Consider the following 72089-nt stretch of genomic DNA (forward strand, 5'->3'; position numbering starts at 1 on the left):
TTAATTACTGTTTCTGGAGCGACAGGTAACTATCGTACACTAATGAACAATAGTTAATTGTCGATGGAGATATTTTTGTTGTGGTGCGTGAGAGTAAACATGTTTAATTCCTCCGTCACGAAATTTTTAAGTTTTTAAAAGAGAGAAATTTTTTTATATTTAGACTAAAATGAAAAGTTAGAAGTTTTTAACAAAACATGAATTAAATATAACTTTTTTATATTTTTCATGTTTAAAAATTTATATTTAATTCAAATTTTGTTATCGAATTCTAATTTTTTTGGATTGATTGTAATAATATTCTACACATTAGTTTTATTTTCTTTTACAATGCAATTTAAGATTCCTGACGACAAAAAATATAGTGTGACAATTTTTTTTAGGAAAAAAAATATAGTGTGACATAAATGATAAATGTTTTAATCATTTAATTTTGTTTAAAGTTTAAAATCCTCGTGAGCTTGGCTTATTTACCAAGAGATAATGCACAAGATTTTCAAATAAATGTTTAACATACCTCGTGATTAAAACAAATATTTATTGAGTTTTTTATTTTTTAAAGAAAATATTTACTCTAATTATTTTACAAAATATGTGCTCTAATTTATTTCCTTAATATTTCCCTAAAAAAAAAAAAGATTTGATTGATTCTAATCATCACTCTGTTTCAGCGATTATCTCCACAATAATCTCATCTTTACCGATAATTTTGCAGTTTCCACGTTAAACCCAGTTCCCTTCTCTCATCACACCAATTACTATTCACCAAAATTCACTCCTCCTTTGACTGAAAAATCTCAACAACCCAGAATTCAAAAACTTCAATTTCATCAAATTCATCAACTTTTCTGAAATGGGTAATCACGATTACTACAAAACTCTAAAGGTTAAGCGCGATGCAACCCTAGAAGATTTGAATGATTCATATAATAATTTAGTTATGAAATGGCACCCAGATAAGATTAACCAATACCCTTCAAGGAACCCTTCAAGAAAACAAGAGTTTGAGGCAAAGTTTAAGAGAATTAGTGAAGCTTATGAAGTTCTTAGTGATCCTAAGAAGCGTCAGATCTATGATCGCTCTGGTCAATATCCTGTGAATTTGGAAAATGGTGGTGGGAGTAATATGGAGGTTGATGAAGGTGTTGGAGTTGTTGAGACTGATTTTTTATGTAGCCTTGAGGAGCTTTATAAGGGTTGCAAGAAGAAGGTGAACGTTGTTAGGGATGTTCCTGATGAATTTGGGTAATCCTCTTTGTCCTTAATTTGTGTTTGTGTTTTTGTTTTGTTTTGAAATACGGTATTAGGGTTTTAATTAGTGGTTGTGTCGCGGCTAGAATCGCTGTTAAATGAAGCTGATAAGGTTTTAATTGTGGTTTTGGCAATATAAAAAACCGTTATGTTGCAATCAGATTGTGGAATGTGTAGAATTAAGTACTTAATTGAATTTTAGATTATATGTTTGAGAAAATTTGATTATATAACTTTTGTTATTAACATTGCATGTTTGTTTTTGTTGGCTATTAGTAAAGATATAGATTTTAGCAGTCTTTAAGAGAGCATTGAAATTGAAAATGAAATATTTTTACTGATTTTAAAACACAGTTAGGTTTGAAAAAGCTTATATAGGCTTATCTTATGCAATAAACACTTGTGCAAATTTTTGGGAGAGTTTATGAAAATAACTAAGACTTTTTCATAAGCTGTGTTTTGTTTACTTCGGTAAACACTCTGTGATAGCTTATTGAAACAACTTACAGTTTATATAAGTACATCTGTTACTTAACAAATAGCTTATACTTGATTGTAGAAATAGACATTTGTTACATAACACTCGGTTAGGTTATTTATTCTAAAAGTACCCCTAAATCCTAATACTAATGCATACCATTTGTATTACATGTCACTGTATCAAGTGAAAATCCGACTCTAATTTTGAATTCTGAAAAAGAAAGTATTGTCTTATTTTACATATGAATTTTGGATGGTTTACTTGGTGCTAGTTTGATACTATGATGTTGCCTGTGCTGTCATTTTGTCACATTGTCTTCGATAGTATTGTTGCTGCTGCTACTGTTATTATGCTACTTTTGGCGGCTATATTCTGCTATTTTGGCTGTTTTCTATTTCGATTGTAAACTTTTTTGGCAAGTTCATGCATTTACATTTATCTGTGTTATGTATAATCTGGTTAATCTTAATTTATTTAGTCCTTCTTATATCGGCCTGCCTGCCCCTCATCCTTTGGTTGCCTGTCTAGCCACTCCTTTCTTTAGTATTCAAGATGTAATCACTGATGTAACCACATGTGTTGGTGTAAGAAACTAATACGTTTTTAGTCTGAAGTGTCGGTGTAAGAAACTAATACATTTTTAGTCTGAAGTGTCGGTGGTACTGTGTAACATATGATTGAGTGGTTTGGTTGAATATTTTGCTTACCTATTTACTGTTACACTAAGCCAATTGAATTAAAATTGTATAAACATAAAATTAAGACTACAATATGTTCATTACTTCTCCCTTCCTTTTCACTTTGCTTGGATACATAAGTTGGTTTTACAAGGAGTTTTCTTTTCTAAATTGGTTTTGACAGGAAGTTGAAGAGTGAAGAAGAAATCTTGAAGATACATATTAAACCTGGTTGGAAGAAGGGCACAAAAATCACTTTTCCTGGAAAAGGAAGCCAACAACCCGGATCTGCACCATCTGATGTAATTTTTGTGGTGAATGAGAGACCACATCCTATATTCAAGAGGGACGGAAAAGATTTGATAATGACCGAAAAGATATCACTTCTGGAAGCTCTTGTTGGTAAGACTCTCAACATAACAACCTTGGATGGTCGACATATCACAGTTGAATTGGATGATATTGTGACACCGGGATATGAAAAGGTGGTCGCTGATGAAGGTATGCCACTTTCAAAGGATCCAAGCAAGAGAGGAAATCTTATAATAAAGTTTAATGTTATGTATCCACCAAGTTTGACCTCACAACAAAAATATGATGTAAGAAGGATTTTGAATGATCCTGCTGATTACTAAACCTATAATTTGGCTAATCTAATGTTTTTTTTTCCTTAACCTTTTGTTAATCTAGTATTGCAGTGCTATAGCATTGTAGTTTAGCAGAACTGTAAATTACTTATTATATACAACTCCACTAGTTGATCTGAAATTTGTACATAACATATATCAGAGATGGTATAGTCTAAATTTTATTCTTATATGCAGCATGATATGTAGCTTTTGTAACCAGTGTTTATCAATCTACTCTTCTAGAAGAAACAGAACAGAACTATGTTTGTTGAGTATTTTGATAATAAGCAGAGTCAAATAACATTGAAGAATCCAATTATATTTTATTGATTGTAGTTCATGAATACTCTTGTATGTAACAAAAATATTACAAATATGACATATTACATTGAATCCTCTTAAATGATAAAAGAATGACACCTATATTTCTATTCTTTGTGAAAATGATGACACCACTTATTGCATTCTGATCTTGTAGATTGTTCCCTTGTAATCAAAGGATAATGTGCTGCAAAACTATCTTTTTGTAACACTGCATGATCATACACCTAGTTTCTTTGTTTTTCAATCATCCTTTGTAGTTCCTCTTTTCTTGCTCCCACCACTTTATCAACAACTTTTCCTTTCTTAATGAGTAAAAAAGTTGGCAATGAATGCACCTGGAATGTTTGAGAAACTCCCTGTTGCCATTTATATTGTGGAAAAAACAAATCAGTTCTCAATTGCTGAAAATCATGTTATTAAAAAGTAATAGCATTTATAATAGGTTTAGAAATTTATTAAACCTTACATAAAGTTGCTTTTACATTAAATAACAAACTAGTTAAGTGAAGGATAATTTGTAACATACCATTAATTCATCAACATCAAGCTTAATGAACTCAACATCAGTGTATTTTGCAGCAAAATCTTTCATAACTGGATCCATAACTTTGCAAGGTCCACACCATTTTGCTGTGAAATCAATAACCATCTATACCAAAGAAAAATACTACATCAGAAAACTAAATTTTATATACTAAGATTCTATAGCTAGTTAAGATTTTAGCTTCACAAACATACCAGTTTATTAGTTTCTTTAAAAGCTTCAAAATGAGCATTCCATTTAGCAGTGGAATGGAATGTAAGGACATGGGATGATTCTGTTGATCTATCAATATACACAAAGTTATACAAGTTGGAACTCATGTTAGATTTTTGAATGATGAATCAAGAAATGATTTAGGTGTATGAATGAGAAATAAATATGTATGATGTTTGTTAATTTGTTGGGATGATTGGAAATTGGTTGGGATATATATAGTGTAGAAAGGAATAGTAGGATTGTGACATTTTGTTTAAATGAATATGATTCTTTGAAATTTGAAGTAGCAAGCTGTAAAATGGAATGTTGAAGCTATTAGGACAAATTTGAGAGCGTATCTATTATTAGTGGCTGGTATTATTCACATTGATTAAATGGTCGTTTTCATCCCACACGTTGATATGAAACAATATATATATGGTTATGTTAAACATTTGGAAGTATACTTTTACAAAATAAACACGGTTTTTATGCCTTTTAAAAGTATTCTTATACTCTTTCAAAAAAAGTATACTTATGCTATGAGGTGGCAAACATTTGGTTCAAGTCCAATACACAAGTTGCACCAACTAGCCAAGCATATTAGACGATCCACAATGGTGGGAGCTTAATCTATTTAGCACTACATTAAATAGGAGCCCTCGTTGTGGAGTAAAAAATATAGGTGTCTATGGAGAAATGTGGCTATGGAAGCACTCTCTCTCTTCATTTTTCACGGATTTCATTTAATAAATCTTAATAAATTAAATAAATTTTGTTGAAATATAATGATATATAATTATTTGTGGGACTTATTTAATAATTTTTTTTTGAGGGGCTGGGTTGGAGATAATTGGTACTTATTAAGTATTATTGTAAAATTAATGATAGGGACCCATATGACCCATTTAAGCACCCAATTTTAGGTGCTCTGTTGTGGATGGTCTTAGTCTTTACAAGAAAATGAATAAATAAAATTTTAAAATGTCTTAGATAAATAAGAGTAACTAATAGAAAGAAAGCATGCATCTTGACCAAAAAAAAAAGAAAGAAAGCACGCCTCATCTCTGTCAACATAGTTCAGTTAGTAAGAACATAGTTCAATCGCGACTTGCTCGATAAATATGCGTTTTTTGCATAATTTTGGCTGGTTTGTATGACAAATAAAAAAGGATCTAGGGGGATTGAGTAGAGATCCCCTTTATTTTTTTTATTTTATTTGCGGAGATGTTACTTTTTGAAAATCGTTTGTAAAGAGTTAACGACTGTTGAATTTACAGAGACTAAATGAAGAAATCCAAAAATCTTGAATGTATTCAAGAAACTTGATTCATTTTTTAACATGAAGTTCATAGTTGAATTTCTTGCAACAATTAATATATATTGACAATCTAAATTGCAAATCCAATACAATCATTAATCAAACATATTCGTAAACAATAAATTGCTAACAACAAAAATAGACAAGAAGTTTGAAGAATGATTTGATTGAGATGAATTTTAAATCGATTAAATATCATCCTAATGAAGTTTGAATTGATTCATTGTGTCTTCTACATAATTTGAATCGATTCAAAGGTATCCCAAGCCTTTTTGTTTGCATTGAATTGATTCAACCAGTCTTTTTGACATTTTAATTGATTCACGAGTTTAAAAATGATTTTAAAATAGTTTAAAAATACACTATGACCCCAGATTTAGTAAAATATAATTTCCACATCAAAGTAGGTTTAAAATATGTATTTAATAGAAGTTTTACGCAATCATGTAAAATATGCATTTGTAAGTGATAATGCATCGTAGAGTAGAAGGGCACAAATACAATACAAGTCTAAAAGTATCCTAGCAAAGAGATCAATTAAAATCTATTATAAGTTAGAGACGAGGAAACTACCGTTTTACAATGAGAATGATGAATGCTGAGACCAAAATAGGGGACTTTTAGGGTTAAAAGTTAATGTCATTTTGGGAGATTATAGGGTTAGGAAACAAAAGTAAACATTTTGGGTAGTAAAATCAAAGTCTGTCGGTTAAGGGAAGAGATTGGTAAAAGGATAGAGATTAGGGATAAGTTCAAAGTCTATCGGTTAAGGGAAGAGATTGGTAAAAGGGTGGAGATTAGGGATAAAATCAAAGTCTATCGGTTAAGGGAAGAGATTGGTAAAAGGATATATATATTAAAGATTGTTCTTGGAGAACCTGTTGAAGGGTGATTTCTTATTCTCTTTTATCTTAATTTCCAATTTTTGAACCTAGGATCCTACTTTCATACTCTCTGACTCAGAATATTCATTGAATTCAGGGAAAATTTCGACAGAGAACTATTTTAAAATAACTCATTTTGGTTCGTTTTCGGGCCCTTTTTTTTTTTTTTTTTTTTAGTTTTTTATTTTATTTTATTTTTACCATTTTTTTATTTTTATTTTAATTAATCATTTAGATAGGTCCAAAAAGTCTCCAAAGGGGTCCGAAATTTTTTTTCCAACCAGCGCCACCATTAGTGGTCAACTTTCACATTCCAAAACCTTCAATTCCATTAAACAGCTTTCCCTTTTTTTTTTTTTTTCAAACTCATATTTGACTCCTCACCTATAAATAGAGCTCTCATTCATAGACACCAAAGAGTTGTCAAAGAACTTTTCTCTCTTCTCCCTCTATTAGCTTGTGTTGACGAACTATTCTTTTCCTCTCCTTCTTTATTCTGTCCCTTCAGATTTTAAGAGTGGTCTTATGACCATAGTCCCTCATATTTTTTCGTTTTTGGTCCACTTTTTATTTCTTTTATTTTTAGTTTATCATCCAAGGGAAAGAGGATTCGTTTTGACGGAGTGTCACTACGAAATTCTCTCGCATTAAATTCATCGTTACGTTAATTTTTAGGTTTTAAATAATAAATAAAAAAACAACAAAAAAACATTCAAATAATCAAAAATAAATTTCGCCAAAAAAAAGAAAGAATTCTTTTCTAAAAAACCTTGATTTCCAATCAAGTGATTTTCCATTTTTTTATTTTCTTAAACAAAACTTTAATCCATTTTAAGTATATTTGAGTCTTCTTTTTTTTTTTTTAAATAAAAAAGCCACTAAACAAATTTTGTCTTTGCCATTTGGCTTTTATTTTTAAACCTTTTCAAAAAACTAATAAAAAACATCAAAGAAATCACTCAGTCTTTTTACCCAAAACTACGTGGTTTTGATCCCTCACGGATATGTAGGCAAAAGACACTTGTCTTTCCAAATCAAAAAAATAATAAAAAAACATTTTTTTTTGCTCACCACATTAATCTTTTTTAAGCAAATGAATAAATTTAGCCAAAAATAAATAAAAGCAATAGGTTCCTATAGAATATCATAGACGTTTAGGATGCTAATCCCTTCCCTTTACGTAACTAACCCCCAAACCTTAAATCTCTAACAATTGTGGGTTTATTCGAACTTTTTCCCCTTTCCCTTGGAAAAAATTAAAGCTCGGTGGTGAATTAAAAATTTGTGAGTCAACGCTATGATTAATAGCTTGATCTCCGAAAATCACCGCGACAGAAATGACGATTTCACTGGAGATATCCCCAAGAGGGTTGAGCCTATCTTGATTTTATTTATTTTTGTGCTATAATTTGCTTGTAAAAAATGAAAATACGTACTTATGTGTTTTGGTTTCTTCGTGAGTGGTGAGATAAGTCCCCTACCCGGACTTGAGGGAAACAATAAGATAAGATGGTGGTATAATCAAAGTGTCATACCAAGAGTAATACCATCAAGATATAACCCCACTCAGTGGAGGCCTCTTAAAGAAAATACGATGTCGTCTTGAGTAGTCGTGATTGACATTATTACTTTTGAGTTTCCCATAAAGTTGAGGACCTTTAAAGTTACCTTTGACCCATCTTGGCATTTTAGGGCGTAGTGCGGTGACTAATCAAGAGTAGTCTTGAAATTAGTTGACACGCGAAACTACACTCAAATGAGACTTTCTTGCGAATGTTGTTGGACCAGGAGTCAGACCTGTAATCCAATAATATCCGGAAGGGGTCAATGACTTTGGGAACTTGGTAGAACCCGTGATACAGGTACAAATGAAACCATAGTCTCTACCATGCGGCGGTACTCTTACCCTTGACTCCACCATCATGGACTTAAACCTTATACCATGTTTTCACCGTATTTGTTGCATAATCATACATGCATGCATGTATTCATAAAAAAAAAATTCTCATTAATATCGAAGGACTTAGATAAGTTTTTGTAAACATCAGAGGTATAAACCTTGTAAAAAGGAACACCAAGAAATACAACTTCAAAAGTCTTAACTAGACCTTAACTTTGTTAGAGACTTTTTCCTTGGCTTTGTTTTTGCTCTTAAAAAGGGAAATATTTGTAATATTTTAAATTATCAAATGAAACAATGTTCCTTATGATGTCTACAATTACTTTGACAAGTCCTTTGATAAAATAAAAACTGTCCATTTTTGCATAAGCATCATGCATCATTCTATATTCATAGTTTCAAGGTCCGAGTCTCACACGTTGCTTTTCCAAAAAAGGGCCAATCTGTCTCAAAAGTGACTCGACCTCTTCACTCAAAGCCAACTCGAACCTAGAACACTCGTGCAAAAAAAAGAGAGAAAATGGATCAGATCAAACAAGAGATACACGAGCTTCGTGAGGAGATGATAACACTCTGGGCTGAGATAGAGAAGTTGAGTACCCTGGTAGCTTTGCTGGCAGTTGCGCAGAATTAGCCACAGTTCCAACAAAGGCCCTAGCAACGGTATCAACAACAGCCTCGACAACATGTTCTTTTCTAAAAAACCTTGATTTTCAATCAAATGATTTTCCATTTTTTATTTTCTTAAACAAAACTTTAATCCATTTTAATTATATTTGAGTCTTTTTTTTTAAAATAAAAAAACACTAAACAAATTTTGTCTTTTCCATTTGGCTTTTATTTTTAAACCTTTTCAAAAAACTAATAAAAAACATCAAACAAATCACTCAGTCTTTTTACCCCGAACTACGTGGTTGTGATCCCTCGCGGGTACGTAGTGAAAAGACACTTGTCTTTCCAAATCAAAAAAATAATAAAAAAAAATATTTTCTTTTTGCTCACCGCATTAATCTTTTTTAAGCAAATGAATAAATTTAGCCAAAAATAAATAAAAGCAAGAGGTTCCTATAGAATACTCTAGACGTTTATGGTGCTAATACCTTCCCTTTACCTAACTAATCCCCGAACCTTAAATCTCTAAAAATTGTGATTTATTCGAACTTTTCTCCCTTTCCCTTGGAAAAAATTAAAGCTCGGTGGTGAATTAAAAATTTGTGAGTCAACGCTAATCAATAGGTTGATCTCCGAAAATCACCGCGACAGTGGTTGTTTGATCACTTTGGTTATTATATGATACTAATTTCTCTCAACATATCTAAGCTTATGGGTGTGAGATTTGAGTTTGAAAAAAACAACAATTGGTGTCCATCAAGGGGCAATCAGAACAAACTTTTAAGTGAGCACCATGGATACCAAGGGGGATATCACAAAATTTACTGCAAATAATGATTTTGGATTATGGAAGGTAAAGATGCAAATAGTCTTGATTCAACAAAAATGTGGAGAAGATCTAAAAGAGTGAGATTATTGATTTGCCAACCACCATGTCACAAGCAGACAAGATCAAGATGGTGGACAAGGCAAGGAATGATACTGTTTTGTACCTCATATATAAATTTCTGGTAGTTATGAAGGGGGCAACAATGAAGGAACTACAACCAATGAGTTAATTAAGTTCAAGGACTTGAAGCTTGATGATAGTGGTGAAGGCTTGAATGTCACAAGAGGAAGATGTGGGAATAGAGGAAATTGAGTAAACACTCAACATGGAGAGAAGGTGCTAAAAAAACAAGATCACCCCGAAGAGGCAATGGTAAGAATACTTGCTTATTTCTTGAAGAGAATATTTTATTAGGTTTTGCAGGTTACAAGATGAAAGACATAGTGTTTGTACGAGTTTATAAGTTGATGTGGACAAAACATAGCTTGAGTTGGTGAAAACTCAACTTAAGGTGGAGTTTTCCACTGGTGGGACTAGATGAATGTTATACGTAAGTGATAAGGTTATGAAGATTTTGTGTGGTATGATTTGATTACGAATTACCGAGATTCAAAACTCGGAACCAAGTATCATTATAGAAGTAGTTGAGAGCAAGGAAATCTTCAGGAGGGGGAAATGATCACTCTAGAGGTTAAATAGGTTATGGTGAAACTCTCTATGAAGGTAAGTTCTTCAAGAGGGCGGAAGGCATTCCTAGGATTAAAGTAATCTTGTTGGACTACAAAGTAGTTGGATGCAAGGAAAATGAGAAAGGTTTTTTATTGTTAAAGTGACATGACCATCGATTTTATGTCAAGGTGGAAAATTGTTGAGTGTGACTTAAAATCTCATCATGTGCGAAAGAGAAATTTGGAAAAAAGTTATTTTTTTTGTTGGCCAATTCCCCACACGCAAGGCGTTTGGATCACACTCAAGGCACATGGATCATGCATGAGGCACATGATTGTATGTTTCAATAGTATGTTCAATATTGCCTTGCAGGGGCGGAGCCACCCCCCAGCTAGCCTGGGCACTAGCCCAGGCTCAGCTCCAATTTTCTTTGTAGCAAGTCCAGCCATTACTAGAACTTTTAGCTTTTCTTGCGGATTTACCTGCGAATTGTTATGTAAATTTCGCAGGAAACACATTTCCTACAGATTTTGCCTAGGATTTCCTGCAGATTCCGCAGGAAATGTGAAATTATCCGCAGGAAATGTGAAATTATTCCCAGGAAGGAAGTAACATTTTGCGATAATTTTTTTGCCCAAGCTCTATAAAATTTCTGACTCCGCCACTGTTGCCTTGTGTGTGAGGCAAATGACAACGTGTGCAAGGCACTTGTGTGTCTGGATTTATAATTCATTTAGGGTAAATGTCTTAAAAAATAATAAACAAACTACTAATATCCAACTAATTATTTCTCGACTCCCTTTCTCCGCGCCTTCAAGGCGAAATAACTTTGGCCACACTCTCCTTGTGTTGTCATGGTTTAGGGTTATCCTTGTAAAGTTTGACGTGGTATAACCTTTTTTCTTTTTTGGTTTGTCATTTATCCGTCGTAAATTATACACATCTCTCTAGTCAAATTTTCATGATTTTATCATGTGTTTCATTCGGCTCTTTATGTTGCTTCATCATTGTCATACCGTTGCAACTTTCTATGGTTAACCGTCGTAAATGCCTCGCCCTTTGATTGCGACCTCATTTGCATAATCGACCTCCAAGTGCCCCCACCTCTCCTTCACCATCTTTGTGGTTTGGTCACTCCATCAGTGTATGGCTTTAGATCTAACTCTTTTTGAGTGTGTTGATATTTTACATGTTCTATTACATTTATTGTGTTTCGTTGTTATTTTATTCTTCTTCGAGTTTGTACTTCATGTGCTTGCTAAATTGCTTGAAATTAACTCATTGTTGGGTAGCATATTTTGAACAAGAGGCTTATTGTAGCTATCATAAAATAAACACACGTTTAGATGTGTGTTTGAATTTTGAAAAACACATATAAAATCACGTTATGAGAGAGGTCTAAATATTCTTATTTCCCCTAAGAGTATGGTTTGTGTTGAATTTTTGAAGCATAATATCTAAATATTCTGAGGAGACCATCTACTGTCATCAAATGAACTTGCCATATTTTTTGTTCTGAAAATATACCTATGAGTTGTTACACAATTGGATAGAGATAGAGCATCTACTTTTATAACAACAAAAGTAACAAACGCGTGAATATATACCACAGAAAATAATAATAGAAAAAATTTAAAAAAATTTAAAAAATAAAAGAAAATGCTAAATACATAATTAAAGAACTAAAATTAAAGAGACTCAATGGTCCCATATCTTTTTAACTCCGCTAATTTGCCAAACAAAAGATTCACACAAGTGTTCTTTTCGGCACCAAAATTTGATGGAACAACCATGTCAAAAAAAAATCGATAGAACAAAGCATCACTATTAATTTTATTTTTATATTTATATTCATACATATGGGTCAGGGTCGGTCCTGAGATTTTTTGTACCCTACACAAATCAATAAAGTTGTACCGTTTAAATTATTGCAATGTCTTTCTTCTTGCATTTTTTTGCAATAGATTTATTTATATTCAAGGTTTTCTAAAAACATATTTTCAATAGAATTAACAAATGGGAGTTAAAAAGAAATATACCTATATAATATTACCTACTAAGTAAAAATAATAATTTTGACACCCCTTAAAAAAATGATGCTCTGGGCTGCCGCCCACCCTTAGGGCCACCCCTGTATGGGGTAACATGGAGAATGAAAAAAAAACATTGTTTATTTTTTTATTTTTTAAAATATGCTTATAACATTTCATTAATAATAAGAGTCATAATAATTAGAAACATCATACTGAATAGTAGGACTAGCTGATAGAGTGGCTTCTCTTGCTAAAGCATGATTTGTCAAATGTGTCTGTTGCGTGTTAAACTCCACCCTAGAAGTTTGGAAAATGAGATGAGAAGAGATGCATATACATGCAGTAATAATAGAACCAAATATTGTGACATCATTATGCTTGGGGTGAAAAGCATCCGTTGTAGTCTTGAAATCCACAACAAAGTCGACATTGTCAAACTGCATATTTTGAAGCCACTGCAGCACATAAAATACACCAAGTTCACTCATCGCCACAGGGCACAGAGGTGTAAAACTCATAGTTTTCGCTAGGACAAAATCACCTGCATCATCACATACACAAATACCAATACATGCATGGTTCCTCTGGGTCGAAAAGCAAGCATCGACGTTACACTCTAAACGACCTTGTTGTGGCCGCTGGCACGAAACCGGTGTTGATGTACTAGTTGGGAGAGCTTGTGCATCAGATGTAATTGGAGCAATAGCGGTGTGATGGTCCTGAGTCCGCTGCTCATGGACGATCACATGTTTTTCTTTGCCTTTCGATAGGTTCAATCTTCTATTAGATGTAATTTTATTTGAAACGCATCAAACGTTAATATAAGTTTCTCTTACAAACAAAATTTAAACTTTAATTCAATACATAGCTAGACTTAAACCTCGCTGGTTGCATGAAAAATTCTTTACTAACAAATCAATCTAGGGATGACATTGAGATAGGGATTTATTATATTCAATATAAAATTATGCTTGTCACACAATGTTTTGTCAAACAAATTCGTATTGTTGAGCGTGATGACATGTATAGGGTCGATTCTAAGATTTTTGGTCTCATGGGAGAAATAATAAAATTATGCCATTCTAATTATTTCAATATTTTTGTTTTTGCATTTTCTGTGGCAAAAGATTAATTTTTAATCAAAGTTCTCTAAAAATATATTTTTAATAGAATTAATCAAAGTGAATTAAAAAGAAATATATCTATATGGTACCAACTAATAAGTAAAAATAATAATTTTGATGCCTCTAAAAAAATGATGTTATGGGCTGCCACCCTCCCTCAGGGCCACCCCTGGAAATGTATCTCGCAATTAAGGTGTTGTGTACACCACATATATCTATATAGTACAAATATATCATTTTTCACTAAACATAAGAAAATGTTGTGTACACCACATGTAGATGTATACACCTTTAAACTAAGAGAAAAAAAGAAAGAGAAAAGGAAAGTGTGATAGTGCGATCATGTGATAGAAAGAGAAAGAGATAAAATAGGACGTTGAATAAATATAGTTGTTCTAATATGACTCTTATTTACTTATTTTCAATTTTTAATGTTATATATTTTTTTTTAGTTGTACTTTCTAGTTTTTAATTTTCGTTGTTGTATTAACTCTTTGGTTCTTAATGTAAAAGATTTTAGTAATCCAGAGTTCGATAAGTAATTAAAATCTTGTGAATAATCGTTTTACCTAAAAATTCAACTCAAATATTCGTTTGAATAGAATTTATTAACTATTTGGATTGAATCAGTCCTTGTTTTTATTATATTCTTTATATCTGATATCAACACCTTTTACTTGTATTCATCGTAACGATAATATCTCAATATCTAACAAGGCTAAATAAATGAAATTGTTATATAACTTTCTTTCAATAATAACATTTCTTTAATTCCTTGTTCAAAAGAACATTTCTTTAATTCTTTGCAAAAAATAACAATAATTTTGCTTTAATTTGTTTGAAATAAACAAGTGTGTCACTCATTGTGTTGTTTGAGAAATACTGCACATACTCATGGTTTATTTTCATTCCAGCCATCAATTAGTCACAATGTATATTAAGCAACAGAGTCTTAGAAATCGTTGTTGGACCTAACATAACCCCACAAAACCAATTTATGAGGTGAGGATTTCCCCCACTTAAAAACACATTGTCAGATCATCTTCTATCCACTACGAGACTCTTAACACGGAGTTCGATTATCAATATTTCATCTTATGAAAGTACCCAATTTTCTAAAATTAATTTATATGTATGGATGGTGTGAAGTCTTTTTATATTTATATCCAATCAAATCACATCATAATATATTTTACTATATTCATACCTAATATCATGTCATGGTGAAATTCAATTAAATCATGTGTAAAAAATTTACACTTGTAGTACATATAAATTCAAAAAAAATCTCGCTTAAAGTTACAAAAAAAAACGCTTTGCACGTCAAAAACCATTTGGAAAAGAAAAAGTTTCAATCTAAGTCATACCAACATGTAAATGTGGTATGAAAGGAGATAAATCGAATAATTTATCCTTATTCATGTTCTTTATGATCACATGCAAGATTAGAGGCTTAGTTTTGATGCTTCTCAATCAACTTTTCAAGCTCTTCCTTTTTTGCCCCTACAACCTTGTCAACAACTTTTCCTTTCTTCATCAGTATGAATGTTGGCATTGCTTGCACTTGAAACTCTTGAGAGATACTCTACAATTGAAGACCATAGTAAATCACATAATATTTGTAAAAATAATAAAAAGAATATGTCATTTATCTTTTTTTTTTTTGGTAGATTATGTCATTTATCTTTATATAATGTATAGATGGTGTGCTGCCCTTACATTAGGAGATATAATATGAGTAATAATAATAGTAAAATGAAATAAAAATGTAATAATACCATTAATTCATCCACGTCAATCTTGATGAAATCTACTTTGATGTATTTTGCAGCAAAGTCTTGAATGATTGGATCCATGTATTTGCAAGGTCCACACCATGCAGCCGTAAATTCAATAACCATCTAAAGCCAAAAAAATACAAGATCTCATGAGAGCTAAAGAAACAAAATGAAAATACAAAATAATTAGTATAACTTTAAATTAAATTAATAATAACGCACCAGCTTGTTAGTTTCTTTGGAGGCATCAAAGTAAGCCTTCCATTTAGCAGTGGAATGGAAGGTAAGAATGTGAGATGATAATGACTTTGCTGATGTATGACCATGCTCCATGTTGGATAAATTGCCTCCCATTTTTTTTTTTTCCTTTTGGGGATTTGGACAAGAATATATATCTGTATTCTAATCTTGTTTGTATGATGGCATTTTCTAGGGGTCTCATTTATAGGACTAACAAAGTAGAGGGGAATCATTTTTTAAATTTTTAATAAAGTAATATATTCTTTCTAACTTAATGCTAGTAAGTACTTGACTAGAATTTTTTTTAAAATTAGGCAGAGTTTCTGATGTGATAAGAGCACAAGAACACAGTACACAATTATTTGGTTTTGCGGTATATAAAGAATTGATTTCAAATGAATTAGTTGTGTAAAGTGATTTATGTTTAGATGTATTTATGTAAACGTAGATTTAATAATAAATTTAAGGTTAAAATCAATTGTAGAAGATAAAAGCTTGCCGGGAGTCTAGAATGGGTGTGTCATGATAGCAGGTTCTTATGATATTAGAGGTCTGGGTAGGAGGATTAAAAAAGTAAAGTGTGTGAGTATGTGAATAAGAATTATTTAGACTTCCTTGCTATCCAAGAAACTAAATTAGTAGTTGATGATGATAGTTTGTGTCATTCTTTTTAGGGATACTCTTCGCGTGAGTGGAGCTTCTCCCCGGCATTGGGTGATTGATAAAATCATTTTGTCCAACCAGTCAAACTTTCCTTAAAGGTAGGGAATTGGTGGACGGAGTGCTGGCGGTCAATGAGGTTGTGGATTTAGCCAAAAAATCTAAGCAGGATTGCCTCATTTTTAAAGTGGATTTTGAGAAAGCTTATGATTCAGTGAGCTAGAATTTCATGGAATATTTGTTGAAGAGATTTGGTTTTGATGATAAGTGGTGGCTTGGATGTGAGCATGTGTGTTTGCAGGTAATCTCTATGTGCTTGTCAATGGTTGCCCAACCTAGGAAATTAGTATTCAGCGAGTACTTAAGCAGGGTGATCTTCTAGATCCTTTTCTTTTTCTTCTTGTTGCAGAGGCGTTGAGTATGTTTGTTAGGAAGACAGAGATGGTGGGTATGTTTACTGATTTTAAAGTTGGGAGATCTGGGTTGTCTGTGACACACCTTCAATATGTTGATGATGCTCTTTTTATAGGAAAGGCAACAATGGAGAAACTTTGGGCTATTAAGACTATCTTAAGGTGTTTCGAGCTTGCCTTAGGTCTTCGAGTTAATTTTGCTAAGAGTTGTATTATGGGTATTAATGTTGACCCATCTGTCATAGGCATGGTTGCGAATTTTCTCCATTGTAGTATAGGTTCTATTCTTTTTAAGTATTTTAGGTATTTCGATTGGAGCTAATTCTAAGAGATTGTCTACTTGGTAGCCTTTGTTGGATACTATAGTATCTCGTCTTATATTTTACAAACTCTTGCACAATAAAAAAAAATTCCTTTGCCAAAAAAATCCTTGAACTCATGGACTTTATTTTTCGTTACAATGATATTGGTACGAAGTTTCCACCGCTGCTTATCAGTGACTAATCTACGTCGGATAACTTGTAGGGCACACAAGGAATGTTTTTCCCTTCCAAACAGATTTTTTTCATCTACATGAGACAATAATCGAATCTCTGACCACATGCTTAAGCGACTCAACTTCCTCACTGCTTAGACCAATCTATTATTTATAACTCATGGACTTTTCTATTTTGTCAATAAAGAGAAATAGTTAGTTGATCACAACCCCAAATAAATATTACTTAGACACGCATGAAATTACATATGATTTTCGAGTTTGGTCACGTAGGATGGAGGTATCTCGGGGTGCCAATTTAGTTGGGATGTCGATGATGACTCCTGATGCCTGTCCTCTCTCATTGCTTATAAAAAAAAAAAAAAAAAAACATATGATTTAATTATTTTAAAAGCTAGCACACATTATTTAATTCTTTCTTACTTTAATTTTTTTATTTTTTTATATGTGTGTTTAAAATCTGTAAACAAAAAAATATGTGTTTAAATTTTATGTCTAAATTTAGACTAATCGATTAAAATTACAATTCGTGAGCTTTTTATCATGTCAAAATTCAAACACCAATGAGGTATATTTGCCATTCAAAACAAAACCATGAGCTATCTCACAAGTCAAATTGCGGCTAGCTAGTTGCCAAGCATCATCTTTATTTTATATAACAACGGTCTGAGTTCATCGCTGAAGATCACTAAATAAATTGAATATTTTTCTTCAAGATAACTAAATAAATTTGTTGAAAGGAATGAAGAAGATATTTTCACGTTATTTAACTTTTTTCTTTTGCAATTCCGTTGTCTTAGTGCGACGTTATTTTTGTTTATCATTCTTTGTACAATGTCGTTTTGCTTTCCCATTTTATTACGGTGTTTGTTCCATTAAGATTGTTAAATCAGTTTCGATCTTATGTAAATTCTATTAATGATTTTAGTGTCATCAACGTTACAGATCTGTATGTATGGTTATTGTGGAAACTTAAATATAGTCGTATTTGTAGGTTTATGTACATTGTTGTCATATGCTATTAACATAGATGTCTAGAGTATGTTTGAAGATTTATTCCTTTTTATTAACGAATTTTTATTGTATCAATGTACTCTATCAATTTAAACAAATTAATATCGTTTATTTTTAATAAAAAAGAAAATAATAAATAAACAATAATTCAAATTGAAAATTTAAAACTATGGATTAAAGACAAGTTCCATCACCTTATTTGGTGGTGGTCAGGGTTTGAACTCCGGACCTTACATATATTATATATTGTCCATACCAGTTAAGCTAAGCTCACGAGGACTATTTTTACGATGCCATTATACATGAGCTTATATGATTATGTTATTATATTTCTACACCCATTTTGGAACCATATGTCGCCGAATATTATTTTTTTAAGGAAATTGGCGCCGAATATTGTGACGTGCTTAATATATGGATAGTTTTTTATAGCCAGAATACATGTGCAAAGAGAGTTATATATTGTTTAATGGAAAGGGAAAAAAAAGTGCTTTTATCTTTTCTCAGTTCATGGTATCAATAAAACAATATTTTCTCATTTCATAAGTCGTTAACTCTACAAAGACAATTCTTTAACTTTTTGTTTGCCCAAGAGATATCACTAAAGTGATTAGAAGTTGACTTTATTATAAAAAAAAGTGCATTTATCTTAAGTTTGTGTATAGTTTTAATTTCTATATAAAAACATGGCTATATTCTATGAATCGGTAAGAATTTTTGCAATTTTAATCAGAGGTTAATATTCCATCTAACTCGAGTGATTAGTCTTGTAGTTGTACGAAAAAATTCACACCAACAAAATTGAGGAAATAAAGGTTGCAATCTTTGTCCCCAGAATATATCTTGAAATTTATCGTGTAACTGTATTTTATGCATGGTCGTAAAGATTGGCAAAAGAATTGTATTGTCGTAAAGAAGCTTACACTTTCTCTTTCATTTTATTTATAAATATTTCTCTCCTTTGCTTTTGCTTTTGCTTCAAGTTGTGTTCGTTGGTTGGCCAATAATAATTGGCTTCTTCCTGAAGATCTTTGGAGAAATGAGTAAAATATATCTACACCAATAAAATATTAGAGCATTTTATTCGGTAAACACTTTTTTTTTTAAGAATAATAAAGAAGTATTATTATTAGAATTGGTTCAAATGGACAATATTTACAAGACTTTTACTTTTTCCATCCTATATGTTTCTCTATCGTAAAACTTAAAAAAGTACTATCAATCAAAGTCTGATTCTAATTCGCGGTTGTTCTTCGAGAAGGTCCCTAACCAAGAAGATATTGATTTCACCAATATCTTGGATAAGAATTTTAAAGCCATTCTTGAATGGGAACTAGTTATCTTCCCACAGACCCACACCTTGATGGTGTTCCAATTTCCTATCTCCCCGTTTATATGGCTAGAAAAATGCTGGGGTTTTTGTGCAGCATCTATATATGTTTGGCAAGAAGGGCTTCATTAAAACTATGAAAAGATTTAAACCAGTGGCGGAGCTAGGTAGGGGGAGGAGTAAGATTGGTTCTTTGATTTTGTAAGGCTGATTATTGGTAATGGGGCAAGACATTGTATTCTAAAGACCCCGCTTTGTGAAGTTTTTCCTATGCATTTTGCAACGTCGCCTCAAAAAAAAAAAAAAACCTTGTTAGTGACATGGGAAGAAAGTATTTGGCATTGGGATTTAAAGTGATGGAGGAATTTCTTTGTTTAGGAATCTAATCTTTATCAAAATTTGATGTGTCTAATAAGAGATGCAAATATCTATTCTTGTGAATATATATAGTTGGAATTGGAACCTTGAACCTTCTGGTAATTTCTCGGTTAAATCTCTGTATGTTTGTGATTAAAGGAAATATTTATTTTGCACTTAATTTGGCTGACAACAATGTGGTGTATTTGACTTGAAAGAAATGGTATTCTCTTCAATATAGAAAAGTAGTCAATATTTCGCAGAAATAAAAGATTATTTTTTTCTGATTGGTGGACTAACCCAATTTTTTGTCTGCAAAGTGTTTGATTTTGATTTGTCCTGCAACAATGAATTTCTTTTGCTAGTGTTGTGATCCGGAACAGTTAGAATCGGATAGACATTTTGCGACAAACTCTGCGGATGTATGGTTATGTTGGTGATAAATTTCTTAGGGTGTGTGTATAGGAGCGGAAGAGAATGGAAGACTTACTTTTATTTTTTAAATTAGGGACACTGTAAAATAATTTTTTAAAATAATATATAGTCATTTATCATATTATTTATTTAATTTTTTTTTTAAAATGTTTCATAGTCGCCGTAATTTAAAAAAGAAAATTAAACCTCCCCTCTCTTAGCCTCTCAAGCCCTCCATTAAAGAATTTTTCAGCTGGTGGGGTTTATGTTGCATGTTCTAGTTTTTCTGCAGGTCCGAACCGTGTTTCTTGGGACACAGCTCATGTGAATTCAGACACAATTGTATGGAACTCTAACGTACCTTGCTAAATAAATTGATTGTATTTGTATACATACATGCTTAAAAATACAAATTTAATTATATATAACATTGATAAATTATTATTTTAAGCTCCTATAGTAGACATGCATGATGCATGGATATTATTATTATTATTTTTATTTTTTTTTGTTGAAGGAGCATGCATGGATATTAGTCAACACTAATGACAAACTGATGCATATTATATAACATAATCATACTCATGACAAACTGAAACACCAACTTAATTAGTACTTGGTATTGCTCTTATTTTCTCTATACCATCGTACTTGGTATCTCTTGAAGTTATATCCAGACTTTATTAAAATATATTTCAAGTGGATCAGCACACACTCAAACCCTACGTTTCTCAATCAGCTTCTGTAATTGCTCCTTTTTTGCTCCCACCACTTTTTCAACTACTTTTCCTTTCTTCAATAGTATAAATGTTGGCATTGCTTGCACCTGAAATGCACTTGCCACGTCCTGTTTTCATACATTTTGCATTATCATATTATTTTAGTAAAAATGTTGGATATATATAGATATAAGATATCAAAAGGTAATTAAAAGGAATTAATCATATATATCATACCATTAACTCATCCACGTCAATCTTAATGAACTCAACATCTTTGTATTTTGCAGCTAATTCTTTGATAATTGGGTCCATGTATTTGCAAGGTCCACACCAAGTAGCCGTGAAATCAATGACCATCTTTAAAAATAATTAAGAAACAAAATTAACCACCTCGTAAAACAAAATATTTCAGCCAAATAATAAGAAAATTACAGCCAAGGTTTTTATATTACAAAAAATTGCGATCAAATAATATATATCATATAGTCGCAATGACAAACGCAATGCAAAACTTTACTTCATGACAACAATAACAATCATGGGCCGGTTTTTTCTCGATTAAAATTTTGATTAAGCATGTCACTAAATTTTGTGACGAGAAAAACCGAGAAAGTTTTCATTTTTTTTTTGTTGGTAAATTAATTATATGATAAATTTTTAGATACTTTGAAGTTTGGTTGAATATTGATACCCTCTAAAAAAAATATTTAACATTTGAAGTTTAAAATAAATTAATATAAAATATACGATAACGTTGAACGATTCGATGAGGAGTATATATTCAACCAAACTACACGAGTATCATTGCGTTGATTTAATTATACATCAGAAGTTTATACCAGCTTGTTTGTTACTTTGGAAGCCTCAAAGTGAGCCTTCCATTTAGCAGTTGAGTGGAAGGTAAGGATGAGCGATGGCTGTGATGATTTCTCGACAACAGATTCTAAATTGGAAAAGTTGGCTCCCATAATGTTGATTCTTAAGCAAGTGAAAAACCAAATTTTTTTAGAGTTTGTGTAGAAATTGTTGTTATGAGTTATGAGTGAATGTTATGTGAGTGACTATGTATTTATAGATCATAATTATCATATTATAATGAAATTTGTTGCATGTTGAATAGGAAAAAGGGAAATTAAAGGGAAAAAGAACAAAAATTGGCATCAGATTCTTGGAAGTTGGAAGTGACAATCTATCTTTTCTGGACGTAATAACGTTGAACAGTTTATATCTCTTTTCACATTTGCGTCTATTGTCATTATTTTTTTATAATTCTGAATCGAACTTAGGAATCAATGTTACTCATTTAGTTTGATTTGGTATGTATTTACCTTGTATTTAATCATTCTTATGTTATATTTTTATATAGTTTTTTAAATAAATTTAAATGTTAAACAAACTTTACATATATGATATCGATATATTTTTATTTTTGTGGTGGTCAGGGTTTGAACCACGGACCTTGCATATATTATGCATTGTTCATACCAACTGAGTTAAGTTCACGTCGGCATATGATATCGATATTTAAGTAAACTCTAAAATACCTTAAAATTTACCTTTCGGTAAACCCCAATGGTATAGTAGGAACTATGTTTTGTAATATCCAGGGTATAGGTTTTGAACTTAGAATTCTCTACTTATTCATCTTATTAAGAGATGAAATTCTAGACATTAAACTACTTAGTAAACAAAACAAAAAAAAAAAACCGATGGTATGTACATATGTTTGTCTTATACTAATTATAACAACACAAACCTTTAAAAAAATAGAAAAATATTTGTATTTTATTTGTGAGATGTTTTTCTCATGATTGGACAATGAACACCAAAGACCTCTATTTTTGAAGGAATCAAATTTCTTAAGATATAATATTGCTCAGTTTTTAATTGACATCATGATTCTAAATGTTTTGATTGATTGTATGTGTAGAGTTATTTTGAACTGTCTACCCACCATCGTTGAACTCTTTATTTAAGGAAATTCATATGGGTCTCACCACTTAATTTCAAAAGTGTAAGGTTGACATTAATTTCATCTAATAAAAAAAAAACAAATTTTAAGAAGAGTATCGAAAAGAGAGTATTCAAAAAACTTCTCATTGAAAAACAAATTAGAAGATTCTATGGCTGAGTCTTAATCAATCAATTCAATATACAAAGATAGCGGCGGATATTATTCCCGCACCAAAACCTAAGAAACTTAAGCTTAAAATTTGTTGGATACAGATGCAAATACAATACAAACCAGTGATTAATTAACGGTTAACACCTTCACTTGGATTAGAAGCTTAAGTTGGAAGCAATTAGTAGAAGCAGAAAGTGATGTAAACTTTCCGTCATTAGAGTGCATGTCAACGTAATTATCATATCATACGATGAATATTTTATCACAAAGTAAAACAAAAAGAAGATTTAAAGACAATGTAGGAGTTAGGTAAATTGAACATTGATGAATATTTTTGACATTCTACGTGAAAATATATATATATATATATATATATATATATATATATATATATATATATTCTGCATTTGTTGGTGGAGTTTATTGGATCTTATTCAGCTGGTCGCCATTAGTTCAGGGAACCACTCCTAGTAGTATGAAACAGAAGCAGACAACTTTCTTATTGGTCAACTTTAACATTCTATGGAAGAAAAAAAATATTGGTTGTTTAATCAGTAACGTCAGATTATCAATTAACTTTTGACTTTAAGCGAAATAATAAAAGTCATTTCCTCTCAAAAGGAAAAAGTATTTATCAATTTAGGCAATTAAATTATTTGCATGGAACTCATTCCCCCTTTGTTGTGTTTTTTTTAATATTTTTTATTCAAATTAATGAAGGTGAAACTAAATAGTTGGGTTATACGGTTGTAACCATGCCATCTGTTGGGCAAGATAGATGGTTGCAGGGGTACGGAAGTGGATTATTTATGGTGGCAAAGGGGGAGGAAGGGAGAGTTTTTTCGGTGAAGTCATCATATAAGTTGCTCCAAGATTTGTTGTTTTTGGATGGCCATTTGAGTCATTCAAAAGAGGTGATGTTTGGGGCAAAAATCCGACGCCGTCTAAGATAGTGTCTTTTTCTTGACAACTTCTCCTTGACAGTATCCAACGAAAGATAATCTAGCAAGGAGAAACGTTTTGCATATGGATGCCACTCTAAATTGTGTTTTTGGTGGTGGTGTAGATGAAACCCCTACTCATCTTTTCTTGCGCAATGAGGTGTGTGGTCCAAGGTGTTGGGTTGGTTAGAAATCAACTTCACCACCCCTAAAAAAATTTGAGCACTTTGAATGTTGGAACGGTGAAGTGCAGAATAAGAAGCTTTGTAAAGGTTTTCGGTTAATTTGGTATGTCCCCTTTGGGTGATTTGAAACTCAAGAAATGATATATTTTAATGGGGACTGCTAACTTACACCCACCTAGTCGATGTACAAGAACTTTACACTGATCTTTAACCTCTAGCCGTTCAAAGTAATGTAAAACAAACGTGCTTGGTTACTTGCACGAATTCTAGAGACTATTATCCTTCAATCGAATTACCAATCCAACTTCTTTGTTTATATTGTTTTTGAAGTAAATTCCCTTCTAAACCTATCATATTTTGAATAATGAATGTCACTGCACTATATGGCTAGAATTCAGCCGCATTTCATAACGAGACACTGCATTTCCAATTTGTGCGCATTATGGTAGGTCGAAAATATTAACCTCCAAAACGTATACTTCTATTTTAACACCCAACCTTAACGCATGTCATAGTCCTTACACATAAAAAAAGTCAAAAGTATATGAGTATAAAATACCGTCCTGTTCCTATCAATCATGTTAGTCTGATAATGGAAGACTTACAGACAAAACTACCAAGTTCAAGACTAACATGATTGATAGAAACAAAGTTGAGAACTTTCTTTTTTGCATTTGGACTACTATGATATGATGACATGTGATAAGGTTGAGAATGAAAATGGATGTATAATTGTACTCAAACAGCAACGGCAATATAAGGCAAATGCAAAGCATTTTGACGCTACCACAGAAAGTCTAAGAATAACATTCATTCCTGAACATGACGACACCAGATAGTTTCTTCCTGTAAGATTTGGGATAAAGGTCAACTAGCTACTGGACTACAAAATGGCGGAGTCTGGATGTCGGAAGTTCAAACAAAATTGTTCAAAACATGTTTCATGCCAGACGAATAAAAAGGTTCACCTCCACCGAGTTATAGAGTAACAAACACTATGAACAAGTCATAATTTATCAAGATTGCACCCCAACATCACCTGCAACATGATTAACTTGACCACCTGCACCATGGTTGCTGTAGTAGCCACCACCTCTACCTCCACGTCCTCTGTTGTTATAATTGTTCCTTGGATAATAATTTCCAGGCTGGTCATGATATTGGTTGCCGCCATTTGGGTAACCTCTTCCTCTGCCGCCGCCACCACCACGACCTCCACGACCATTTGAATAACCCCTCCTACCACCTCCACCGCGTCCACCTCTTTGATTCTGATAACCCCCCCTCCTAGGGTAATACTGCTGCTCCTTTCCCTCTCCATCTGGTTGATTGTATTCCAAATCACCCTGAGGATTGGTCTGCTCATGTTGGACTGGTACCGCCTCAGCTGCATTTTCTGCTTCTAATTCATCCTGCAAGAAAAAAAACTGAACTGTTATATTAAGTTCAATGTCAATCAGATGTTTACGCCAAAATTATGCATACCTTCTGAAACTCTCCTTCAGGATCTGACCGATCATCTCCAGATCCTTGTCCTTGAGAATTTGCAGTTCCTTCATTCTACAACATGCATATGGAATTTGTAAGCTAAAAAAGTAAACATCGGGATCTGTTTTGACTTCAATCAAAGAAAAAAATAAACTTGGTGCCCATGTTTAAATTTTTTTTAACCAAATGCAGAAACAGGAGGAACTTGAAGAGTAGGATAGAAATCACATCAGAAAAAAAGAGAAAAAAAAAAATCTTACTTGAATCGTATCAAACAACAAATAAAATAATTTAAAAAATAAAAACAGAAAACACATTTACTGTTCATAATAAGTGATAAACTCAGGTAATATACACAATAACAATTTCAGAATGAGGTGAAAGGGTAGAACAGCTACAAGCAAAACACAACAGTAAATAATAAGTTCACAGGGCACAACATCTTGTCATTCTTTTTCATCACCTAACATCTCGGTCCCCTGCCAACACTAACATATGGTTTTTGTTTAAACTTATTTGAATAATATTGTATAACTTTTGCCACGTGGCTGAAATACATTTAATACAGTTCATCATCTTTTCCTCAGCAGGTGCATCTCTAATACACACAAACATACCTAATGGCTGACATTACCAAAGAAAGTGAGATCGATTATTACTCAATACACACCATAAATTGATGGTCATGATTAATTTCTGTCATAGAGCATGCTCTGATGCACCAGTGTTGCGTGTGTAAAGTAAACTTATCTCCTAACAAGTTACATGCCACTCTAAGCCACACATTAACCCAATGCAGGTAGGAGGATGGAACACTTGTGAGCTGGCTACCCAACCACATGTAGGGTACCCTCTCAAGTTCTATATCTAATCATCATTTCCAAGACCTCAGTGGGTAGCGCTATCTACCATTTGGGGCAGCCAGACTTACAAAGGCATATGCATACAGTGCTATTAAACTCTTCAAACTATCAATAACAATTATGCTCACATAGACACATATTAGATAGACTTCATATCTGATACTTAATCACGCGATAAAATTTCTGAAAAATATAAAATAAGATAAATCTAGGATGCTGATATGATAAACACAAATTCAGAAAACCTATTAATATATAAAAAGCAATTCTAAAAATTTAAATATACCTCTTAAGACATTAATTAATTAATAACAAAAGTATGTAGTTTTAACTTCGGAATAAAAATTCACATAAAGGAAACCAGATTATGAAGCAAACATACATCGAAAAATAAAATTATGTAGCAAACTTAAGTCACAAATACTTATGCAACAAACTGAAAATTAGAAGTCATGTTTTGAAATGGAATTTGGTATTGAATATTTTGAAATGCAATTTGGTGTTGAATATGTATCTAAATCTAATATTAAATGAAGAAAAACAAGTATTTTTGCTTCACTGATCTCAATAAACATAAACATAAAACCAAAAGAAATACACAAACATCAATCCCAACACATATATTTGAGGATAGTCACAAGGCATAGCGCTTGCATACAGCTATAATTGAAGACTCAAATTATATACAACTTTAAGATATGCAAACATTGTTCCAGGCTTACTTAAGAAAAATCAATAAAATATTCAAAACATGTCAACATAACCACATGCAAAGCAATACCATCTGTGAGAAATAGAAAACGGGAGTCAGAACCTCTAATCATGCATACTTCAATCATGGGAATAGTGCTAAGCTTCTAATAAAATTTTGCCAAGGTTTTGTAAATGTAGCAGATTGAATGTGAAAAACAAAATTTGTATCAATTGAACTATTCAAGATAATAATCTACTTCGATATATGCATATTACAAACCATTTAGGTTACTAGTAATTCCCTCTTGACATCACAAATGCTGGGGGATAACACTATTTTACACATAATCATACTTTATTCATAATAGAAAACAAATTTTTAATTCATCTCAATACCCTTTTATGGCACAGAGTACACTATCTATCAGTTCTTCCCTGCAACACTTCAGATTTATCTAAAGCAAATTAGTAACTTGCCAACTTTTATTTATATCACAATAATTCACAAGCACAGATTGAACTCAACAACATTGATCGCGTACACAACATCAAATAGGTCTTCATAACAGAATAACATTAGAGAAGCAAATTAATGGTTTTCTTCAAATTCATAACCACAATGATCAACTTAGTGATTTCACTCTAACCTTAGGTATGTAGCAGAGTAATTAAAAGAAACAAAGTAACAAGCCTTCTACTCCCATGATCCCACCCCTCAAACTTGTAAAACTACAAACATTCAATCAAGAATACCTTCTGATAAAAGAGTTCTCATATTCAACAGAATTTATCAAGCCAAATAACATAACGCTGATGATAGCCACTGAACAAAACAGTAAAAAAAAAAACGACACAACATTTATGTATGGATTGATGGAACCATTTACTTTGTGAAATCATTCTCTATTTTCATTTCCTAAAACTTGTGATAATTTTACTTGATAACAAGTAGATATATGACTCTTGAAGTGAACAGACTGCATTTTTTTGAAAACAATGAAAATGTCAAAAAGAAAAACTATTTGCATTATTTCTAGAAATGATCCTTAACTAGGATTACATATTCTCTCTATCACAATAGTTCACTTCAAGACTCTCATCAAGTTAAAATGAATACGAATTTTAGGAAATGAAAATAAAAAATGTTTTCACAAAGTAAACGGGCTCAAATTTATCATGTTCTATAATTTGGATATTCGCATGTAATGGAATCAAATAAAACCAAATTCAATTCCATCCAATAATCTCATTTTTACCATCCAACAGACATTAAACATACTGATCCATCCTAACAAATATCCAAATAACAGACAGGCAACTCCATTACACTCATCAGATATCCAAATAATTCAACCAAACAATAATACTTCATAAAACAACAAATTCAACAATCAATCATTCATTATACCTTCTCAGGCTGAGAATCAGAACCTTCCACTTCAACAGAAACCTCAGAACCATGCACCGGCACTTGAAAAGATCCATAATTTCCAGCAGCAGCTGCAGCAACTTCCACCGGCGCCTTCATTTCAGGAGTAGTCGTAAAATACTCCGACGACATAATCTTATTCAACTTCTCCCTCAAACCAGCATCTAGAACAACAAAAACAATAAAATACTAATCATCAATAAAACAAAACACAAAATGAAAAAAATTCAAACTTTCACAAAACCCTATAAACAAAAACCCTACATCAACAATCAAAAACAACAAAAAACAGAAAATAAATATAATTCAAACTATCAAAATCCCACAAAACCCCAGTTCAACAATCAAAACAACAAAAACACAGAATAAAAATTCAAACTTTCAAAAACCCTGAAACCAAAAAACCCCCAAAAGCCCCAAAACAACAAAAACACAAATAATGAATAAAAATTCAAATTTTCACAAAACCCTACAAACACAAACCCTGCATCAATGATCAAAACAACAAAAAATGGATAAAAATTCAAACTTTCACAAGCCCTCAAAACAAAAACCCTAAATCAACAATCAAAACAACAAAAACACAAAATGAATAAAAACACAAACTTTCAAAAACCCTAAAACCAAAATGAATAAAAACTCAGACTTTCCCAAAACCCTATAATCAAAAAGTCAGAAAACCCTACATGTAACATCAACATTGGGATCAATAGGCTGTTGAGCCTTAGAAACCCACAACTTAGCATGCTCGATACATCTCCTCAACGCATTCTTATGCGAAAAGCTCGAATCGGCCGGTCTCGAAATCAACAAGCCATACAAACCAGAGATCGCATCCAAATCCTTCTCACCCAGCAGATCCGTCGCATCATCCGTCACATAATCATACGTCAGGCAACACCCACGCTCATGTGTCCTGGTGAGCATCGTTGAAGTAAAATCATTCTGAGTTTTCACTTCAAATAGGGACCCAAAATACAGCAAATTGAGAATATCCTCAACAACATCGCTGTTTTCACCGCTGGGTCGCGGTTCGGAGTTTTCAGCTTGGGTTTCAGTTTCCCGGGCATCGTTCTTGGTTTGAGTAGCAAGTTCGAGTTCTTCGGTTAGGGCTGAGGAAAGTGGTTGACGAAGCTTCTCCAATTCATCGATGAGAACGAGAACGGAGGATTTGGAACGGAGAACTTCTTGTTGCTCGCTGTTGAGGGATTTTCCCTGGGAGAGAGATTCTTCCATGGAAGTGATACGGTTGAGCTTCTTGCGGAGTGCACGGAGGCGTTTGTTGATGAGGTTCAGGACGGGTCCGTCGGTGGTTGTTGAAGAAGGCGCCATTATTGAACGGAGGGGAATTGGTGAATTTGATGGCGGCGCCGCTGTGTGCGGCGGTGGTGATTGGGTTTTTGTGGGTTTGTGACAGTGAGACGTTTGAGTAGATTGTGTTGAAATGCGACCTTTGTGAGAGTGTTTATATAGGATAAAGGATAGGAAATGAAATGAAACCAATGGGCTTTGGGCTTTTGTTTGGGTTTTGTACTCATCAATGTTTCATAGAAACCAGCTCTAGTGAATGCATTAGTGAAAGAAAGTTGTTTACCTCAATCTCGTTGATCCGTCGTAACCTAGTTGTAACCTTTTATTAGTTGTTTTTGTGTGTAAAATATGGTTGGACGGGTCATAACTTTGATCGACTATTTTCAGCAAAGTAAACAACTTTAAAGTGTTTATTGAGCAACCATTTAAGTGAAATCATCTCAAAGAAATCAAACATGCGAAGGAGTCGGATTTTAGTGTATAAACACATCTACACACTCCTAATTCATTTCTCAAATTTTGAATAGTATAATGAAACTTTAATCTGTTTTCTTTTTCTTTTCAAACGGCTCAATTTAGTTTGACTCTATAACTAGGGTAACAACCCCGATTTAAAAAAAAAAATGCTAAATTTAGGATGAAGGAATCATGCCTCAGTTAAAGACATGTTACTTAATTTCTGATCTAAAATCTGACTCCCTTATATGTTCGATTTCTTTTAGATAATTTCTTAGATGGTTGCTCAATAGGCACCTTAAAGTTATTCACTTGGCTGAAAAAAGTTGATGAAGTTACGACCTAATCATATTCTACACACAAAAAGAATTGATCAGAAATTACAACCTAATCGGGAGCGAGATTGAGGTAAACAACTTTCTTTCACTTATCCATCCACTAGAGCTGGTTTCTAGGAACATTAATCGAGTCCAAAATTCCAACAAAAGCCCAAAGCCCATTGGGTTTCATTTTCCATCCCTTACAAATACTCTCATAGATATCATACTTACAATACAACATCAATCTTCTCTCAAACTTCTCACCATCACCAACCCACAAAAACCCAATCAGCGCCTTCGCACACAGCGGCGCCACCACAATCCACTACCAAATTCACCAAACCCCTCAGTTCAATAACGACGCCTTCTTCAACAACTAGCGGCGGACCCGTCATGAACCTCATCAACAAATGCCTCTGTGTACTCTGCAATAAGCTTAACTGTATCACTTCCATGGAATAATATCTCTCCCAAGGAAAATCCCTCAACAACGAACAACAAGAAGTTCTCTACTCCAATTCCTCTGTTCTCGCTCTCATTGATGAATTGGGGAAGCTTCATAAATCTATATCATCAGCCCTAGTCGAAGAACTCGAACTGGCTACTCAAACCAAAAACGAATCCCGTGAAAGTGAAACCCTCGCTGAAAACTCTGAACCCCGACCGAGCGGTGAAAACAGCAATGTTGTTGAGGATATACTCAATTTGTTGTATTTTGGGTCGCTATTTGAAGTAAAAACACAGAATGATTTTACTTCAACAATGCTTACGATGACGCGTGAGCGTGGGTATGTTTGACTTATGATTATGTGATTGATGATGCGAAGGATCTGTTGTGTGAGAATGATTTGTATGTGATATCGGGTTTGTATAGGTTGTTGATTTCGAGACTTACAGAGTCGAGTATTTCGAAAAAAATGCGTTTAGGAGATGCATTGAATCATGAACACCTCTAATTAAAGACTCTATATTTTTTCTTTTGCGTAGATCTCACTTAGCGTTATAGTTTAAATAAATAAAATCATTTAAATATAATGATATACTTGTGAGCCCTAGGCTCAACTTGTAACATAAAAGGATAATTATCAATCACATATCACTGACAAAAGACATTCATCCCAAATATGCAACTTGAGTTCATTTACAATAAATTAGTCTATTAACAATTACTATAATATCATACTTAATCTATAATATATGGCTCACAAGCATAATAGTTTAACTTAATCATAAGCATGATATTAAGAAATAACACATCATCAACATGAAATGAGCACAATAACATCATAGAGTAACACATCAACAACATATTTTATTAATTACTCAATTATAAACTAGGCTCATTAACAAGATCTAATTGAACTTCAATGTACTTATTAATATTATGTTAATATGAAGGTTTATTAGCTTTTGGTCAAATATAAATCAATACACACACACATATCCCATAAATCGATTTCTACACACTAATTCAACATGTTTAACTTTTAGATATATAAATTGATTTATGCTCAGCAAATTTGTAATCACTTGGCATCATTATTAGATTATAATTTAATATGTATATCATCACTTAAGATATTTTTACATTTTAACCTCATTAATCGATTTCGACATTCTTAAAAATCAATTATTCAAACTCATTTTCCAAATTCACAAGTGTCAACCTATAAATGGATTTCTAAAAACCTAAAAATTTATCACGCAAAGTTGGTGTAAGTGCGTGATTTTAAATAACAAGTTAAAAGAATATGATCCTCATTTGATTGTTTAAATATCATATCCACATTTCCTATCTCCCCTTCCCGATTGTTGAACTCATTCTTTTTCTTCTCCCATACTTTCAACCATTCTTCTATAAGATTAAGAAAGGTTCAAAAGGTTGTAGGAATGTTATTTTATAGTTTTTAATTACAAAATTGATAAACTATCCTTTCTTTTTCACAAAATCTCTTATCAATGGATTCCTATTCTATATTTATATCCTCTTTGCCATCTAAAAATACGTCTAAAAATAGATAAAAGGGAGTACAAGTATGAGGAGCTCCATAAAATAAATTTTGTCTCTATAGTAAGAGTGATCCATGACATTTATCCTAGATTATAAAAGGATTTCCTGATGTTTTTTTATAAGGATAGGACAAAGTAAAGTGTTTGGTTAAACAGCTATTCCTAATATAGGCACATACACCAATTAGAGCAATGTCTTCTCAAAACTTATATCTTAGATTTCTCTTACTAATAATAAAAAATAATAAAGTACAGCCAACATAAATTAGAAAAAATAAGAAAGAATACATATCTTACAACATTATTCCTTTCATTTCTTCATATTTAAAATCACTTGATCCATCTTCCCGTCCATTCAGGATTGGGAGCTTTTTGTTTCTTCGAGTACGAAGTGGATTCTTTCGATTATCTTCCTCTCTTTCTGCCATATATAACATAAAGAGAATATATCATTAGATATGCATATGACTTAATGGAACTATAGAAGATTTTGTGATCAACAAAGAATTTAATTTTCTTCAATTAAGTATAACTTACATTATTTTACGAACACTATTTATTAAGAAAGGAAAAACCATCATTTGCAATTTGTGAATATGATTGAATGAAGTCAATTCTTGATAAATCAAGATCGGAATGTACAAATTTTAAGAAAAAATTATTTAAAATAAAATTAAAATATTCCACAGTAAATATGATAGATTAAAATGCATATTAGGAATATGTGTGGTTGAGTGCATTTTTTTTTGCTTTAATTCTTTGGATCAATAATACTACTCAAGCCAACAATGGAATGAGTTCATTAAGAATTCTATTAACTCGAACGATCTACGAAAGTAATTGGTTAACATATATACTAAATTGTGAAACTATAAACATAAATTTATTATTAAAAATAACAAGTTATACTAAATTGTGACACCACACAATTTGTTAGAAGTTATACTTTGAAGGATTAGCTTACCTCACATCAAAATTGTTTTTATAGTCAAAATAGATATGTTATAAAATAGCTAGTGATTATGATCTAGAATCAATATTGGTCTTCATATTCATATACTAAATCAAACTCTTAAAGGATGAAGAGGATTGGGTTTCAATGTGTATTCATTCATAATCAAAGATTCATTCTCAGAGTTGAATTTTGGATCACCCTTTAACTCTTACAAAGGATTTTCCTTATACATCACTTGAAGTGAGTTAATACGAGTCTAAAATTTCTTTTATATGATTCCTTGTAGATTATATTTTTTTTTAAATAATTAAAACTTGTTATCTAATATCAGCCTGTCATTTTTAAGTTTGATTGAGTGATATCAAAATCTGGATAGATAGATTTTGATCCAAGCCATCCAAGATCTATTAAAAATATAACTTTATGTCGTCTTTTCATTTTAGATCCTTCAAAAAATGAAAAAGGATAAAAATAACACGGACACAATTTATCATGCCCGATACAAATGATATCCCTATTGCTAGGGATACAAACAATTTCAAGAAGAAGAAAAAACCATACAAAATTATAAGAAAAACTAATGAGAGTGAAAAATAAATCAATAGGGCTTGGATACCTTATTTTTCCACCTGAGGTTTGGATCATCATTCTTCAACTCAGGCAAATATCTGCATGTGTGAGTCTAAATTCTTAGTCATTTTGGTGTGATCGAAAAAAAAAAGTTTCAAGAAAAAAAATTCAACATATAAATTAAAAGAAAAAACCGATGTGGAAGATTTGCATCTTCACTCTCAATTTCTAGAAAAGTTGAGAAGTTTGAATCTTCTTCATTCTTAAATTAATGAAAATATTTGACTGTATGAGTCCACGTCCTTATTCATTATGGTTTAATCAAAAAATAGTTTCAACAGAAAAAAAGACAACATACAAAATTATAAGAAAAACTAATAAGACTTAAAATAAAGTAAGTAGACTCAGTTACACTGTAATTCTTTTCCCACGTGAAATTTTGATGAAGAGCTCTTTTGGTTCGCCCATTCAAATGAGATTGGAAAGTTTGCATATTTGTTCTTGATTTCTAGCAAAATTGAGATGCTTGAATCTTCATTTTTCATCTAGTAAAAAAAGTAAATTCAAGAGAAAAACACATACAAAATTATAAGAAAAACAAATGAGGCTGAAATTAAAGTAATTAGGTTAAGTTACCCTTTGATTTTCCGGAAAGAGATTTTGAAAAAGTGATCTTTTTGTTTGCTCCTTCATATGCATTGAGGTTTGCATCAGGGCCGTCCTTGAGAATTTGGAGGCTCGGCTCTGAGAATGAAAAGAGGCCAATGATAAAATCAAAACATATTTTTTTTAAAAGAGCAATGTTCTATTTATATTTTCTAAAAGATAAATACAGGGTGTCGTATATATGCGGTACACCCAGAGGTGAAAATGACTACCGTATATATGAGGAACCCCCACCTAACACCAAAATCAAGAGGAACTAATTCTAATAATCCTAAAAGGCTAAAACAAGATGACAGAAATTGAAACCTGCACAAAACCACCAAAAGCCATGCACGCACAAAACTGGCAGCACAACAACCAAGCGGTCACAACAACAACAAAAAACCCACAAAGCTGGCAGTACATAAGCCAAACAGTCACATCAACAGAAAAAAAATCGCAGCCCTGTTTAAATTAAAAATGAAGTCCGTAAACATAAGAAATAAATAATATAATAAATGATATAAAACGAGTTTAGGCGAATACCTTCAAAACGAGTCTTCATTCAACAAATCTCTATCAATCTCTATTTTAGCAATTTCAACATTCAAATTAATGAAAGAGAGTTTATTTACTTACCAAACAGTGTTGTTTTGAAAAGGGGAAAACTGATTGAAACTTTGAGAGTTGAGAATAATTGATGATTTGGTGAAGATGGAAGAAGAAGAAGGAAAGTCTGATGATGTGAATCAGTTGATGATTGATCAGTGATGGTGGTTGTGAATCGGTAATGGAATGGAAAAAAATCGGTGATGAGTGTGATAAGAGTGAGGAAACGCGTTTCAACTTTTGTGAGGGAATGAAATAATTTTTTTTTTTTATTGGAGGATATATATTATGCTGGGTATAAAAAAAATAAAATTGAGGCCCATCCTTAAAGGAGGTCCAGCTCGTTTGAGCTGTTTGCACCCCCTCAGGGACGCCCCTGGTTTGCATCTTGATTCTATGTGTGACTCCATATTGTTAGTTACTATGGACTGATCGGTTGAGTTTGTAAGGTGCTCTTAGTTAGGTTTTCGATTGAGTCTTTTCTTACATTCAAACAACACAAAGACACTCTAACCAATGGTAAAAGAAATGAGAAATAAATTGTAGAATTATTAGAAGAAAAAAAAAAACTAAAATAAAATTGAAGATAAACACAATAATATCTTTTGTTGACCAAAGGATAAGTATATACTTTTATTTGGTAATAGGATAAGTATGTTTTTAAAAATTGGTCAAAAAAGAAGAAGTATATTTTTAAAATAGTTATTTTCATAATTTCTAATCATATTAATTGAAAATTAGAAAGCTCCTCTGAAAATATGTAAAAAAAATTATTGGGTCATTGCTATTTTATTAATGTCATTAATTTTTTTTTTTTTTTTGTTCTTTTGGATAGCTATGACATCTGTATTCTATTAAAATATGTACTATTATATTATTAGATCAATGTTATTCGGTCAGTAATTTTTTTTATGGATTATTTGGTCAATGTTATATGGTGAATTTTTAGGAATACTTTAAAGTTTTTTTTTTGTTTATAAATTAGAAATAAAAAATAATGTATGTTAAAAGTATATAACAATAATAATTTTTTCACATTAAATATTTTGATTAAGTACGTAATATATTATTATAGTCTATTTTTTTTAATGATATCATTATAGTCTTTGCGAATTCTGCCTAGACCGGTCTCAAGCCTTGGTAAAAGGAGAGGGTTGTGTTGCACCTCGACAACAAATGTAAAATTTTGTTGAATTTCTATAACATGGATCAATTACGAAATTGTATTTGTTGTAACATTATAGTCTTTTCGAAACAATAATGATATTATAATAATTAAATATTCGTATGTTCCTAAATAAATATAAACTTTCGAAACACACACTCCCCCTATGTTCTTTTCATAAATAATGAGAAACATATTATAGAATTTATAAAAAAAAATTTGAAGATTAATATGATAATATTATTTTTTGACCAAAGGATAAGTATATTTTTAAAATAGTACTGTAGTTATTTTCATCATTTTTAATGACATATTGATTAAAAATGAGAAAGCTCCTTTGACCAAAAATAATAATAATGAGAAAGCTCCATTGGAAATATATAAAAAAAGAATAAAAAATACTGGGTTAATGCTATTTGGTCAATGCCATTGACTTTCTTTTTCAATTTAACTTCGATCGCCAATTAAGTATTTTTATTATCCTGACTGAATCAGAACACAATTTTGTCGACAAACCTTGACTAGAACACCGTTTTTTGTTTCGGAAAAAAATAACAGACTTGTACGAAAATAATAGAAGAATGATATTTTGACAACCAATTTCCAATTTTTAGTGACAACTTATTTCCTCTCTTTTTATTGGACAATAACAATAGAGAGAGAAAAAGGAAGAGAAAGAATAAAAATATAATGAGAGTATGAGAAAGAGAGTTGTCACAAAAGTTGTTAAAAAATGGATGTTCAAATATCATTTCTCAAAATAATATTATGGCCTTTATTTGGAAAGATAAATATGAATCAGGTGAAACTTCTCATTTTTTCCAATTTCTCCACTATCTCCCATCATGGGATGCGTGGCGTAATTTTAGAGGGCCCGAACTTGACTGTTTCTCTTAACCATTTCTCATTCTAGGCATTATAAAATAGAAATTCTTAGAGATAAATTCCAAATCCCTTAAGATTTGCTCGCAAAACATCCCAAACTCTCTTTCGCATCATGGCTCCAACCTCAAATTTCTGCATCTTCATGAGCAATGAAGACTTCTTCAAACTGAAGGCTAAAGATCCTTTTATGGCCTTGAAGCTCATTATAGAGAGTAACATACCTTCCTCTTTTCCTTCTCCGGGTTACTCTAAAGAATTTAACCCACATTATTTTAATAGTGCTCATGACGGTCTCTATAATTGCAAGAAAAGAATTTGAACAAGTTCAACCCAAAATAGAAAATTTCAAGTTTGGGTAAGCTAAGCATGTTCCAATAGGTTTAGGGGTTCAAACAGTAGTTAAACATGTTGAAAGGATCATTTTACAAAGCTCGGATTGGCCTCCTAAGACCTGGAACGAAGAATTAAAATGGTTGGAACTGGACATGTTCGCTTAAGCGACCACCTGGTTCGCTTAAGCGAACGATTTGTAGTAGCCACCTGTAAGGTACGCTTACTGGTCGCTGACTGGTCGCTCATCAGTTCGCTTAAGCGACCACATGGTTCGCTTAAGCGAACGAGTTCTAGTAGCTACCAGTAAGATTCGATTGCAGGTCGCTTAAGCGACCTGAACCCAGAACGCAATATGAATGCTCGCTTACCGGTTCGCTCAAGCGACCGTTCATAGTTCTGCAGAAAATGTTACGGGTTTCAACCTCTTTTTACCCAAAACCCCCAATTTTGATCTCTCAATGTCCAAAAGTGTTTCCAGAGGTTGTTTACAGGTCAATATAGCTAAATTGATTCACTAAGACACAACAAACTTGAAAACAAATGACATTAGGATCAATTCACCAATTTTTACCAAACTACCAACAACATCTCATTTCTCATCAACAATTCATGAATCATGCACACCCAAGTCATGAATTATCAATAACATCATCATTTAACAACATCTACATCAATTGAACATGAATCTCAACATAATTCAACATCAACATAACATAATTCACAATTTGAGCATATTTCAACATATACCACTTTCTCATACTTTGAACATGAAATTTCTCTATCAACAATTCAATTATCAACAACTTCATGCATTCAAACATAACATCATAATTGGAGCACGAATTCTAACAATTATGAACAATTAGTCAATTACTCAATTAAGCACTTATTCATACAATAATTGAAAATTTACACTAAAATGATTATGATGAATTCTAACCCCCTTACCTTAGTAAGATTAATTCCATAGCTCAAGTTTCACTTTAGCTCCTAGGTCCTCTCCAACTCTTGAATCTTCAAGCTCCTCTTCTCTCTAACCCTTTCTTCTTTGCTCCCACTTTCTCTCTCTATCTCTCTCAAAATATCTTTGTAAATGAAAATGTGTAGGAAATTTCCTCTAAGACAAGGTTTATAAAGGATGTCCCCTTAATGGGCCTAACCCCAAAGCTTAGTGGACTTAACCCATTCCAACTCAATACTAAAATGTTTCTATACAACGGTAAATTACTAATAACGGTCACTTAACAGTAAAATACTAATCATTACCCTAGTAACTTATCAAAATAATGGTTCTCACTAAACACTAAAAATAATTCTAATCAAATTACTAATTTACTCTTACCCTTAAAATGACCAAAATACCCCTGAGTCTAAAATGACTAAATTACCCTCTAACATGGAAATCCATGAAAATGCATCCAATAATGAATGATCACACACAAACACATATAAACACGTATTAAAACAGTTAAAAATAAATCTAGCAAAAATCGGACTGTTACAGTTGATGTCACCATCAATAAGATTTTTTTTTTTAATCTGAATCTTCTTGTTCAAGTTTAACTTGTTCCTCTTCTTTCTTTGATTGCTTCCTTTTACCAGTCCAACACTCAGAAGCATAATGACCAAATATTTCTCAATTATAACATTGTACCTTCTTCTTATCAAAACCCCTCTTTTTGCCTTGGTAATTTCCAAAGCCTCCTCCTTTTGAAGATTCAGCTTTGTCGCTAGCTTTCTTCTTCCCCTTAGGCTCTGTTTGAATTGATGGAACATAACGGAATGGAGCGGAATGTAATATAATGGAATGGAGTGGAGCGGAATGGAATGGAATAGAGAGTCCATTCCTTTGTTTGGTATATCACGACGGAGCAGAACATATTTCTCATTCCATTGTTTGAAAAATTGATGTAATGGAATGAGTTATAACTTTTTTATTCCAATTTTACCCTTGTAAGAAGACTATTATATAATATTAAAATATGTTATTTTTATGGAAATAATCAATTTAAAATTGAAAAAACATGACGGAAAGCAAAGGAAAGCCTTGTAATTTTTTTTATCCCTTTAAGAATTTTAATATAGAAAGAGTTATATGTTATGAACAATTTTAATATAGTATTTAATAAAAGGTTTAATTGCACTTTTGGACCTCTATCTTTTCAAAAGTTGCGGTTATGGACCCCTAACTAATTTAAATACAAAACAGCCTCCTATGTTTTGATTCTTTAGCAGTTTGGACCCCCAAGGCAAAAAAAATAAAAAATATTGACACGTGGCACCTTACTTAGGGTGCCACGTCAGCGTTGACCGAGTCAACAAGGGACTGGGGGTCTAAAACTACCAAAGAATCAAAACATAGGGGGTTGTTTTGTATTTAAATTAGTTATGAGTCCATAACCGCAACTTTTGAAAAGATAGGGGTTCAAAAGTGCAATTAAGCCTTAATAAAACTAGATCATTGTAGTTGTTAGCATGAGATTGATTCAGTAATCCATCGATCTAATGCTGGGAAAGGGGAAAAACATTCATTTGTCTCAATTCATATAATTGATAATACTCAAAGGTTTAATGAAAAAAAATTCGAATTTAACAAAATTGGTTTAAATGATACAATCAACGAGATTGCAAGACAACAAACATAAAAACTGAACAAGAAGAAATATGTGCACAGCGTAACACTAGAGCGGAAGCAGGAGAATCAGTACAGTGATGAAGTAATAAAAAAAGGATAAAAGAGTAATAATAGAATTAAGTGGTTCCATTCCATTGCATACCTCCTAAATTGGGGGGAATGAAAATAGAGAAAGATGGTGGTATGGGATAGAATAGATTCCATCATGTTCCATGCCATTCCATCCAATTTTTATAAATCCAAACAATGGAACATAACCTCATGCCACTCCATACCACTCCATTCCATTACATTCCATCAATCCAAACATAGCCTTAGAGTTTGACCAGTTCCCTCTCTTGGAGTTATCTTTGCCTTTCTTGAAATTCTTCTTATCATAACCATCTTTCTTCACAGTTTGAACTTGCAAAGCTTGTTGAATTTATCTTTCACTGCTTCTTTCCCATCAATTCATGTGCTTCCAAAGAACTCTTCAGTTCTTGAATCTTCAAAGTTTTCACATCTTTCGATTCTTGTATGTCCACTACTATGAAATCAAACCTTAGAGATAGAGTTCTCATGATCTTCTCAACAATTTGTGGATCTGAAATAGTTTCACTCCATGCCTTCATCCGATTTTCAACATTAATCATCTTAGAGATGTAATCAACAATCTTCTGCTCATCTTCCATTTGCAACTATTCAAATTTCCTTCATAAAGAGTGAAGCTTTATCTACTTCACCTTTTCATCTCCTTCACGATATATTTGTCAAGTATATCCCAAGCTTCCATTGATTTTGTAGCCTTAGAAATGCTTTGCAATCCTTCTTCTTTAACTCCTTATGCGCAGTTCTCTGTACTTTAGTTGCATTTCCACCCAATTCATCATAACCATTCTACACAACCTCCAATAGATCTTGTGCCCCAAACATATTCTTCATCACATCTCTCCATCTTTCCCAATTTCCACCTTCAAGAATTGGAAGATGAGTATTGAAAATGCTGCTACCATTCATGGTTTCTTGTTCCCTTGGATGAGAACCAGTGGCTCTGATACCAATTTGATAGTGCAACACGGGTTTCTTGCAGTGCAAGCTAGGGTTTCTACGAAAATTATGGTTGATAAAATTGGGAGAATTTAGACAAGAAAAAGTGTTATAATTGTTGTAAACTTATAATTCTCATTAAGTTGTGAAAACTGTTTACAACTAACTTATATAGAGCTTATTCACACATAGCTTGCTTATTTAGCAATCAAACAAACTTAACTATATAACTTGCTAACAAATAGCAAAGTCTCTAACAAATAACAAATTTTTTAAACATGATTTAATCTCAACTAACTTGAATTAAAAACTAACATGCACAACCCTTTGAACTCTATGTAGAAGGTCAACATCCTTTGGTGTTTGGAAGCCAGATATGTCGAAAACAAAAAGTATAAAAACATGTTGATTGTTAGAACACGCCTTTTCATATTTTTCCACTTTGACGCAACCTTTGAACTCCATCGATTGATTTCTTTCTACTTTCTAGCACTTTGCTTTGTATTTGTATTAGTAATAGTCAGGCTTTCAAATATTCCATTTAGAGAATACTTTAATTTATCAAAGATAGAAAATACAATATACATCGACATGCAGAGCTGATCTACACTCTTATAGTAGTTTTTCCATCAATATTCATCCTATTTGAATACCATTCTTTAGCAGAGATGATATTGAAATTTACAATAGATTTCTACTATATTTGAATTATATCCATTTTTTATGCTCTCTCTGCAAAATTATATCTTATGTAGGATGAAAACTGCACTAGGAGCTGTAAATGTCTTGCTTTTCTTCATCATAGTTGAACGATCAGGATATTACAACATGGCTACATATGACAAAAAAGTCGATTTCTCACATCATATTACAAAGACTTAAGTCGATAATGAGTTGCTTGTGAAATTAATTACACAATAGTTCTTATAGAGAATTTCTTTTTTTTACAACATGGCTCACTAGGAGTTGCAAATGTCTTTTTTTTTTTTTTTTTTTTTTTTTTTTTAAGCATATTTACCAAAAAAACAATAATCTCATATAGATTTTTTTTTTTCCCACCCCAATAGTTCTTAAAAGCTGCACCCTTATGTATTTGTCTATTCATATAGGAGGAAAATACAATTTTTTTTCTTTCTTTTTGGATTCACCCATACACATGTGAGAAGTTTTTTTCTTCGTTGATAAATCTAGTGATGTGCATTTTATATGAAATAAAAATACTAATTTATAACAATCATAAATCAAGATTTTATTTTTTAAAAATTAAACTAAATTTATCTTCTTCATACAATTTATTTTGTCTGAGGCAGAGTTTTGGCCAGGCATCATGTGTATATGAGTTTAAGATGTTTATTTAGGTGACCTGTTCGTGTGCCCTTTATTTAAATATGTACACCTTTTTAAAAACAATTTGTGTATTTAAAATTATTGATAGTTATTTTGTAGGTTTGTGATGGCGTTTGGATTTTTTCAATTTTTCTTGTTTTCTCAATATTTGTTATAGAGGTGAATTGCTCTTTGATTGTCTCGGGTGTGTTCTTTTAGAATTTCCCATCTCTAAAATATCATTGCAAGTTTCCCTCTTTTCTTAGCGAAAAATAAATAAACAATTGTTGTGTGTTCTAAGACATCTATAATATCCTTAAGAAAAAAAAGACATGTATAATATATTCTTGGCTAAATACCATTTCCGGTCCTTTAAGTTAGATATTATAATAAATTAGACCTTTAAGTTTTTTTTTGTTATAAATTGGTCATTTAAGTCATAAAATATTTGCACCATTATCCTAATTTAATCAAACTAAGTCAAAAAGTGTTTATGTGGATGTTTAATGTTAAGTTTATTTGTCCAAGTTCATTGCTCTCAAAACTAGTGCTCATAGGTCTGTTATTCGCTCTTGATTCAAAATAAAATTTACCGATTACTTGAATTATAATGTGGTTGATCAAATATTTGTCTGTAAAATTAGGCTTGAATTCAAAAATAAAATAAAAAAGAAAAATGTGTATAAGTAATCATGTTTGATGTCATAAACACTTTTGAACCTATCATCTTAATGTCAAAGGGTCTATAAGCATTTTTTAATGAAGTTGGCTGAAAAGATGGATGACAGTGTAAAAAAAAAAAACTTAAAGGACCAATTCTTAACAAAAAAACACTTAAAGGACTAATTTATTATAAACATAACTTAAAGGACCGTCATAGCTATTTGACCTATATTTCTTTAAAGGACTAAGCATTGAGTTTACTCTTTTTTAAGTGAGAAAGTCTTTATTAAAAATTATACAAAGAGTACTCTAACTCATTACAATAGAAAATAATTAGTAACACCAAGATAACTAATAAGATTTTGAAACTCATTACAAGAGATGTGAAATGGATTACTCAATGGGAGGTGGAAGTGAGTCTGGTGATGAAGACATTGATAACTTTCGAGATGATGGAAAAAAACCTTCCTACAAACGTCTTACCTCTGCTCAAACATCCATACTTAAAAAGTAAGATAAGTCATTTTATTAACTGTAGTTTCTTTTGATAATTATTTTCATGAGTTTTATCGATTTTTGATTTTGAAGGAGAAATAACTTCACTTTTGAGTTGAATAAATAATTAATAATTTCAAGTATTCAACTCAAAAGTGAAGTCATTTCTCCTTCAAAATCAAAAATCGATTAAAACTCATGAAAATAATTATCAAAAGAAATTATAGTTAATAAAATGTGTTATCTTACTTTTCAAGTATGGATATTTGAGCAGAGGTAAGACGTTTGTAGGAAGGTTTTTTTTTCCATCATCTTGAAAGTTATCAATGTCTTTCTCACCGGAGTCACTTCCATGTAAAACATCCTTTTGAATCCTTGAATTTCCGAGTCAAAACGACAGAGGATGCATACCTCCATTTGAGAGTATTCATAATCATCCCTAGGAGGAGACAAATGAAAATCAGGAAATCTTCCATCTCCCTTTCAAGTATCCTTCGACGTGCAAAGGGTCCTCAGAATTAAGCCTCTAGGCATCTCCATGCTTCACGGTAAGGGTGAAATAAAAAGGGGTATTCCACCCACTCAAACGTAGTCGAAGCTGTTGAAGCTTTTGAGTCCTAAAAAATCTTGTGAAGGTAGAAACAGCTCTTTCAACTAGAAAACCACTTGTAGCCGAAACATCCAACATCATCAAGAAATAATTTGCAGACTCAACACCAGCAGCAGATGCAATATCGAGAATGCGACTAATGGCTGAAACATCAGGATCACTCTGAAGCATCGTATGGACTCCTTTGAGTACAAAATAATCTGCATGCCCGCTGTTGATAACCATGTTGAGGAAGTTTTGTTGTTATGGAGTTATATCTACATCAGCAAATAAGCTCAGTTGATCCGGACGCAAAGCCCTAAGAATGACATCTGTTTTAGCAATTTTCTGGTGATACTTGGAAGTTTGCATGAAACTCGGAAGGTGTTGATTTCCATGCGCAACAACCTTTTGCGCAATGAGGATGAGTTCATCATGTTTCAGTTTCTCCATGATTCAAAATAGCAAAAAATTGAACCATTTTTCTCTGAAAAAAGTTAAAGATTGAGAGGAAGAAGGGAAGTTACTAAAGAATGGAGAAAGAAGTGGTTTTTTATAGAGTTATTGAGATTTCCAATATCATTCATTCAATTAATAATATATATGGTCTTTATTATAAACCACATACATAATTTCATAAATGAATCTAAAATATTGATTTTTCTTATAATATTGACTAGAGGGTGTATAACAATATTCATTTGGGTAATTCATACGGGAGCTTCTACGGTACACCTCACAAATTGAGATGTAACGATACTCTGCTTCATAAATTTATAAATTAATGATCATTTTATGAAATAAGTTGTTATTTGTCATTATTTATATTTTAGAAAACATCATCTCATGAGGAAAAAAAAACATCATTTCATTGTTTATATGAATTATATTAAATTTTTAACATTTTCTCATAAAAAATAATCAATATTCTTCATTATGAGCAATAAAAATTCAAAAGAAGTAAAAAAATATTCATCGACGCTTTTGGTAAATAAGATTTAATTATTATAATTGTCAATGATAGAAAATAATTATTTTTTCTTCAAAAAAACAATCAATTTAATTATTAATTTAATGTTTGGTGTACCGGTACACTCAAAATGTTGGGTGTACCATAGAATTTGCCAATTCATATACCTTATCACTTTTTTCTTCGACCACGCGTTAATATCTTTATGGTTGACTCTTTGTTTGCAATATCACTCCTCAGTTGCATCTCATCAAAATAAAAACTTCAATGACAAAACTTACGAACCTTTTTAATTATCATCACACATAGTCATTGCAACACAACTCTTATGGAGTTATGTAATTTTGTTGCATTTGAAAAGCATATGGCATGATATGTATTTATTTACATACCGCAGTCAACAATAATTTGTTTTCTTCAAACTAACATTAAATAAGTTTCCAAAAAAAAAAACATTAAATGAATTTCTACTAATATTGCAGTCAACAATACTTTTTTTTTTTATCATAACATTGAACAATTTAAATAATACTATGATAAAAATTTATCAGTCAATTATTGCTTCAAAAAATTATACTAGATAAGAAAAATAATTATATAAATTATTTTTTTGAAGAATTATATAAATTATATTCACTATTTATTTACACAGGAGTCAACATACAAACTCGGTAACTTAATTAATTACATATTTAATATATTTTTGTTTGGAAATTTATTTAATATTATTATAAAACAACTAATGTTTTTCTTGTTTTGTTGGAATAAAACAACTAATGTTATCCCCGTGAGCTTAGCTCAGTTGGTAGGGATATTGCATATTATATGCAGAAGCCGGGATTCGAACCCCAGACACTCTACTTCTCCACAATTAAATTGTGTGCGCCCTAGTCACTAGGCTATTTGACAAAAAAAAAAAAACTAATGTTGAATATTATCATATAATTTTTTTTCCAATATTAGCATTTTTAAATAATACATGATTTCTCACTAGAAAACACTCAAAACACCTATGAAATTGCATGATTTAGGCTAAAATTTAATTACAACGACTCGAATCAAAACAATAAAAAAGAGTTCCTCAAATCATCGACAACTCTAATTCACTTCTAATTTACCTTCAAATACAAGGAAATACACTAAAAACAAGTTAAAAACATCATATGTTATTCAATTATTAATATTTTTATTTTTTGAAGAGACCAAACTTTTTGGCTATTATCTACATTTTCTTTTCAATTTTTTTCTTCTTTTGATAATCAAATTCTATTGGTACCCCTACCTCAAACTTAAGATGTTGCTAATTTCAAAGAGCAGCCTCAAACTTAACTTCAAACCATGATAAGTATTTAACTAATCTATCTAACTCCAAAAGAAATCAAACAGATGTATCATTATAAGGTTCAAAACTTGTGACAAGATTCAAGTAATATAAGTAACAAAGAAAGAAAATTTGCATGGAGGCTCAAAGTGATTTCCCATAGGATATAACAATAATAATAAAAGATGGCTTTGAAAGGCTCAAGGTACCAAATCAAGTGTCTCGTGAGTATGATAATACAAATGATAGTCCGTAAAGAACGACCGCAATTTCAAGAAAAATAACAATCTGCATGGAACACACATGTAAAAAGAATTATAGCAGTAAGAGTGGAATATAAATTTGGATCAAAATTTCACTGGTTGTGCTATACATAATTGTAATGGTGAATTTTTCTGAGTATCTTTCGTAGTAAACTCCAAAAGTTATCGTGCTCTTGAACTTCGAAAGTAAGCTAGCCTTCTGCTGTGAATGGTTGGAATAATTGTCCAAGACTAAAACAAATTTTTTGACATTTTTGGAAAAGGAAAGGTTATGCAATTCATGTAAAAACAACGCGCGTAGTCGGGAGTTAGCAAACAATAATAGAAAGAAATTGTTAGATGTAATGGTATGTGAAATAACTGAAATTGAAAATTACTGAAAAATAAATGTATGAGTTGCCTCCCATTCAACACTTGTTTAGTGTCTCAAGCTTGACACATTTTCTTTTGCTCAATTATGCTCAAAACACCTTTCTTTTGCTCCAATTGGTGTTGAAGAGTAGAAAATCCATTGAATTTGTACAATTGGTGTTCAGACCATAGGTTATTCATAGCGCAATGTTCCTATCAAATTTGAGATTTGAGTAGATGAAATTTGGATTTTTTGGGTGAAAAATGTGAAGAAATCGTAATAGCAGGGGAAAAACTCGATAGAAGTTCGCTATTGGCGAAATCCTCTGTAACAATCTCGCTATTAGCAAGATTTTCGCCATTAGCGAAATTGCACAGTGGCAGCATACCCTGTTTCATGTTCTTGCGTCTTTTTCACACGTTTCTGTTTTGAATTGGCCTTTGGTGTAAACATGAAAGTTTTAGATAATTGTGTTAGCTTTCTAGTGGCTTTGGTTTGACTTGAAAATGGTTTTTGGTTTTTGAGATATGATGAAAATACTCCAAAGAGGTCTTAGTGAAAGTTTATGAAAATTCCGCATAACTATTTATAAGTCAACCCAAAACTTATGGATTGTCTCCAAACTTCAAAGCTTGTGTACTGTGAGTTCAATTAAAGTGTTTAAGAGTATTTAACCTATGTTGTGATGAATCTAACTTGGTTTGACGTGAATATCTTTAATTGATGAATTATGATATTATGATGCAAAGTCGTCGTTGTTGTCGCTGCCGCTGTTGTCGTCAATGTCGTTAAAGTTGTAAGATGTCGTTGAAGTTGTTGGTTGTTGTTACACTTGTTGTCGAGTCCATGCATAATCATTAAAGTTGGGGGCTTGATGCCCTGTTGAATGCTAGATCATTCATACCACGTTGAGAGCCTATGCTCTATAAGTTGGGGGCTTGATGCCCTGATTGGTACCACATGCATAGTGCATTGTCAAGTTGATGTTGTTGTCGGTGTTGTCATCGTGTTGTTAAGTTGTCGAAATAATTAATGAGTTGTTATTGAGAAATTATGTGAAGCATTAACATTGTTTAATTGTTGTTGTTTATGTTGTTAAATTCTGTTGATGAATTATATGCTTATTATTATTGAATGTGAATCTCACCTCTTTTGTTTGAATGTTGCCTCTACGTGGGTAACGTGCAGATAACCAGGATTAGCTGCTGATGTGAGTTGACTCTCTCACGTGTCGTCTTAGGGTCGCTCTGATACGTAACGGGATGAGGATATTTGTATTGTTTTCCATTTGTTACGTATTATTATGAATTATGTTGATGAATCATTTGAAATGGAATTTTTAAGAAGTTGTTTATGTTGAGGCCGTGGTGTCATTTTGTTGAATAATGAAATTTTTTTCCGCTGCGATGTAATTTGAATTATTGATAAAAGATGTTTAAATAAATAGTAATTTTACTCTATTTATCTTTTAAAGAAGCGTGACATGCTGTTTAAGTTGAATACTCTGATTATTATGTATTATTTTTGCATGTTGGGAAAACGGGGTGTTACACTAATCTTAGATTGTTCCATGTAGAATTGTTCATGGAAGGCCTTTTTTAATTGACTCCAAGTAAAGATAGACCCTGGAGACAAAATTGTATACTAAGTAAAGGCATTCTTTGTCAATGAACATGGGAAAAATTTCATTCTCAAGTTCTCATTGTTTGCTATGTCACCCGCTTCCGTCAAGTAACGAGCAATATGTTCAACAGTGGATTCATTAGTTTCTCCACCAAACATGGTGAATTTAGGGATCTTCCAACCCCTAGGTAATTTCTCCATTGTCATATGCTCATATAAAGGTGACACGAAATTAGGTCTATGCAGACCTAAATTGAAACCATTTTGAGTCAAAAGGGTTTCGACCACGGTGACAATATTGTTTTGACCCTCAAAATTAACTTTTTAGGCTTACATAACTATGTGATCAGGATCTTGGTTCCTCTGAACCAAAATTGGAACTCTTTCCTGCACCCCTGGCGCTGGTGGTTCGACCACAGGTTGGGGCACTAGATTGATAAGATTTCCAGCATTAGGCCTATTGATAGGCATTTCAATAGGCCTATGAAGGTGAGCAAAACACAAGAGGGGGGGGGGGGGGGGGGGGGGGTTGAATTGTGTTGTTTTTTTCTTCGTTTTCTCCTAAACTGAAAACACACTTCAGAGCCTCATAGAGTTCAGCTTCTGAAATGATGTTCAGAATCTAAATGCAGCTGATAAAACAGAGAGAGAGAGAGAGAGAGAGAGAGAGAGAGAGAGAGAGAGAGAGAAAAGAAAGACACAAAGCAATTATACATGTTTGTTTTACAAACCGGAAGTAGTCTTGTCCCCCTTGCACTTCCATGGAGAGCACTAAAATCAATATCTGATTAGAATTACTCACTGCTCAAACTAGCAAGAGACTTCAAACTACTGAAGCATAAATGCAAGAGATTTCCTATGCTCAAGAACTAAATCAAGAGACTTCCTATGCTCAAGCACAATTGCAAGATACTTCTATTCAAACAGAACTACAAAGAAATATGTTTGAGGTTGAACACTTGATATACAATCAGGGGTGTTCACAATACAAATGAGATACAGACTCTTAAGACTCTAGAATTTCTAAGATATGAAAGTTGTTAAGATATTCTAAGTGAACTTTTGATGTGGAACAATTTCAGCAGAGTTTTGGCACTTGTAAAATTGTGGTGAGAGTCTTGCAATTCTTCAGTTCTTTACTCATTTATATAGAGGTGTGAAAGAGAAGTTGTTGATTGCCATCACATTAAAATAGAGTCGTTTGAAGCTTGATCAAATCACCAATGATCTGTTGCCTGATTTGGTTATTGTCCTATGAACGAACAATTTCAAATCCATTCCATGTATGGAGGAATACCAGCGTAGTCACAGCTGTTGTTCTTGTACTATTGCAAACACAAAGCAGAGTAGTGGAGATAGTGGTTGTACACTTGTACTATTGTCCTTTTCCAACGTTCTCCAAAGAATAAGCTTCCAATGCCTTCAAATTCCTCTGAATTAGCCGTTGCTCCAGGCTTCTATTCTTCTGCAATGATAAGTGTGATAATAACAACATTAGAACAATCTTTTGAAGCTTCCAGTCTCCAGCTTATGAACCTTCAAAACCTCTGATGACTTCTGCTTTTGATGACCAACTTCTGATGAGAGTGCTTCTGATGACGTCACCTTCAGAACCTCTAGACTTTAGAACCTATTTTCTTCGGAATGTTTCCTTGCAACATAAGCTTCCTTTTGTAGATTCCATACTCTCATTTGTTCTTCAGAACCTATGTATTTAAAACACTAAATTTTTGTCTATGGTCTTGCACACTTGAACAAATATTAGCGTATCCAATTGTTCCAACACATTTTGTTCCAACACCAAGAGCATCCATCTATCACCATTTTCTGGTTGGTTTTAGAATACATAAGATAGTGGAAGAGAAAATTAATATTAAAGGATAAGAGCACAACAGTTCTTTCTCAAATCAGTTAAATAATAAATGTTTGTATGGATGATTAAGTGTTTCAAGTATTCGATAAAGGGCGGCATACACTATATGGTATCTTTGTCAAGGAGAAATATAGAATTGCACTTGTAATGTTAAAAGAAAATATAGGTATTCTGGGTGGTTAATGATAAAAGAAAATCTAGGTATATTCATACATGGAATATTCAGATTGTGGTGTGCTTGAATTTTCTAAAAAGTCCAGAGTTTGAGTGGAGATCTAGTTTTCTTTTATTATTATTTTTTTTAAATTAAAGAGGTTTTAGTTTACTTCTTTGAATTCTTATGGTAGTAATCTGTTGGAATTTATATTGTATTAAAATGTCTATTATGCCTATCATTTTGTACAATCAAAATAAGAATGTGAGCATTTGATCAATCTTGCCAAGATCACATGTTTCAGATAACACGACTAGAAATGATATAGAAACTAGAAAGCATATTTGCTAATCCTTGTGTTTTTTTTCTCACTGTATGAGGAGCCATAGCGTAACAATAAAGTTGATGTCATGTGACTAAAATGTCATCAGTTTAAGTTTTGAAAACAGATTTTTGTATAAAGAAAAATAGGGTAAGACTTCATACAACATACAATTTGTCTTCAAATAACACTTTGAATCCAATAAAACTGTTTCTTGATATTTTTTTCTCATTTGGTGTTGTTTAACTTTGAAATATATATAGATTTTGCAGCCTTATTATATAATGGTTTTGCATTATGCTTTGTGATGGAGTTTTATACAAATTCGACAACTCCCGGTTTTTGGTCCCGATGAAGGTCTGACGTTGAAGAAGGTGGCGAGACTTGGCGCTTCTATTTTGGGAGATTTAAATATTCCAGCCTTTAAATTTCCTCCTATGATCAAGTTGTTCCATTGGGAGCCTCCTACTCACCCTTGCCTAAAGGTTAATATTGATGGATCTTTAGTTGGTAATGTTGAAACTTGCAGGTATTTTTATAAATGCTCTTTCGGTTTACATGGGCAGTTTTTCTAGCAACCTTTAGGTTAATTCAGTTTTGCATGGAGAGCTTCTTGGTATTAATATTGCTATTGAGCAGGTCCATACTCGTGGGTGGATGCACCTTTGGATTGAAAGTGACTCGCAATTTGCCATCCAGGCTTCCAAATACCATTACATTGTTCCTTGGGACCTTTGTAACCGTTGGAGTAATTGTTTCGGTTTGAATCTGCGGCTTTTGTTTTCTCATGTTTTTTGGGAAGGTAACTCTTGTGCTGACAAGCTAGCAGCTTTGGGGCATGACTGTTCTGATTTTTCTTTGGTGGCATACTATTTCTGTCAACCTTTCGGGGGACTTGTTTTAGGATCATTGTGATCTCCCGATTTTTTGCTTTTGTTAGCTTTCTTTTGTTTTTTCTGTTTGGGGTTTTGGCCTAGTCTCCCCTTCTTGTATTTTTTTCCTTTTTTTTTCTTTCCTTTTTAATAATATATATGAGTGCTTGACATTGGATGAGGAGCTCTAAACAGTGCCAACATAGTTGAGATGTCTTACGGTCTCTTTGATGTCTTTACACTCTTGATTAAGCCAAATAAAATTTTTGTTAGATTAATATTTATTCCTTCATCTGAGTTTGAACCCAAAACCTCAAACTTTTTTTTCCCTAAGCTCAAACCAGTTGAGTTACCCAACCCCTCCATTTGGATCAATCCATGTAGTCGATCTCGCATAATAAGATATTTTTTGGTCGTTCTTGTTGTTTGTGTTGTATGTATGTATGTTCTATTCCCACCCTTCCCTCCAAAATTTATAAATAAAGTATGAACGTTATGTTGAAAATATTATAGCCATGTGATTCAAACTTATATTACATTCCACTTTGAAAATTAGAAGCTGTGAATGTTAAAGTTAATTAACTTACTTTGCTTTCAGGCGGTAGCCTAGTAATTAAACGAAATAAATGGGCTTCAACTAAGTTGCTGCATCTTAAGGAATTCAAAGTTTTAAGACATTGCATGTGCATGTACTTCTGGTGAGTAAGGATGAGGCAATTGTTCTCCTCAAAATTGGGGTCAAAATTTTACTAACAATTTATAAAATATTAAGGCATTGTTTGGATGAGAAAAAAAGTAAAAGGAAAGATTGGTTAATGAATGAATGAGTAGAAAGTGAAAAGTTTGTATTCTGTGTTTTATTTTTAATTTTGAAAAAATAAATTTCAAAATTTGTTTTTCAAAATATTAATGTTGGGCCATTTAATTAGTCTTGTAACAGAATATTAAGGTGTCTGCTTCAGAGTTATGTAAAATTAGTTTACATATATAATTTGGGTACAGAAAGAATGAGCTCAAGCATTTCCCATAATTGTTCTGCATATGTTTCGTAAGCATTCATCTCATCTCATTCATTCACACTAAACATTGTTCTGCATTTAATTTATCTGGTAGCTTCCATTATAGAAACTAGCGAAAAAAACGGGCACTCACGTGTCCGTCTTTCCGCTCTTTTTATTACGTTAACGCATGAAAATTATGAACGGTGGTTGAAGACGAAGTTTGTTTCTCTTCCCTTCAATTATCATGGGTGGTGGCTTAGTCCGTTTACCATTTTAGGCATTGGCTAATAGTTTCTTTTCTGTTTTTTGTTTATGATCTGTTAGGCAACTTTTGTATATATTGTTCTTGACTCTGATGTCCTTTCCTGAGTATGTCTTGTGCTCGGAAAGACTCTTTTGAGGTGGTATTATAATTCATTTTAGCTTCTTCAAAAAAAAAAAATTATGAACGGTGTTATTTTATGAAATTTTAATTTTGATTAAAAGTAAAAACATAAATGTTTATTGCTTTCAAATTATATCAAATAAAACTAATTACTATGATTATCTATTTCAATGAAACCAACGATATAATAAAAAAATATAATCTAAATTCTTTTTATTTTTATTTTATGACACCAACAATAATCTTCATTATAGAAAAGTTGTTGTTTAAGAGTATAATTGGGATAATGAAAAAGTAAGTATAGAGACACTCATATAGTTTGTTACACTTCTTAAATAATAAAGGAAAAAAAATGGATATTTGTGTGTTGTTACGTTTTTATTTTAATATTTAAATTTATTCTTATATATTATTTGTATTGAAAATAGAGGGTATTTTTAGAAAAAAAAATTCAACCCAAAAGTGCTGAAAGGGGTATTTTTCTTTATGTGATTTTAAGTAGGAAAAGATATGGCTTGGGAAATTTTAGTATATAAGGAGGGGAGTTAGGATCTCACTGTTTATGATCTTCTTTATTTCCTCTATTTGATGATAATGAAAAAAGTAATCATGTGAATACACAAGAAAGTGCACAGAGTTATATAATATATGTATGTATATTTATTAAAAAAAGTAAAATAATATATGTATATTATACTAGGTTTATTTGTATGGTATAAGGGTATTGGTTAAATATCAAAAAAGCAAGTTTTTATTAAAAAATAATATAATTATTACTTGATGAAAAACAACGTTTTATATTTTTAAGATAAAAATTCTACTTTTAGATTTATTAATCAGTGTCGTAGGGCACTGGTTGGTTAGCAAGACTTTTTTTCTTAGCTTTGAGGCACAACCGCATTCTCTCTTTTGTTCGTTCTCGTGCCATACTATTCTATTTATGAGCAAATGGTCACTTTAATTCTTGACTCTACACCTCGCTGTCACATAGGTCTCTGACTCAGGATTAAATACAAAGAAGCCTCTGATTATGCACTTCCGTTATCACTTTAGTCTCTGACGTTAAATAATTCTGTTAAGTGTGTCAGAAAGACTAAAGTGAATGTAGAAAATGATCACTTTAATCCCTGAACCAAAAATCAATATCCCCACCTTAAATCTCAAATCCCTATTCACATCAGGTGGCCTCTGGGCTATATGTATATGTCCTTCTTGAAGTTTGGCCTGATCATAAGCATCATTCGTCACATCTTATGGAGTATTGCTGATTGAATTATCACCATAGCTAGTTCACATAACTTCCAAATCCTTGGCTTGTTGAAACTCATTTTTAACCATTGGTTTCACAATGTCAGCAAGTTGTTTGGAAATTATACATGATGTCACGTATCCCCGTGTCAATACATTGTCATAATACTAGAGCCTCGGGTTTTCAACCAGTTATACCTCATAAACGCTAGAAGGAGCCATAGAAATTGACATTTCCAACGTATGTGAAGGCTCATTCGGTTGAGAATGTCTTGACTTTCTGGTTGTTGAAGATGACAGTTGTTCCACAGACCTTAAGTGCATACGCTGGATGCAACCTTGGGAAGTATAATGGTTTAGTGTAAATGTTGTATTGTTCCACTGGACGTGCCAAATTTGTTGATGACAACTGAGTTTAACCGAGGTTCATTGGATTTTATCAATTGTTAATCCCTTTTTTTCAAGCGATTAACAACAAGGGAGGAACTATGTGCCTCAATTGTGGGTTTAATAACTTATCCCGTAGAGCGTTAGTTATGGTTGTTTTGAGTTTATGCTACATTAAAAAATGCATAAATAAAAGCATAAATGTAAAAGGATAAAAAAAAAAAAGTGATAATAGGCTTGTTTTATTGATTGGATATGTCAATTTTAATGTATGAACAAAGTATTTGTAGTGTAACTATTTCCTAATACACAAATGACATGGCGTACAATGCTTAAACTTCCGTTTGACTAATTTGCGGGTATTGTGTAATAACCTCCATTAGTCTCGTTTCCTCTCAGCATGATCCATTGACAAAATCTTTTGGTGCACATCCATTAGAGATCGAGTTTCTTCCATCATTTCATCCATAAATAATCAGCTCACTCGCTCGGCTGCTCTAGCATCGCATATTCTCCACTTGGCCGAGGGGCCTCCTCGCGTAATTGGTTTTAGGTGTGAACATAAAGATTTTAAATTATGAAGAAAAAAAGAAAAAAAAAAAAAAACCTCAATTCAAGTCTCGAGACTATGGTTTTCCTTCACACGTTCTCTTTTCCTTTTTCATTGTTCTCAAAAATCTATCCTTTCCCCACCTCCTATTTTCTTCCACTCATAAAAACATCTGACTGCATAGTCTAAACTCGTGCTTGACCTTTGATCACAAGGTCAAACTTTCAACCAAGTCATCATCACCTTTTACAACTCATATTTCGTATATTTAATATGAACATCAAAGTATGGGCCCTGTCCAGCACTATCGATTAACATATCTATCATCATATTGATATATCTCTAAACGTACCTCATTCATCCTCAAGGACCTCTTTTGCAAGATTTTGTCATTCACACGAATCTATCTAGTCAAGTTTAACCTTCTTTCTTAATGTATCAATAATTGTAAGTGGAGTTTTGGGACACTAGACAAGATGGAAGTTATGGGCACCTTTCCCACCTTCTCTCCCATATTTAGACGCGGAGAGTTAGCCAAATACACATCAACAACTATCACTTTGTTTGTCCATATATGGTATTTGTTGTAACTCTTAAAAAAAAAAAAAAATTGGGCGTTAACTCTCCGATTTCCAGGAAGTCGAGGGAAAAGGGGTCATGATAATCTATAGTTCGACCGTGAGGTAAGCATAATTTAACCAAGAATTATTTCACTTAAGAATCGAACTCGCCTTCTCTGAAATGGTTTGTCCTTGGTAAAACTCATTACACACCTGAGTTCAATTGTTTGATTGCGACTCTTCAATTCAATAATGCATGGTTTGTAATCCTTGATCAGGCGAGGTTGACCGACTCTAGCTGGCTGCGTGAGTGGTTTATATATACATATTTGAATTTTGTTTGATCTTTTTATGATTTGAAATCACTGTCCCTTTCAAATATGTAAAATGGAATACTACATATGGTTAATTGCAATAAGAAGCGACAAGCAATTTTATGATTATATGGTATTTTGTTCCCACACTTTCGTGTAGTTCCAATCAACAATTAAATTGCATGTTTATGTTAGTGTGTGGTGGTTTGGAATTGTTTCCAACTTGTAATGTTTTGATGTTTACCCTTGTATCTCATGTTATAGGGTAATACTTTTAAATAAAATTTGCTAATTCAATAAAATTAAAAAGAATAAATTACACTCTTCTCCCCCTCAAAGATGCTTGAATTACACTCCCCTCCCCTCTTATTCAAAACATATTAGAAAACTTTTCACTCCCCCCCTAAAAAGGAAGATGAATGTAATTCAAACATCGTTGAGAGGAGGATAGTGTAATTTACTCAATTAAAAAAGCTAAATGCATTCATAGTTTTTTTTATAGGGAAAATTGCATTCATAGCTGTGGTTGCGATTATTGATATAATGGAGAATTGCAATAAAAAATATTTGATGTGACCTTACTTATAGATGTAGTCACATAAAGAAGGCTACCATTTACTAAATTGAAGTTGCAATTTTTTTTTTATTAAATCACAGTTTAAGTTTCTTTTTTTGAAAAAGGCAAAATCATAGTTTAAGGTTATAAAAAGATTCGTCACTAAGATTGAGACTTTATCTATGTTGTTGATGGCAGCACAATTTCAATACTACTGTGTGTGATTCAGGTAGCGTGAGCCCATTTGACAATTATTTTATGCAAAATAAAAAACGTATGTCCATCCAAAATTTATATATTTAAGGTTGATGTTAACAAGTTTCTTAATAATTTAAAAAAAAAAAAACAAGTTTCTTAATGACATTGTTTAAGAACTCACAATTTTTTTTTTTTTTTTGAAAATACAATTTATATATGTAAAAGTCATAATTTGTTACGTAATAGTTATTACGTTTGATTGCTTAAACATTGTCTCAAGGACAATGGTTAACACTTTTTTTATATTAACTCTTTTAAAAAAAAAACATTTTTCTATAATAATATCATGACATTTTTATATATCTAATTTAATTATTTTAAAGTAAATATAAATTTTGAATTAAAAGGTACCGGTAACAAAAGTGTAGGATACCATCTTTAAAAAAAAAGATTAGGATACCAAGAAATTCTTCAATGAAAAATCTCAATGTAATCGTTGTTTAAATATTTTCCCAATTCGAACAAGAGAAAGAAAATTTAATGCATGGAAATCAATTTTTGTGTGTGTGAATGTAATGCATGGACTGGAAATCAAATTTAAAAGAAAGATATTAGGTTTTTTTTTTTACAAAGAAAGATATTAGGTTATGCACTCCTCAAAAGGAAATATCAGGTTATGTGGTTTAGTACGATTTACTTATTGCACAAAGCATTGGTTTAAAAGTGAAAAATAGAAAACTCTTTTGTGATTCTATATCATTGATCTATTAGATGGAGATCGTGGAGTTAAACTTAGAGTGTCTTGTGCTCTTAAATTATTGGTCTATTGTTGCACTTAACATTAGCCGATTTCTCCGATAAGTAGTATCATAGTTGTAGGTTCTATTTGGTGGTGGAGCGAAACCTAATTTCAAGCGTTCTGGTCAAGAGTTATGTTCTGTCATTTGTAACGTTTCAATTTATAGCGTTTGAATTTACACCCTTTTAGAAATTCAAGCCGTGTTTAAAATTTTTATTCTTGACCTCGCTTCAAATAGCATTTGAAATTATAGATTATCACTAGTAAAAACACGCGAATTATTGATGAAATTCATGGAGGAAACGAAATCCATCACTAATGGCACCATAATTAGATGTGGAACTCTTTATCTTCCAAGAAAATCAAGTTGGCACACATTAGGGATGAAATTTGCGACCATCATTCTTTTCCTGAAACCATTTTAACTCAAACAAGTCATTCTTCCTCCATCAATACTTGCAGGCCAAAATATCACAGCACATTGTTAGATAGTAGGTTATGCAAAGTGGGCTCTTGCTTGGAATTAAAGTATTCAATTGTTTAATCTGACTATGACGTTTTAAACCTAAACCAAAGATAAGAGCAAAGGTACACAAGCGTCTTAGCGGTATGTGTACATACGGCAATTTGAGTTGCGGATATTGGTTAATAGATTCGTATATTTTAAACCATATCTATAGCATGATCTTTATACATTTTCCTATGGGTTATAATTAACCCATTTGAGATTGGCTTAGTAGTTGGCTTGGGATCTTGGAGTTTGCTCCTCTAAAGATCTCAGATTCGATTTACTCTACTGTCAATTTCGATGAACTCAGGTACCCATTGTCATCCCTACACCAAACTCTAAACACAAGTTTCATATGGTTAAAAACTTAAATGTTTTTGAGTAGACTACTCGGCTAATTGGTTTTAGAGTTTGGTGATGAAAGTTCAATACAAGTTTTTTTAATTGGTATGAAATTTACTTGACTAAAATATGGTTTTAGTCCCTGCAAATATGCCTCATTTTAGTTTTAGTCACTATAAAAATTGTTTTTGATCCTTGCAAAATTTTTTGTTTTTGAAAATAGTCCATGACCCCACTTTTGTGATGATTTGCATACGTGGCACATTATAACTGAACCAATTTTGTAGTTTTTGGTCCCTGCAAAATATTTTATTTTTAAAAAAGGTCCCTGCAAATTTTTTTGTTTTTGAAAATAGTCCCTGGAGGGACTAATTTCAAAAACAAAAAATTTTGTAAGGACCAAAAACAATTTTTTTTTACAGAGATTAAAACCAAAATGAGGCATATTTAACTAAAACCATATTTTAGCCAACTTACTTTAAGGATTTTGTGTGATTTGAACTTCAATGTGTATATTTTTTTTTGTATAATCGTTGATGATAAACTTCAATTCTTCTTTTTTATTTTATAGAATTTTTAGACTAAAAAGATGTTACTCACAATTTTTTTTTTCTTTTTATTCATGATTTGACATGTGGTCATTGTTGATAGCAAGTCGTACAGAGAGAGTGGTGTTGACTGTTGAAGTGCGATGTTGGACATTAAATGATGAATTCTGAATTTTCCATTCTATCTAGATTTGGTAGATCTTAAATGAAGATACTGAAAAATACAATAAATGAGATTTGAATTGTAATGTGTGTTTTAAAATCATTTTCATTTTATGTTATGTATTGAAGAGGTTTGTGAAGAAAAGACTTTTTTTAAGAAGGCGAAGAAAACCCTTAAAAAATATTAATAATGATTTGTCAAGTGAGGAATTAATTGAGGCAACGGTGATGGAAAATGCTCCGATACAATGGCGACGAGTTAATATTGAAACTGAGAAAGAGTGCAAAAAATGTGGGAAAAATGAATCATACTTTGGGAGTGAAGTTACCTCACTTTATATAAGCATGTATGAGAATAACCGCCCCGTAGAGATCTATTTACACTCTTCCTTTCTAGGAACGATAAATATTGTTTCAACCTCATCTTCATGCTACCCAATAGTGATCTATTTAGTTTTATGAAGAATCCTGGCCAAAAAGCATTGTTGATGATGGACGAAACTGACAAGTGCACCAAATCGTAACTAGTAATAAAGTAGTAAGTTTATCGATAGCAATTAGCAAAACTTATTTTAAAGAGTGAAATTAAAAGAGATTAAGAAAAGATTGCAGGTTTTTAATTGCCTTGCAGAGTGGGAGATTAAGTTTGTGATTCAGAGGTTTAACGACGATTAGGGAATCCTTTAATCTCTCATTCGTCTTTGTTGAAAGTAACTTAGGGTCCGTTTGGTTCGCGGGTTTTGAAGGGGAGGGGAGGAGAAGGGAGGGAATGTTTTAAAAATTTTGTGTTTGGTTCAATTTTTAGAAGGGGAGGGGAGGGAGAGGAAGGGGAGCAAAATCCCTCATAAGCTCATTTATTGCTCCCCATCAAATTGGAGTTTTTTGGAGGGGAGGGGAGGGAAAGAGAGATGAGTTAATGCAATTTTAATTATATTGACATAATTATCCTCATGTTTATTTTTAAATGACAAAACCGTCCTTATTAAAAATTTAAGTGTTTTCAACATATTGCTTATTACCATCTTTTTTGTAACATGTCAATGTCAATTTTTTTTTAACGAGAATTGCATATTCTTGTCTTCTAATTTTTTTTTTTACGTGAATTCACTTTTTTGACTAACGTTGCTTTTATTTTTTTTACAAAGAAAGATATTAGGTTATGCACTCCTCAAAAAGAAATATCAGGTTATGTGGTTTAGTACGATTTACTTATTGCACAAAGCATTGGTTTAAAAGTGAAAAATAGAAAACTCTATTGTGATTCTAGATCATTGATCTATTAGATGGAGATCGTGGTGTTAAACTTAAAGTGTCTTGTGCTCTTAAATTATTGGTCTATTATTGCACTTAACATTATCCAATTTCCCCGATAAGTGGTATCATAGTTGTAGGTTCTATTTGATGGTGGGGCAAAACCTAATTTCAAGCATGTTCTCGTCAAGAGTTATGTTCCGTCACTTGTAACGTTTAAATTTATAGCGTTTGAATTTACACCCTTTTAAAAATTCAAGTAGTGTTTGAAATTTTTGTTCTTGACCTCACTTCAAATAGCATTTGAAATCAGGGGCGGTTCTAAGGCCCGGCGACCCCGGGCACTCGTCCGGGCTCCGGGCCAAATTTTTTACAATTTCTTGTGTAAATCCCTATGAATTTCTTATATAAACTCCTATAAATTGGACAATTTTTTTATATTTTTTATTATTTGCTTGCAATTTCTTATGTACGCCCTATAAATGTGTTGCAATTTTTTTTTTTGCCCGGGCTTTACAATATTTCTGACTCCGCCACTGTTTGAAATTATAGATTATCATTCTTTCTCTCAATTTTACTTTTATTACCTTAATTTTAAAAAAATAAAAATATAATGAAAAATATTTGTTTAATCTATGTCATTTCATATCATCAACTAATTCAACTAATAATTTTACCTTGTTTAAATAAAACCATCAATTTTACCTAACACTATGAATTGATTCAACTAGCTTATCTATCAACTAACTTATCAATTATTCACTAAACAAAACTTAAGCTTATCCACTTCTAAATATAAATACGGAACACTCCATCTGGTCTTATTTATAAGAAAAATTTGATTTTTTTAGATTCGTTGAGTAATTGATGTATCATGTCTAGAATAGAGACCAAATATATCATTTATGCAATAAATCAAAAACGTCAACTATTTCTTATAAATATGACCGGAGCAAGTGCATATTTGTATTCAAGATGATGTTAACATAATCACTAGTAAAAACACGCGAATTATTGATGAAATTCATGGAGGAAACGAAATCCATCACTATTGGCGCCATAATTAGATGTGGAACTCTTTATCTTTCAAGAAAATCAAGTTGGCAAACATTAGCGACGGAATTTGCGACCATCATTCTTTTCTTGAAACCATTTTAACTCAAACAAGTAATTCTTCCTCAATCAACACTTGCAGGCCAACTATCACAGCACATGTTAGCTAGTAGGTTATGCAAAGTTGGTTCTTGCTTGGAATTAAAGTGTGCAATGTTTAATCTGATAATGACGTTCCAAACCTAAACTAAAGATAAGAGCAAAGGTACAAAAGCGTCTTATAGTGGTGTATGTACATACGGCAATTTGAGTTGCGGACATTAGTTAATGGATATTTCGTATATTTTAAACCATATCTATAGCATGATCTTAAGCATTTTCTTATGGGTTATAGTTAATCATTGTCAAAAAGAAAGAGAGACGGTAAATAAAAGATTAAACCACCATTTTAAGGTCCTGATATTGTATATTTCTGTTCAATTTGGGACTTCGAATTTACGAAATATCATATTGCTCTCTTAAATTGTATAACATCAGTCGAAATGTTTCATTTTAAAAAATAGCTTTTATATAGGTGATGATTTGTCATACCAAATGACATCGTGACTTGTTCAAGTTAACGTCATATCTAGGGATATTAGACCCAGATCCGATGGACATCCGCTAAAATACTCGTTATGGATAGGGTAAAACTCCACTTTAATAGGTACGTATGGGTAATTATCCGTAGATATTAATGGGTATGAACACGGATATATGGGCATTGTACTACTCAACCCTCCAACCAGCATATATGTATACAATATGATAAATAATTTATTTATTTTTGATGTACAATTAATTTATTTATTTTCCCTAAAACAAAAAAATTATTTATTTATTTAACTATTTAAGTCTATACCTAAACCTAAAACAACTTAATACAGTAACCCTACCCCTCCTGCTGCGTTGAACTTTAATCTCTGCCGCTGCCTGCCTTTCATTGCTTTTTGGCTAAATACGATGATTCGTACTATTTTACTAGTTGATTTAAAATTTTTTGGATCATAGTTTTATTTCAATTGTGATGCTTTTTATTGTCTTTTCATTGCTAAAGTGTGGATAATGGGTACAAGTATGAGCACTTAGGTGTCCATAAAATATGGAGAAGGACACTAAAGTTGTTGCCCACGAGAATACAGACTTGGATACGAACATTTTTTTCAAACATAGATATGAGGATAGGTACTATAATACCTACTTATTGGATACCGATTCTCATCCCTGCACGAAACTCTAAACACAAGTTTCACATGGTTAAAAACTTAAATGTTTTTGTGTAGACTACTCGGCTAATTGGTTTTAGAGTTTGGTGATGAAAGTTCATACTAGTTTTTAATTGGTATGAAACTTACTTTAAGGATTTTGTATGATTTTGAGCTTCAATGTGTATATTTTTTTTTGTATAATCGTTGATGATGAACTTCAATTCTTCTTTTTTATTTTATAGATTTTTTAGACTAAAAAGATGTTACTCAATTTTTTTTCTTTTTATTCATGATTTGACATGTGGTCATTGTTGATAGTAAGTCGTACAGAGAGAGTGGTGTTGACCGTTGAATGCGATGTTGGACATTATTTGATGAATTCTGAATTTTCCATTCCATCTAGATTTGGTAGATCTTAAATGAAGATACTGAAAAATACAATAAATGAGGTTTGAATTTTAATGTGTGTTATAAAATCATTTTCATTTTATGTTATGTATTGAAGAACTTTTCTTCTTTTTTACATAGAAAATTATATTAAGAGGTTTGTGAAGAAAATACTTTTTTTTAAGAAGGCGAATAAAACACTTAAAAAATATTTATAAATGATTTGTCTAGTGAGGAGCTAATTGAGACAACGGTGACGGAAAATGCTTTGGTACATTGGCGATGAGTCTTCACGGTGGAACGAAAGGTGTATGTAGGCACGTTAACACTTCAACGCTCAAGCCAATATTGGAACTGAGAAAGAGTGTGAAAATTGTGGAAAAAGTGAATCATACCTTGGGGGTGAAGTTATCTCACTCTTATATAAGTGTGTGTGAGAGTAACTGCCTCGTAGAGATCTATTTACACTCTTCCTTTCTAGGAACGATAAATATTATTCCAACCTCATCTTCATGCTACCCAATAGAGATCTATTTAGTCTTATGAAGAATCCTGATGAAAAATCATTGTTGATGATGGACGAAACTGACAAGTGCACCAAATCGTAACTAGTAATAAAATAGTAAGTCTATCGTTAGCAATTATCAAAACTTGTTTTAAAGAGTGAAATTAAAAGAGATTAAGAAAAGATTGCAGGGTTTTAATTGCCCTGCACAGTGGGAGATTAAGTTTGTGATTTCAGAGGTTTAACGACGATTAGGGAATCCTTTAATCCCTCATTCGTCTTTGTTGAAAGTAACTTAGTAAAACATCAGTCATGTGGTGCCTACTTATGATTTAAGAAATTGAATTTAAAAATCTTTATTAACCCTAACTACAACATGTGCGGTAAAATAACCTACTTATAATTACGGTGTTACCGAAAGGAAGATTAAAAAAATATCAAGTTTCGTAATTTCATTAATTATACTTAAGAATAAAGTAATTAGAACTTCCATGAACAAAGGAATCATTTCGGGTTGTTAATCCTACTAATTCTATACAGATCAATTTTCAAGGATACCGATATAAATTCTCAATTGAAAAAGCATTAAGCACAAAAAAAAAAACAATTTAAATCAGACACAAGAAAAACATAACTGAATATAAACTTTATTAATGAAATCCAACAAACAAGAAGGGTTCTTCTTCGAACCCTAATTAAAGAGGTTTAGTTGCACATGACAACATACGCCATAACAAAACAATAGAAAAACATACCCTAAAGAGAACAAGAGAAGGATGGAGACCCTCAGTCTTGGAACTCTAATGCTTGACTCTTGCCTTGAACCACTAGCTTTATGAATAAATAAAAGTATGTGCAAGAGTCTCTATTTATAATGTATGATTACTTAGAGTTTAAGAGGAGAAAAGTGAGCTTTTTGCACCGATCCAGCTTAGAAAACAAGCAAACTGTCGTTTTTGTGTGTGTCTGTGCGCATGGGCTCATATCCTCATGCGCATGGGGGCATGAGGCAGCATCAAATGCTGCCTCAAGCGCAGGGGCGTATATGTTACGCACAGGGCGCATCTGGAAGCATCTCATGTGTGATTTCTTGCGTTTTCGTCCTATTTTTTTATCGTTCTTCCATCTGGAAACTCCTACGAACTTGAAATGAATTTTCTTCAATTTGTATTGTCTTCAAAACCTTCTAAGAACCACTGGTCTTCAATCTTCATATCCTTAATCCTTCATGTGATGTCTTGATTTGTCAATTTACATGATTTCTCACTGCAAAACACCTATGAAGTTGCATGATCTAGGATAAAAGTGTATTACAACAAATAGAGTGAATACAATACAACATGTTCCTCAAACCATTGACAACTCCTTTAACTCTTTTCGTATTTGTCTTCAAATGTAAAAAAAATACTAAAAACATAGCTAAAATTATCATATGATGATGCGTCATCTGTTGACCAAGTACTGTTTAAGAATCTCCTGGCTACTAGAACGACTTCTTCTAGATTCCTCAAGATTTGACAAACCTACCTATTGAGTTGAGTATTCTCAAAGCTTCTCTAAGATAAGTATTCTTTAAGTTTCCTAGGATACTAGAAAGACCCCTTCTAGATTCTTTAAGATCCAGCAACTTGCCTCATGAGATGAGCATTCTTGAAGTTTCTTTGCATGTTGATTGGTTATATTTTGTAGACACTGCGGTAAATTATTTAGTACCTAGAGCCTTTTTGAGCAACCTTGTATAATGTACTAATTTATCATTTACTAAACCAATTTTGAGCCTATAAATTATTCCCCTTTTATTCCGTGACAAACCACATTACAAATTTAGACACCTTAAGTGAAATGTTTATCGCTTGGTTTGGAGTTAGGTAATGTTATGTGTGATATATGTTGAATTATAAGTTTGAGATTGCTTTTGAAACTATCAACTGTTTAAGTTTGGGGTAAGAGTACTAGAGAGAAAAGAGATCAAACATGTCTCTTAAAAAAATGAAAAAGAAAAACAATGATTTGAACCATCTAAGATCAGTTTATAGAAAAAATGTATTTAAAAAAAAGAATAGAGACGAATTTTCAAAACATTGGTCTTAACATGAAATGAGTTCTCTAGTACTCTAACTTGATTTGCATGGGATAAAATTGTTTTTAACTGAACCAAGATAGTAGTCGGTACTTAACTCCATTTTTTTTTCTTTCTATTAAGCATACTTTCTCAAAAATATCTCACATGTATCTAATACCCGTTATAACCCTCAAATACTTCAAAAGTGTACATAGTGATATTGATTTTGATTGATTGTTGAGAAACTTTTCAAGACTATGATAATATGACAGCTCTGTATGTCAGTTGTATGTACCTATAGATATATTTATCGCTTGAGAGAAGTTGTCGAAAGGAGGATGTGTCAAGCAAGCAGGCTCATGAAAAATATTGGTTGGGGTATGAACTTTTAAGCTATCTTTGGTGGGGTGAGTTTTTATTTTACAATCATTTTTCAATAACAATTTTGTTCCTTGAAGACAAATAGCAATGCAAGCTGGTGATGTCATGACACTCTGTTATACCGTCTTATTTTACTCATTTTAGTGTCTTTTAGTAAGGTTTTAGTGAGTTTCATACACGGTTAGGACGATGGAAAAGAACAAGAAAATAAAAAATTGAAGTTAAGGAATTGTACCATATGAGTTAAGACCGTTGATTTAGAGCTTTCGCAAAAATTCACAACATGATTTAGAGTTTTCATACCACGATTCTGAGGAGCACCCAAATAAAGATTTGAAATCTGAAGACAATCGAGACACGATCTCTAGCATCGTGGCGTGATTTTGCATTAAAGATAATCGACAAGATATTTTCTTGTATTGTGAAAATGAAATAATTTCCGAGTCTTATTTTTGACGTTGTATTGTGAAACGAACTCATTAAGTTTGATTTTCCTAGATATTTTCCATATTTTTATTTTATTTTTTAACTAGAAAGACACAATTGAATTAATAGGGAAATAAGATCTACTTATTATATTGTGGTTTACTTTCTAAACAACAAATTGAAATATGATTCCCCTAAAATAAATTTATAATATGATATGATAGCCTATCATATTCTATACACTTTTTTGCATGTTCTATAACCATCAACAAATGATTATTCTTACAAGAAAGTAAGACAATGTTTAGAAAGTATTTCCATTAGTTACAATAACGTGAGATTATTTTAATTTGCACTAAGACTAGAAAACTGATTGATAATTGATGATATAAAATTAATACATGGCTCAAATTGAAACAAAAAGACAGTGATTTTTATTATTTTTACATAATCTACATAACCTATTTAGAATCTTCATACTTCTTTGGATGATAATCTAGTTCTCCTTTTGAACCTAACTCCACATCCATAGGTTTCTCTTGGATATCAACACTTCCTTTGTAATGATATCTTTGAGAAACATACAAAAAGTAAACCAAGTTGAGAACTCCAACCCCAGCTAGAAGGTAGTAAAAGTAATCTAGCCTTCCTTCATTGATATTATTTGTTAACCAATCTGGATGGTTATGTGTTTTAGTAACACTATGAACAGTGATGACTAATATGCTACTAACATAATTAGCCAAAGCAAAAGAACAAGAGAACAAAGCATTAGCAATGCTTCTCATATGATCAGGGAATTGTCTATTGAAGAACTCAATTAATCCAATTATGTTGAATGCTTCACAAAAACCCATCAAGACCAATTGTGGGAATAGCCACATTACTGACATAGGAGCAATTCCTTGTGGAGTTGGATTAGAATTTGCTACATCTCTTCTAACTTTTTCAACCAAACCAGCTACAATCATTGATATAATGGAGAACACCATGCCAATTCCAATTCTTTGAAGGAGAGTGATTCCTCCTTCATTCTTTGTAATTTTTCTTAGTGATGGCACGCATATCCGGTCGTAGAATGGGACCCATAGGCCTATGACGATCAACGATATGACTCCGAGTGAACCGGCTGGGATTTGGAATTTTGGTCCGAGGTGTCGGTCCATTTTCATGGCTTGTGATACAATAAATGTTCCTTGTTGCGCCATCGCAGTGAAACCTAGGATACCGGCCGCCCAAATTGGTAATGTTCTTGCTAAGCATTTTACCTCTTCTACTTGTTGGATGCTCACAAGGTTCCATTGATTTACGATGGTTCCATCTGGATTTAAATCACCCTCCATTACTAGAGCAGCTTTATCCAAAACCCTAGATTATACATATAAATTTATAGTTAGATTTTAGATCAAATGTAATAAATAATAACTTAAATATCTGTTTGCTAAATATAGAAAAAGTAGTATTTGGTGTTTTAAAAAATGTTAATCTCATTTTTCACAATTTGACTTGAGAAATGAAATTTCACAATTCTAGCAATATAATTTGTTGTCGAAATTTGATATCAAATTTGTGTCTGAAAATAATATAACTCTTTAAGATATAGATATCAACTTTTTTGTAAAGAGTAGTGCTACTTAGCAAAATTATTGTGGGAAAGAGAAAATAATGAATAAAAAGAAAAAAGGTCATCCAACGGTCATAAACAAGTCGTTCGCATTCATGCTTGTATGGCCATAAAGCATTTTCTCACTCATTAATTTTATACATCCTTAATTTCATCTCACTCATTCAACATTTCATTTTCTCTATCTCTTTCTATCACTCTCTTGGGCTAGAATGAGTAATAGGTGCACAAAAAATAATTTTCCGTTATAAAAATGGCTAGCAAATATAATAATGATTCAAAAAGGTGAAGTTGTAAAAAGCAATCAGTATAGTTTTCTTGCGGGATAGCTATTGTTGGTGGTAGCACTCAACTTTAATTATTACTTTCCATATGTCATTTTAGAAAAAAAAATTGTCCCAAATTATATGTCGCTTTATAATACCAATAAATATTATTAATGTTACTTTTTCTATTATATCCTTAACTATTTATTATTTTCTCTCATTTCAAGTCATTCATTTATCTTTTTCATGTCTTTATTAAGGACAATTTTGTAAAACAACTCATAATATCTCTTTCCCACACAAAATTAATTACATTTCTTAATACGTGTAATAATATTTAAAAAAACGACATACGTGACCATATATAATAAATAAACATAATTATTGCAAAATAATCAAAGAGATACGTGACCATATAATCAAAGACATACGTGACCATATAATAAATAAACATAATTATCTTACCTGAATTGGTTGGTTGGAGGTAGTTTTGACAAAATAGCTTTCCCAATTAATGGAGGATCATAAAAAATCCCATCAACATGTTTCTCATTTGGAAGCTTCACTTTTCTCTTTTTAAAAGAAGCCACTAAAACTTGTGCAATACTAGAAAAAATGCTTCCTTCTGGCTTCACATGCACATAAATCTTTGTTCCAATAAAGAACAAAATTATGGAAAACAACATGCACAAAGTTGGTATAGCAAAACCAAATTTCCAACTAACTGAGTCTTGGATGTAAACAATCACTGTTTGAGTGAATAACAATACCACTGTAAATGATGTATAGTACCAATTAAAGAAACTATTGATCCCTTTTTTTCCTTCTTCTGTTGTAGGGTCAAATTGGTCAACACCAAAAGGTATGCTGCATGGTCTTATACCTGAAGAACCTATGCTTAGAAATATAAGTCCCATGAATAGAAAACCAACTTGAGATGAGTTTGCAGTAACACATTGATTCAGTGCTTGTTGTTGAGGTGTGCAAGATGGAGGTTGTAATTTTGGTAGCCATGCTGTTAATGTCACTGCTGTCATACCCTGTTACAACAATTTCAATAGAAATTAAATATAATATATATTTAGGAAAAGGTTCGTGTTGATGCCTGCCCTAAGAGCACAAGTTAAAAAACCTAAAATGATCAATTTTGCATTAGAAAACATAGTATTTTAACTTTTAAAAAGTTGAATGCACGACTTTTAATACATATATTTTTATAATGACCATCTTATTGTCTAACAATTTTACATTGATATTTCGTTAAAATAATAAAAATACATTGATAATTAATAAAATTTCATTATTCTGTCATATCATTCTTTTTTTTTGTAGTTAGAAGAGATGGTAAAGCCATCATAAACTCACATATACAAAGTGGAGGTACCGGAGATCGAACCCGATCATGACGTCTGATCTAACAATTTCGGCATTTATGCCAGTTGAGCTAAGACTTACAAGACTTCTGTCATATCATTCTATTTTTGCGTATTTATTATATTTAGGTGAAAATAATAAAAGAAATAAATGTGAAAGAGACAAAGGAAGTTGCATGACAAAAATTAATATGCATAAAACAAAGACGATGATGTCACATCAGAAAATGGATCTATGACAAGATTTTATGTGCAACAAAATAAGCTGAGCTGAATTGTGAATTCCACTAACTGAATTTTTTATTATCCTCGTTTTGTTTAAAATTTATGTATATTGTTACTTTTACTACATTAGATTATTATAAAAAAAATATTAGCTACATGAAATTATTTGTTCATGTGGTCCAATCTAACTGCAGTACTGTGTCCATTTATCACACATGGTACGTGGACGACATAGCAAATGACAATAATGGCATTGATATAAAGATACATACCGAACCTTAATATTATATCTTTTAATAAAAGAGAGTAAACACTTGAATAAATTACATGCAAGTATATCCCCTCAAAAAAGAAAAAAAAGTTTGTAAGTTAAAACAAGAGAATAAAAACTATTGATATCAATGTAATTTTTTTTATTGATGGAAAAAGAGAAAATAACAGAAAGAAAGGGGGGAAAGGAAAAAGAAAATAAAAACTCTTTAATTGTGATTTTAACAAAAAACTATTTAATTAAGAAACAGCAATATTAACTATAAATATTTATTTTACATTATAAGATATTAATTTTTTTATATTTTCTTTAACAGTATACAAGGTCCTTCGAGTAAATGAAACAATAATAGTGTACATAAAAGCTCTGTGGCTTCTTCAATACTAAGAAATGACACTATACGTATCTTTATATCTTCCCAAGTCTCAAGAGTCAATTAACATTTGAGTCAAAACAAAAAGAGTCAATTAACATTGTTAGTGACAATTATAAAGCCAGTTTTGTTTTGTTACTTTCTAATATATTGAAGCGTTAAAACAGACTCTAAATTACTATTAATAAGTGTCATTTTAGAAATTAGGTTTAAAGTAAGATATTTTTCATTATATGAATTAAATCTTAAAATAAATTCTTACCAATAGTGAGAAAAAGGAAGCAAAAGCTATAGTCTTGAAGCGACCTGTGTAGGTATCAGAAATGAAGGCTCCAAGTAAAGGTGCAAAGTTTGAAATACCACCCCATATGTTTAGAATGTTTGATGCATGAACTTGCTCCAAATGAAACTCTCTTGTCAAATACACCATAAAGTTAGCTAACAAACCAAATGCTGCTAACCTCTCAAACGATTCATTTCCTGTATTATTAGCAAAGTTAAAAAAATGTCAAATTATTTGGATTTAAGATTTCTCTATAAAGCAATGACATAAACTATATGGAAGTGTAGGATATATATATTTTGTGCAAGATTACAAAAACGTTGAGAAAAAATAGCTTTTAACATAGTCCATAGTTACACTCATTAATCGATCTCAATCAATGATTTAAGATCGATGAGTTCAAATTAGTACTTACTCGGTAACAAAATATAAGCAAAAAA

General features: G+C 31.9%; 6 protein-coding genes across 6 annotated transcripts in view; 1 reads left to right on the forward strand and 5 right to left on the reverse strand.

Annotated features, from left to right (window-relative positions):
- Positions 1-647: 647 nt before the first annotated feature.
- On the forward strand, positions 648-3173 carry LOC11416034 (dnaJ homolog subfamily B member 13). The gene is made up of 2 exons (NM_001422391.1): positions 648-1245; positions 2594-3173. Exons 1-2 carry the CDS (start codon positions 854-856, stop codon positions 3042-3044), a joined length of 843 nt encoding a protein of 280 aa, NP_001409320.1. The 5' UTR covers positions 648-853; the 3' UTR covers positions 3045-3173.
- Positions 3174-3366: 193 nt separating this feature from the next.
- LOC11427714 (thioredoxin H2) lies at positions 3367-4300 on the reverse strand. The gene is made up of 3 exons (NM_001422392.1): positions 4101-4300; positions 3889-4011; positions 3367-3718 (listed from the first exon to the last, which is right to left on the reverse strand). Exons 1-3 carry the CDS (start codon positions 4224-4226, stop codon positions 3587-3589), a joined length of 381 nt encoding a protein of 126 aa, NP_001409321.1. The 5' UTR covers positions 4227-4300; the 3' UTR covers positions 3367-3586.
- A 10373-nt stretch (positions 4301-14673) lies between these two features.
- LOC11414963 (thioredoxin H2) lies at positions 14674-15665 on the reverse strand. Its single transcript, NM_001422386.1, has 3 exons — positions 15474-15665; positions 15252-15374; positions 14674-15058 (listed from the first exon to the last, which is right to left on the reverse strand). Exons 1-3 carry the CDS (start codon positions 15603-15605, stop codon positions 14927-14929), a joined length of 387 nt encoding a protein of 128 aa, NP_001409315.1. The 5' UTR covers positions 15606-15665; the 3' UTR covers positions 14674-14926.
- Positions 15666-20687: 5022 nt separating this feature from the next.
- On the reverse strand, positions 20688-21953 carry LOC11422114 (thioredoxin H2). Its single transcript, XM_003613501.4, has 3 exons — positions 21737-21953; positions 21132-21254; positions 20688-21022 (listed from the first exon to the last, which is right to left on the reverse strand). The coding sequence occupies exons 1-3, from the start codon at positions 21863-21865 to the stop codon at positions 20891-20893; spliced, it is 384 nt and encodes a 127-aa protein (XP_003613549.1). The 5' UTR covers positions 21866-21953; the 3' UTR covers positions 20688-20890.
- A 2952-nt stretch (positions 21954-24905) lies between these two features.
- On the reverse strand, positions 24906-30084 carry LOC11414964 (uncharacterized protein C12G12.07c). Its single transcript, XM_003613502.4, has 4 exons — positions 29308-30084; positions 28601-28785; positions 25634-25708; positions 24906-25560 (listed from the first exon to the last, which is right to left on the reverse strand). The coding sequence occupies exons 1-4, from the start codon at positions 29951-29953 to the stop codon at positions 25165-25167; spliced, it is 1302 nt and encodes a 433-aa protein (XP_003613550.1). The 5' UTR covers positions 29954-30084; the 3' UTR covers positions 24906-25164.
- Positions 30085-67583: 37499 nt separating this feature from the next.
- Positions 67584-72089, reverse strand: part of LOC11422634 (protein NRT1/ PTR FAMILY 2.13) — a 5100-nt gene continuing 594 nt past the window's right edge. The window contains exons 2-4 of the mRNA XM_003613510.4: positions 71629-71846; positions 69590-70164; positions 67584-68602 (exon numbers count right to left, since the gene is read on the reverse strand). Of these exons, the coding sequence (XP_003613558.1) occupies positions 67696-68602; positions 69590-70164; positions 71629-71846 (1700 nt within the window). The 3' untranslated portion in view covers positions 67584-67695. The remainder of the gene's footprint in view (positions 68603-69589; positions 70165-71628; positions 71847-72089) is intronic.

This window comes from Medicago truncatula, chromosome 5 (genome assembly GCF_003473485.1).
Source record: "Medicago truncatula cultivar Jemalong A17 chromosome 5, MtrunA17r5.0-ANR, whole genome shotgun sequence".
In the NCBI taxonomy this organism is placed as follows: domain Eukaryota; kingdom Viridiplantae; phylum Streptophyta; class Magnoliopsida; order Fabales; family Fabaceae; genus Medicago; species Medicago truncatula.

Coding starts and splice junctions, on each gene's coding strand:
- LOC11416034 (NM_001422391.1), top strand. CDS start 854: ATGGGTAATCACGATTACTACAAAACTCTAAAGGTTAAGCGCGATGCA. Junction 1,246..2,593: donor GATGTTCCTGATGAATTTGG/GTAATCCTCTTT, acceptor TGGTTTTGACAG/GAAGTTGAAGAGTGAAGAAG.
- LOC11427714 (NM_001422392.1), bottom strand. CDS start 4,226: ATGAGTTCCAACTTGTATAACTTTGTGTATATTGATAGATCAACAGAA. Junction 4,012..4,100: donor TTAAAGAAACTAATAAACTG/GTATGTTTGTGA, acceptor TCTTTGGTATAG/ATGGTTATTGATTTCACAGC. Junction 3,719..3,888: donor TTGATGTTGATGAATTAATG/GTATGTTACAAA, acceptor AAATGGCAACAG/GGAGTTTCTCAAACATTCCA.
- LOC11414963 (NM_001422386.1), bottom strand. CDS start 15,605: ATGGGAGGCAATTTATCCAACATGGAGCATGGTCATACATCAGCAAAG. Junction 15,375..15,473: donor CCAAAGAAACTAACAAGCTG/GTGCGTTATTAT, acceptor TTTTGGCTTTAG/ATGGTTATTGAATTTACGGC. Junction 15,059..15,251: donor TTGACGTGGATGAATTAATG/GTATTATTACAT, acceptor CTTCAATTGTAG/AGTATCTCTCAAGAGTTTCA.
- LOC11422114 (XM_003613501.4), bottom strand. CDS start 21,865: ATGGGAGCCAACTTTTCCAATTTAGAATCTGTTGTCGAGAAATCATCA. Junction 21,255..21,736: donor CCAAAGTAACAAACAAGCTG/GTATAAACTTCT, acceptor TTATTTTTAAAG/ATGGTCATTGATTTCACGGC. Junction 21,023..21,131: donor TTGACGTGGATGAGTTAATG/GTATGATATATA, acceptor GTATGAAAACAG/GACGTGGCAAGTGCATTTCA.
- LOC11414964 (XM_003613502.4), bottom strand. CDS start 29,953: ATGGCGCCTTCTTCAACAACCACCGACGGACCCGTCCTGAACCTCATC. Junction 25,709..28,600: donor CTGATTCTCAGCCTGAGAAG/GTATAATGAATG, acceptor TGCATGTTGTAG/AATGAAGGAACTGCAAATTC. Junction 25,561..25,633: donor CTGAAGGAGAGTTTCAGAAG/GTATGCATAATT, acceptor TTTTTCTTGCAG/GATGAATTAGAAGCAGAAAA.